General features: G+C 44.0%; 1 protein-coding gene across 3 annotated transcripts; it reads right to left on the minus strand.

Annotated features, from left to right (window-relative positions):
* Nucleotides 1-8,320: 8,320 nt before the first annotated feature.
* Nucleotides 8,321-57,234, minus strand: Tcf20 (transcription factor 20). 3 transcript variants are annotated; one of them, XM_090328840.1, is made up of 5 exons: nt 51,412-57,234; nt 31,091-31,184; nt 15,286-15,335; nt 14,284-14,378; nt 8,321-8,547 (listed from the first exon to the last, which is right to left on the minus strand). In XM_090328840.1, exons 1-4 carry the CDS (start codon nt 57,232-57,234, stop codon nt 14,328-14,330), a joined length of 6,018 nt encoding a protein of 2,005 aa, XP_090184966.1. In that variant the 3' UTR covers nt 8,321-8,547; nt 14,284-14,327. The 3 variants fall into 3 exon arrangements, with proteins under 3 accessions (XP_090184966.1, XP_090184967.1, XP_090184968.1); XM_090328841.1 differs by having other exon boundaries at nt 14,284-14,411; nt 51,412-57,171; XM_090328842.1 differs by lacking the exon at nt 14,284-14,378.
* Nucleotides 57,235-72,089: the final 14,855 nt, after the last annotated feature.

The raw sequence follows: 72,089 nt of genomic DNA on the forward strand, positions 1-72,089 counted from the left end.
ATAGTTTCAGTTTTACAAGATGGAAAAGTTCTGCACACTGGTTGCACAGCAACGTGGATATAACATGTAACCACAACAGTCCTCTCCAGCCTTCTCCAAACCTGAAGTAATAACATCAACATTACTCTCATTCCAGTGCCATACAAAGACTATCAGGAAAGACAACTGAAGACCACCATACCCTAGAAATACTGATGCAGTAACCATCTACAACTACTAGCAACTTGATTGAAACAGTATATCAAATATGGTTTTATTGTTTTGCCAGTCTCAGGGCTTGAGCACTGTCCTTGAGCCTTCTTAAGGCTAGAACTCTACCACTTGAGCCACCGCATAGCACTTCTGGCTTTTTCTGTGTATGTGGTAACAAGAATCAAACCCAGGACTTTGTGCATGCTAGGCATGCCCTCTACCACTAGGCCAAATTCCTTGCCTAGTGCTTTATCACTTTGAGCCACAGCTCTACTTTCAGTTTTCCGGTGGTTAATTGAGATAAGAGTCTCTGAACAGTGATCCTCAGATCTCAGCTCCTGAGTATCTAGGATTATAGTCATGAGTCACCATCACTGGGCTTTGAAATATTCTTGAGGAGACTGTGCTGAATGAATTAGCCAATTTGGACTCCATAAGGATTGTTAATGGCATTAATTCTATAATCAAAATATACACAGTATGAGCCAGGTGCTGGTAGTACACACCCATAATCCCAATTACTCAGGAAGCTAAGATCTAAGAGTCATGGTCTCAAGATAGCCCAGGAAGACAAGTCCGATATTTTTCATCTCCAATTAACCAGTAAAAGGCAAGATTTGGAGGCATGGCTCAAGTGTAGCACACTAGCTAAAACCCCAGAGCAACAGTGCTGGACTTCAAGCATCAATAAATGAGTTATCTAGGCAAAAAAGAGAGAAAGAAATGGCATTATAGACAAAATGGAATCATCATCTTCATATTTCATACAGCAGCTGCAAAATGTACATTTCTTTTTAAAAATTTTTTTCTGTCAGTAATGGGACTTGGAACTCTGGGTCTGGGTGTTGTCCCTGAGCTCTTCAGCTCAAGGCTATCTCCCCATCCCTTGAGCCACAGCTCCATTTCTGGTTTTATGGTGTTTAACTGGAGATGGCTTTGAACTGAGATCCTCAGATCTCAGCCTCCTGAGTAGCTAGAATTACAGGCGTGAGCTACTCCACCAGGCACAATATACAATTTCTTTCTTTCTTTCTTTCTTTCCTTCCTTCCTTTTTGTGAGTCATGGGGCTTGAACTCTAGGCCTGGGTGCTGTCCCTGAGCTCTTCAGCTTAAGGCTACCACCCAATCCTTGGAGCCAAGCCCCATTTCCTATTTTCTAGAGGTTAATTGGAGATAAGAGTCTCAGGTCCTTTTGTGACTGGGCTGGCTTTGAATCTTGATCCTCAGATCTCAGCTTCCTGAGTAGCTAGGATTCTAGGTGTGAGCCACTGTGCCTGCCTGGTTACCGCATACACTTCTTGAAGTACAGATTTTAGGGCACAAACCAAACCTTAGCAAATATAACTCAGCAGCAAAAGAAACTAGAAAAAATATAAGACATAACTGGATCACAAATTGTTCAATGATGAGTGGACATCATTGAAGAAAATAAAGAAAGGAAATCCCAAAATTCCTAGAATCTAATGAATATGGAAGTATAACTTACCTGAACCTTCAGGATTCTGCAAGAACAGTGGTAAGAGGAAAGCTCATAGCTATAAAGTACCTATATAAAACAAACAAACAAGCTCAGAGGCTTTAATCAATAGCCTGATGATATACCTTGAGCTCCTATTCAAACTCCAATTTAACAGATAGAAAAAAAAAATGATGAGAGCTGGGCGTAGTGGCCCATACCTGTAATCCTAGCTACTCAAGAGGCTGAGATCTGAGGGACACAGTTCAAAGCCAGCCAGGGCGGGAAAGTCTGTGAGACTCTTATCTCCAAATAACCACCAGAAAACTAGCAGTGGGGCTGTGGTTCAAGTGGTACGATGGTAGCCTTGAAAGAAAGAAATGATTAGAGTAGAAATTAATGAAAGAGTCCTTAAAAAAAAAACAACTAGAAATAATGAATCAAAAAGTTGGTTCTGGGGCAGGGAGTTTGGCCTAGTGGTGGAGTGCTTGCCTGGCATGCACAAAGACTTGGGTTCGATTCCTTGGTACAACATACATAGCAAAAAGCCAGAAGTGGTGCTGTGGCTCAAGTGGTAGAGCCCTAGCCTTGAGAAAATCCAGGGACAGTGCTCAGGCCCTGAGCCCAAGCCCAGGACTGGCAAAAAAAAAAAAAAAAAAAAAGTTGGTTCTTTGAAGATGAATAAGGCTGATAAACACTTAGCCAATATGACTGAACAGAGATCTGGACTCTGTTTATATAAAACTTCTCAAAAAGACCACTAGAAGCTGTCTTCCTCCTGAATTTTATCCCTGGAGTCTTTACTGCTCATCATGTTTCTCTATTCTTGTGCTCCATAGATATCACAGCCTTTCTATTCTGTGAGCTCTTCTTGAAATCCACTGTACTGGAGGGGAGAGGCTTGGGGACCCCCAACTCTATCTGCTATCCAGCCAGGGTGACTCCTAGCAAAAACTTGTGGAGGCCAGATATCAGCCCGGAGGTTGTTACTAACCAGTAAGCAGGATGAATGGGTCCTTGTTGGTGAGCTGGATGAGCTGTCATCTGTTGAGCACCAGCGCAGCTACTGGTTAAGTCAGGTACTCAAGGGATCCGGTGGGGGTGGGGGTGGTGAGAGATGGAATCCGGTGGGGGTGGGGGTGGGGGTGGTGAGGGATAGCTGCAGTCCATTTGTGGCTCAGGACCACCACAGACAAGCACAGTACATCAGCTTATTGTGCATTGTGGCTAAAACCTAGGGACAGATTCAGGACTTGATTAGCATAATACCACACAAGAGCCGGTAGGGGCAGGGGCAACATAGATGGGCACTGGCAGGTGGTCTACAGTGCCTCCCTCACTGCCTTCAAATCATTGAGGAAACCACCACTTGCTTCCAGGCCAACTGCAGGCTGAACATGTCCCTGGATCAACTTCAGAGCTGCACATAGAACATCAGGGCACTGGTTAGAGGAGGGCTTCTGCTAGACTGCTGGACCCAGCCAGGCTCGCTGCACAAGCCTTTGGGGGCTCAGACTGAAGAGTAAAAGCTTTTTTTTTTTTTTGTGAGTGGGACCAAAGAAGGCTTCCCATTTGCCAGGAAAGTGCTCTACTGAGTTACATCCTCAGCCAGAGACTAACATCTTTATTTTGGGGATTATATATCGTAGTCTCAAGTTAAAGAGAAATCACGTTAGATATAACCACTTTGCCTACAATCTTGCAAGCAGGGTTCTATAATATCTTGCTGTGCAGAGGAGGAAGCGCAGGCTCCTAGAGAAGCAAGAGGCCTAAGACTCACAGTGGCAGGAGATTTACGTGGCCACTACATCTCCCTCCACCTGACATGCTGCCCAGTGCCTTGGCCCCTCACCACTTGGATAGTCCGGAAGGACCTGGGATGTACTTAACTTGTGCTTTGTGCACCAGCATCTGAAACCCACTGCCTCATCTCACCCCCAGCCTCTGCCCTGCCACACTGAGGTCCTGGACAGCCCAGACTGCTATCACGCCCTGCAGTGCCTCTCCCAGGAAGCCACTCAACCTCCTGGAGCTCTGTTCTCTGGGTGGCTCTGCTCTGTGGCTTCCCAGCTCTGTCTCTGGGCTTCCACGTGTCCTCTGCTGCCCACCACCAGCTCCTCACTTTGTACAAATAATATGGCAGGTTCTGGAAATCCATGTGTGGCAGGTTGTCCAGCTCAGCATTGGCACTGAAGCAACAGGCCCAACAGGAGCAGGGAGATGGCCAGAGCCACGGGCCACAGTGCTCCCGCCGTCAGCAGCTCGATGGCTGCCTTGCTGCCCTCTGGCAGCTTTGTTGTTTCCTTATAAATGAAGGGCTGAGGATGCCCTTTCTCCTCTGACTCAGCCAAGTGTTTGCACAGTGTGAGCAAAGGGGCAGGAGGGCCAGCCAAGGCCCGCTCAAAGATCCTGTCCTTCCTGTCACACTGGAGAAGGGGACAAGACCTGGGAGCTGAGGTGCACATGAGCTAACAGGTTGTGCTGTACTGGGCACTGGAAGAAGGGGCCCAGATGACAGATGGATCCCTGCTCTAAGGTGCATGAGTCTGAAGAGGTATAGAGAAGACAGCTAAAAGACCGTGTGGCCTGTGCTTTGAGGAGGCCAGGGACCTTACCTCAGCCTGAAGGATTTAGTTCACTGGATGGCCTGTACAGGTGAGGGTGGAACTGAGGTGGCTGCATTGCAGGTATGGAGGCTAGCGTGACGGTCTCTCAAGGGTTCTGTAAGGAAGACAATTACATACTATGGTTTTCTAGGGTCTGGCCTATGGCCCTTCACCCACTTGGGTGACAGTGTTTGCTTTGTAGGCAGGTTTTGGTTTTTTTTGCAGGTCCTGTCTATAAAAAAGCAATGCTCTCTTCATGCCACAGGCCTGTGGTTTAGGATATGATAGTTTGAGAAAAACCTGCAAGAGCCAGAATGTGTCTTCCCAATATTGGTATCACATTAAGCACTGGTGGCTGATTATGTCGCTTGTGGCAACTGGTTAACTGTCCCCACAGCCAACAGGGCAAGTGGCATTGTGTTCCCCAGGGGATAGAAGCATAATTAGTGAGGTCAAAGTCACTGCACTGCAGCAGAGTCCATGTCTGAAACAGCTCTGCACAAGACAGTCTAGAAATGGCCACTGCATATGCTCCCAGGAGGACGGATTATCCGGAACCTGACTTCCCCTACATGGGACCTCCTGTGTCATGGGGTCGAGTGTCTTGCACAGGCGGGCTCTTTGGATGGTGCTCTATGAGGCGTAACGCCTCATAATCCTGCAGCAAGGAGGCAGACCAGGATCTCTAGGCCACTGTCCACTAAAGGCACCTATGAGCCCATATTTTTGTAAGAATTCTAGACAGCATTATAAAGCTACAGCTCTTAGCCAGCACAGGAATATTCTAGCATTTTATGGACCTTTGTCACTCTTGCCTGCCTGGCACAGTTGTGTTATTTGGAGGAAACTCCAAATTCTCAGCTCTTTCCCAAGTACAGATGAAGGTGGGTCGTGTGTGCCAAGTTCTGGCTTGTGTTGGCTGCCAGGGGGGGCCTTTGGGGCTGCACCAGGCTGGCACAGGTAGAAGGTTAACACCGGAAAACTAGAAGGCTTCAGAGAAGATCAGCACACTATTTTTTTTTTTTTTGACCAGTCCCAAGGCTTGAACTCAGGGCCTGGGTTCTGTCCCTGAGCCTCTTTGTGCTCGACTAGCACTCTAATACTTAAACCACAGTGCCATTTCTGGCTTTTTCTAGGTAGTTTATTGTAGATAAGTTTTATGGCCTTTTCTGCCTGGGTTGGCTTTGAGCTGCAATCCTCAGATTTCAGCCCGTTGAGTAGTTAAGATTATGGGCATGAGCTACTGGTGCCTGGCATATTTACCTTTTAAGATGGTGATTTATTTACATAATTATTTGTTAGTACCAGGGTTTAAACTCAGCCTGGGTACTGTCCCTTAAGATTGGTACTCTACTTCTTGAGCCACAGCTCTGCTTCTGGCCTTTTGATGGTTAACTGGATATGCGTCTCATGGATTTTCCTGCCCTGACTAGTTTTGAACCATGGTTCCTAGACCTCAGCCTCCTGAGAAGTTAGGGTTACAGGTGTGAGCCACTGGTGCCCGGCTAAAAGTGTGAGTTTAAAAAGTCTTAAAAAAAATCACTGTAACCCTAAATTTTGAGTGCATGTAATTAATGAGGTTGACTGTACACAGTCCTAACAATGATAGTGAGAACTTTATTTTTCCAAATGGAAATTCCCCCTTTAACTCATTTGTCCATTCCCATATTACATACACACACCACCAGGGTGAACCATGATAGAACTGCAGCCTTGATGGATGATGCCCATGAAGCTAGCTTATCAGTGCAGGAAACTGTGCCTGTGTGTGGGGAGTGGGCACGTGGGAATATCTTCTGCCCAGTATACTATTGTGGAAACTGCCAGTGGCTCTGGCCTGGAATCCTAGCTACTCGGGAGGGTTGAGATCTGATGATTGTGGTTCAAAGCTAATTCAGGCAGGAAAGTTGGTGAGACCCTTATATTCAAATAGCCACCAGAAAGCTGGAAGTGGGGGTGTGGCTTAAGTGGTACAGTGCCAGCCTTGAGCAAAAAAGCTAAAGGATAGCTCCCAGCCCTGAGCTTAAGTTCAGGACTAGCACACACACACACACACACACACACACACACACACACACAATTTTACGATGTACACTGGCTTCACAAGCTGAGGTATGAGAAGTTATAGCTGGACTCTAGGCAAGTGGTAAACAGGTCCATTCCTCAGCTCAAAGTCATTTAAGTTGAAGCCAACTTAAAGGTGTCAGAAATCACAAATGAGTGTTATACTGAGGTACCATAAGCAAATTCAAAGGAACAAAAGAATTAAAGGCAAAGTGCCAGACATCTGCCATCAGGCAATTTTTTTTCAAGATACTTATTTTTCAAGTTTTATGATTTAGTCCTTGACATCTGAAATCTATCAATTTCATTTTCTGTGTTTATCCGAGTCAAGACTAGAATGGAAGCCAACCTACTCAAAAACCATTTCTCTGTAGGCTTTGCCTTAGCTACTGGTACGCAGTCCCATAGCTGGTTCAGCACACCCACCCATGCCCCATCCTGGCAGGGAAATGAGAAATGGACAACACTGCTTGATGTAGCCATTAGGTTCAAATTAATCTGCCATTTCTGCAACCCAAGTTGAGAACTTATCCCAACCTCACATTTCTTTGATATTTGTTCTCCACAAAAGTCTATTAACACTGCCTTATACTTTTTTTGTTGTTTGTTTTGCTAGTTGTGAGGCATTAACTCAGGCCTGAGCACTGCCCTTGGGGTTTTCTCAAGGCTAGCACTCTGCCCCTTGAACCACTTTACCATTTCCAGTTTTTTCTATGTAAGTGGTACCAAGGAATCGAATCCGAGTCTTCGTGCATGCTAGGCAAGTACACTACCACTGCACCAAACTCCTGGCCCCTGCCTTATACTTTTATGATCTTTAAAATCACGTTGATTCAAAACTATGTGCTCCTATTGGCATGAGTGGCCTTCTCTGAGGCTGGAGTGGAAGGGCCTAGGGCTGCTGGAGCCTCCTCAGGAGCAGAACTGAAGAAACTGAAAGGCGGCTGATAGGGGAAGGAAGAGACGCAGCCACTGAAGAGTAAATAATAACGGAGACGAGGTTAAAATGAAGTTTATTATTTTTTTGATTTTTTTTGTTTTTTGTTTTTTTAAATAAAACTGTTTGTGAAACAGCTATTTTATCCCCATGGCGGAGTGACCCCTGAAAGATGCACTAACCCCTTCTTAAGGCCTTAACAAGATTTTTTTGTACTTTTTTTCATTTTTTTAAAACTTAGATATTTAAAAATGATACAATTTACAAAACAAAACAAAGCAACATAATCACATAGCATGGAGCTGATGCTTAATGGCCCCTCTTTCCCGTTATAAAAAATGAAAGCAAAAAGCAAACAACAGGTAAGTGGGTGTTTCTGGTCAGCCTAACCCACCCACCTGGTTCACACACACATTCGTTCCCAGTCCCTGCCTACTCTTGGGCAGGGCTGACTGGGCCTCCTTCCGTCCCCATGAGCCCGGGTGCAGCTGCCTGGAATGTGCCAAGGACAGAGAGCCCCAGAGGTGGGGCTCTCAGGGAATCTCACCAGCCACAGTAACTCAGGACTCAGCCATGACCTTGGGGCATCTGCCAATTTTACCCCCCAAAAGATAAAAATTTAAAAAATAATAAATAAATAGTGTTTCTGAAAAAAAAAACCAAAACTAACTTATTTTTGTTTTTAAACATCATTCCTCCATTCTTGAAATTTTCCTCCCCCTAGAACCTTCCCTCGTAACAAGATGAAGGCCCAGTATGGTCTGTCTGCTCATTTAGTCCTGGGTCTAGTGTTCTTTGACTTGGTGTGAGACAGGCTAGAGATCAAAGCCACATCTCATCCTTTATGAGATGAGAGCTTGTTCAGTTCAATTCACATTTAAATTTCACTGTCATGGGAACAAATTTGGAGCTCTTTAACTAGTAATTTTAAAATAGAATCAAAAGGGATAGCGCACCTTTCATTTAAACAAAGTCTTTCCAGACTAAAAATAGATTTATATATATATATTTTTTTATCCCTCCCTTTATCCCCCCCCTTTCCCCATCAACCCATCCCTCCCCCCTCCCCCCACATTGTCACTATGGAGATTGTGTCCATGGAAATAGCCATTCCAACATCTTGTGTCTTTCTTTCCTGTGGCGTCACCAGTTGAGTGTGATGTGAGAACACAGGAAGGAAGTGCTGGCATGGGCTGGCGCGGTGGGGCGGGGCAGGGTGGGGTGTGGCTGCACGGCAGGACAATTCCATTCCCTTACGAGTGTCCACCACCTTCTCATCTCCACAGTCTCACCTGGAAGACAAGCAGCAGACACTGAGTTGTAGGAACTTGTACATGGTCCCGCCAGCCACGGTCTCAGTGGCACTGGCATAGGGCTTTTGGCAGGGACTTCATGCTCAGACCCCTTTGTAGGAATGGGGCTGACTTATGGACTTGGAACAAGGTGGAAGGCAGAGGCACTCTAAGGAGGTAGGGGTGGGGTCAGGTTTGGAGGCCTCTCCTGAGAGGTCACCTTCTCTGCATAGAAGAAACAGGCAAGAGGAAATTCCTTGAACTTCAGGGATGGTGACTCAGCCAGTTTTCACAGAGGTGACCAAAGACACCCAGCTGTGACAATCTGTGGGAGAAATTTCTCACAACTAAGTCAAAACACTCTTCCCAGAGACTTGCCTGGCAGAAACTCGCCATGGCCTGTTTTCTGTACTGCACAGAACTGGAGATGGCAATCTTCCTTCTGCAGGAATCAAAGGGCCTTAGGATTTGGGCCCAGGCTCAGGAAAGTGGTTCCAATGACACACACAGAAGACGGGTGTGCCAAGGCTGCCCTGAATGCTTCATAACCTATCTTATGTGCAAACCTATCAGTAAACACCATAGCTTCCAAAAAATTAGTCCAACAAAATCACATTGCAAGTGGGTATTGATGGTGGTGGCCTTCCCATCCAAAGCCAATCAGAACTACCACTGTGTCCCTACGACACCTCTCCAATCAGAACTACCAATGCTGTGTTCCTATGACACCCCCTGCTTCTTCCTTAAATCCTTTTCTGGTGCCCTCTACCAACAAATAAGCCTCAGGCAGACTTTCTCCCATTCCTGCCCCAGTAAAGCTTACTAATGGGCAAAGAGTTAAGCAGGCTGCGTGTGTGGAGGAGCTAGGAACTCGCAAGTACGTATATATAATACATTCACCCCTGCCAAAAAGGAGACTTTTGCTCGACAGAAAACACTAATAAGTAGCAAGACATTTACTTCCCAGAGATGATAATCCAGAGCCAACACCCTTGAGTTGAAAATAAACCCCAGGACTCTAAATTGTAAGCCCTGGGAGTGTGGGCCAGCAACTGAGCCATCTTGTTAATCTCAGCATGCACCCAGAATAGCATGGCTTCCCTTGTAGTGTGCTCCAGACTCCTCCTCCCTGTATAGGACTGCTCCCATCAGCCCAATGAGATTTTCCTCTGTCTCAGCCGCAGGAAAGGGAGAAGGAGTTCATTCTCTGATGCCATTCCCAGGAGCCAAAGGCCCTTGGGAAATCATAAGGGCAGAGCTACTGGGTGTTTCTAGGAATAACTGATCTGAGGTCAGATGCCACAGTCCCTTGAGGGCAGGAGAGTGCTCAGCTCACTCTTGGGCCACTATCCTAGCCTTGCTCATTACTCAGAAGGGCATACCTTCACACCAGTTCCCAACCTCAAAGTAGCCTGTCTGCTTGGCCAGTTGGTTCTGGGTAACCTGGCTCCTTGGGTGGCACAGAGCTGTGTGGTAGTACAAGTATTGGCAATCCTTCAGTGTCTTCTGTCTTGGGCTTTATGGTCCAGTTTTCCCAACAGGGAGCATTCCAATGAGTACAGAATCCCAAATGGTGGTATCTTAATTGTCGTGAGACCCATTAACATCCTGAGTAGCTAGGATTACAAGCATGAGCCATGGCACCCAGCTGGAGTTATTTTTTTAAATGCTGTCCCTTTAAGTGGAATGTGGCTCAAGTGGTCAATAGAGTGTCAACTTTGAGTGAAAAAGCCAAGCAAGCATGTAAGGCCCTGAGTTCAAACTTCACTTTAAATAAATGCATGCCATGCATGTGTGTGTGTGTGCGCGCACACACACACACACACAGTCTCTAGGTTAGCTGAAATGCCTCACACTAGTTATACCTGGGAGGTCAGGGGTTGGGAGGATCACAATTTGAGGCCAGCTAAGCAAAATGGTAGTGCAATGTGTAAACAAATAAGTTGGTGGGCAAAGTATTACAAACTCATAATCCCAAATGGATGGGAAACCACAGGTAGGAGATCTTGGTCCAAGGCTGCCACCGAGTAAAAACTTAATACCAGGGCCAGGAGTTTGGCTTAGTGGTAGAGTGCTTACCTAGCTTGCACAAAGATCTGGGTTTTAATTCTTCAGTACCACATGCATAGAAAAAAAGCCAGAAATGGTGCTATGGCTCAAGTAGTAGAGCTTTAGCCTTTAGAAAAAAGCCTGAGGACAGTGCTCAGGACCTGAGTTCAAAGCCCAATAGTTGGGGGTGGGAGGAAGCAGCTGTCCCTTCAGAAGAGACAATAGGACAGAAAGCTAGTTCTAGCATTTGGAGCTTTATGGACTATTTCTTTTCTTTCTTTTTTCTTTTGCCAGTCCTGGGCTTGAACTCAGGGTCTGAGCACTATCCCTGGACTTTACTCAAGGCTAGAGCTCTACCCCTTGAGCCATAGCACCACTTTTGGCTTTTTCTATGTATGTGGTACCTAGGAATCGAACCTGGGTTTTCGTGCATGCTGGGCAAACATTCTACCTCTAGGCTAAACTCCCAGCCCTTTATGGACTATTTCTTCAGGTCCGCTGCTCTGGACTGGACCATGAGCCTACAAGAGGACCTTGGCTTCTTGGGAATCCAGCAAAGCTGCAGAAGGAAAAAGAGGATAATTCATTTAGATAGGGACTAGAAAATGGAGAGCTTCTCTGAATAAGCGACCTTGAAGTTGAGACTCAGAAGAGGAGATGGCACCTATTGTGTGAGACAAGCAGGCAAAGTGCTTCTTGCACAGGGATGTGAACATGGAAAAGCCCAGAGAGAGGAGGTACCAGAGCAGTGAGGATGTTCCGTGGCTGTGCTTTGCTGCTGAGTCCCACTGGCTTTTAAAGGCGAGGCAAAGAGTCTGAACTTTATTCCAAGTGTGACAAGAACCTCTGAAGATAAGGGATGGTGTTTGGGGGGAGATGGTACTTGCTGATGCAACAGAGGGCTTCAAACAGAGCTGGTAGCCACTGCAGATAAGACATAAACTTGGGTTGGCACCAGTGAGGAGACATGGACAGACATGGACAGACAGAGGCTCTCCTCTGGGAAGGCAACTTCAGGACTCCGGAGGGTGCGCCATGCCACTTGGGCAGGGAAGATGCTGTCCCTTTCCTCCCATGCAGGGTGTGTTAGGTGGTGTCTGATTGATCCAGGATGGAGAATCAACCCAAGTTCTCCTTTATTACATGACAAGAACCCCCCAGGCCAAGTCCCTAGTCTACTAGCCACAATGTGGCCAGAGAGTTTCAGATCTCAGCAAGGACAGAACATACAATCACAGGCCCATCACACAGCTTCCTCATCCTCAGAAATGGGGAGCCGTTTATCTTCTGCTCTACAGAGAATAGCTTCAAGGTCCCATTTGAGGCCTTGATCTCATCTTGATCTCCCCAGCTCTGGCTGTAGGAAACTCACTGCTAGGAGTATATGGCAGCTAGCATGCCAGCACGTGTGAGGCCTAGTTGCACTCTCACAGGTTGACACAACTAGTTCTCTTTATTAAAACAAACTGAAGCCAGGTACTGGTGTCTCATGCATGTAATCCTAGCTATGCAGGAGGCTGACATCTGAGGATCATGGTTCAAAGCCAGTGGACAAGAAAGTCCATGAGACTTTTTTTTTTTTTTTTTGCCAGTCCTGGGCTTGAGCTCAGGGCCTGAGCACTGTCCTTAGACTTTCTCAAGGCTAGAGCTCTACCACTTGAGCCTCAGCACCACTTCTGGCTTTTTTCTATGTATGTGGTACCAAGGAATCGAACCCGGATCTTCATGCATGTTAGGCAAGCACTTTAACCACTGGCCAAACTCCCGGCCCCTCCATGAGACTTTTATATTCAATTAACCACCAGGTAACTGGAAGTGTACTGTGGTTCCAAGTGGCAGAGTGTTAGCCTTGAGCAAAAAAGAGCTCAGGGACAGCACCTAGTCAGGTGCTGAATTCAAACCCTATGACTGATAATAAATACTGAAAAGGAGGCAGCAAGTGGCATACTAGAGGCAGGTCATATGTGCATGTCCACTGTTCCTTCCCTGCCTGTCCTCTCTCAATAATGGTGACTCTATACTCCAGCTAGGACTTCAAGGTGAGTTTTCCTTGAGGGTCAGCCACGGTTGTATCTGACCCTGGGGCTTCCACACAATCCTGTGACACATGTTGGGTCTGCCCTTGGTGTAACTGGACTGAAAAGTTAGGCAAAGGAATCTGCTTCATGGGAACAGCATCTGAAGGGAGCACTTCAGATGGGCTGGCTACACAACCCTTCTGTGTGATGGGAGCTAGGAGAGAGGTGATGCTTACCATTTTTGACAGGCCCAAGAATGATGGCCTAAATCCCCAAGAGACCTGCCCATCGGAGCTTAACTCTTAACCAGGGTACATGCCAGAGGCAGCAAGGCACAGAAATACCCTAGCCTAGGAACATGTAGGGCCAAAGCAAACAGTGCTCCAACAATCACTCACACTGCCATCTTGCCCCAAGGGACATAGTACCAGTGCAGGAAGCCAGTGCTTCTGGAAATATACAGGGCATCTGATGCCTTACAAAATCTATAGGTTTTCTCATTAGGTTCCTCTGACCCACAGACATATAAAATATCTCCCCTTACCTCTACTATTCTGTTTCCTCCAGGAGGTAAAGACAAAAACACTAGCAAAGCACTCAACGTCCCTCCCAGGAAGTACCAGGAAGGTCTTGCTGGGGCCCAGACTCATCCCACAGTGCAACCAAGGGCTTTCTCTGAAGTCAGTATGTAAACAGTCTATGGAACACACTCTTCTCACCATACTCTGAGATGAACTCAGCTACTGTCTCAAATTACTGTTGAATATTCTAGAGAAAGGCAGAAACCTCCCAGTTCTAACCAGCAAGGAGGGCACATCCCACAATACTTAGGGAATGTGGTACATAACTGTGAGGACTCAAGACTCCTGGGATACTCACAGAAGGTCCTTGTTTAGAGACAAACACACTTCAGAGAACATCCCCAACCTGCAATAGCTAACGCCACATGACACATCCATTTCCCTTTTCTTCTTTACATCCTAATTTTCTCGTTTGACAGTACAGTAACTGGGCAGGAACGAAGCAGCAACAAGCTCAGGGCAAGGAAGACCCTGCTTCCAGAACCCTAAATCTTGTAATTCTGTTCTCACAGAGGTGCATGCAGGGACAAGCTAGCTGTACTCCCATCAACACTCAACAACAGCACAGCTCAATCTCTTGAGATTTAAACCTCTCAGAAGTTTTTTCCCTCCCTCTCCTTTCTACTACTTTGAAAAGAAGGGGGTTTATTTCAAATAACAAAACTTGAATTTTCTTTTATCTGTTTTTCCAAATAACAAAACAACCCCTTGTCTTAAGTTCTACCGAAATGTAGTCAATTAAAAAGAAGAGACCTCTGGCTTGGTCTCTCTCCAAGACAGGAAAGAGCAGGCTGTTGCCATTGGATCCCACCTAAGGATGGTCCTAGAAGCTGTCACACTCGGCCTTCAGAAGCCCATCTGCTACTTCTGCTCTGAAGAGCTGACGGAAGGAAAAGTCAGCTTGACCCAATGAGTTTTGTGGTTCTACAGATGTACCGGGGAGCTGAATAACAGAAAACTATTTTATCCACCTGATGCAGGCATCTCACAAAACTCAAACACCAGTGCAGCCTGGGCAAGCAGAGGCCGTAACACCTGCTGAGAGCCGGGTGGGAGCGGTGGTAAGAGCCAGGCCAGCCGCAACTCACCTGTGCTTGCTGTCCTCTCCATTCCCATGTGCACACTGCCCCCCTCACCCCCGCTCCGACTGCTCTGTGCTGAGGCTGCCTTTTGCGTTCTTGTTCTGCAAGGGAGGGAGAGGGCACGGAAGGGGAGGCTGATGCCAGAAAAACCAAGGGACAGGCAGACAGACAGAAGACAAGACAGCGAGGGGAAGGTGGGGGAAGAAGTGAGGGTGGGAGTGGTACATGAAAAAGGAAAGAAAAAGCAGAGTCAGTACTGAATGACAAACAGGAGACACCCAGACTGGGCTTTCTGAGGCAAAATGTGACCATACATAAAAATAAAGAAAATTTTGTCAGATCCTGATATAGCTCTGGAAATGTTCTTGAAAAAAAAAAAAAAAAAAGCATAGGCATCTTTTAGGAGCTTTTAGCTCTTTCTAGTATTTTCTGGCTCTAAGCAGAGAATGAGACTGTGAATTACAGTGACCACAAGATGTCAGTGTGACCTCAGCCAGGCAGAGAGCCACAGCTTGCAGCTCTATCTGAATCCTTGTGGCTCTTTAACCAATTACCCCTCCCCCCACCATCCTATGTCAGCTCAGAAACAGGCCATTGGTCTCCTCCCTCCTCTTGGACAGACTGCCTGTCCTGTCAGGGTGCTTCTGCTGCACATACCCTTGGAGAGATAGGAGTTGGCTCTATCCTCTGTTCTAGGAAATTCTGCATAGCTTACCACATACCAACCTGTCGACTGGGTGTCTACTAAACTAAAGTAGAAATCAATAGTTCCACTGAGCTTGATCTTCTAATTTCTTTTAATGGACTGATAATTCTCTCCAAATATCATGACCCTCCTAGCTCCTTTACACCCCAAAGGAACTCGGCTCCATTCCTTGAGGCTTCCTTCAGCACATGCCTCTCCAAGCACCCAGAGTGCAGGTGGGGACCAGGCCCAGGTAAGGGGCCTTTAGTTTTCTCAGAAGGCAACCCCATTGGAAGCAAAGAGTACTGGGGTCTGTGACTCACCTTGTGCTTGGGGCACCTCACGGAGAAGTTCTCTTCATGCAGCAAACAATCTGCAAAACAAAGGAGACAGTTAGATGGGGACCTGTGCATACTGGCACAGCTGGACCAAATGGCCATGCTGTGATATCAAACAGGAACATGTAAGCAACGCTCCAAATAAACCATGATACTTTTACCTGACAGAATACAGTACTTAAAAACTCACCAGGTGCCATCTCAAAAAAAAAATCAGCAAAATATCAGGGCTAGCTGGGCACTGGTGGCTCATGCCTGTGATCCTAGCTACTCAAGAGGCTGAGATCTGAGGATCTGGGTTGAAAGCCAACCCAGAAACGAAAGTCTATGAGATTTTTATGCCCAATAAACCATCAGAAAACTGGAAGTGGTGCTGTGGTTTGACATGGTAGAGCACTAGCCTTCAGCCAAAGAGCTCAAGTCCTCAGTACCACATACAGAGAAAAAGCTGGAAGTGGTGCTGTGGCTCAAGTGGTAGAGCTACAGCCTAGTAAGCCAAACAAATGTGAAGTCCTGAGTTCAAGCCCCTGCACCAAACATTTTAAAAAAATTTAACAAGGGGCCAGGAGTTTGACCTTGTGGTAGGGTACTTACCTGGCATGCACGAAGACCCTGGGTTCAATTCCTGGGTACCACATACATAGAAAAAGCTGGAAGTGGTGCCGTGGCCCAAGTGGTAGAGCTCTAGCCTTGAGAAAGCCCAAGGACAGTGCTCAGGCCCTGAGTTCAAGCTCCAGGACTGGCAAAGTAATAACAACAAGTGTAACTGAGCTGGGAGTTGGTGGCTCATGTCTGCAATCCTAGCTACTGAAAGGGCTGCAATCCAATGATTGTGGTTCAAAGCCAGTCTGAGTAAGACTGGCTTTGGAGACTCTCATCTCCAATTAATCACCAAAGGGATGAAATTGTGGCTCAATTGGTAGAGCAGTAGTCTCGAGCACAAAAGCTCAGGGACATCACCCAGGCCTTGAGTTCAAACCTGAGGATGCACACATATGCAAAAAGTTATTGAGATTCTATCAAAAGCAAAATAAAGCCAGGTGCTGATGGTGCTGAAATCCTAGCTACTCAGGAGGCTAAAAGTTCATTGCCATCCTGGGCAGAAAAGTCTATGAGACCCTGATCTCCAACCAACCACCTAAAAAGCTTGAAGTGGACCCGTGGCCCACTCAAGTGGTAGAGAACTAGCCTTAAGCAAAACAAACAAACAAACAAACAAACACCTCAGGGACAGTGCCCAGGCCTGACATAAAGGATGCTTGGTGGATGTATAACTCAAGTTGTAGGGCAGTTCCCTAGCAAGCATGAGAATTTGGGTTTAATCTCCACTACAATACACACAGACAGACAGACACACACACACACACACACACAGATACATACATACATACACACACACACACACATCTAAACATCTTAGTTAATCATGTGTATATACTTATGATACAAAACTGCTATAAAGACTAGATGTTCAAAACTACAGCTATATATCCTAATTTCATTATAATGTTTTACATGTGTTAAAAAAAAAGTAGGATAGCTACCAAAATGTAATAGGGAGAGTTATTTTTGGATAAGAAGATAACCCAATCTTTTTAAATTTTCCTTATTTTTTTCTACATTTCCATGGTGACATTATTAATAATCAAAGACAATCTCCAAAAATGTTACGTTGTAACCATCCTAAAATCTCAGCTAACTCTACCCACAAGCTCAAGGCAAAGCTTCTATAAATATCTGAAATCTGGAAGCACCTTTTCTCTGTATAGAAAACCAGGTGTTCCAGACAGAAAGGTAGTCAGGCCTGAGTACTCTGCTATAATCTGCATCCCACAAGGACCACAGACACATCTAACACAAATCACAGTCCGCACTAGATGCTTCAGAGGAGAGCCAAATCCCACAGGCTGCTTTTAATCCTCGAAGGAAAAACAATTCATTCCAATTTTTAACTTGGTGACAGCACATCGGTGACAGCAAGGACATATCTGCCTCCAGGTGAGTCGAGTGCTGTGGCACAGGGGTGGTGCATGGAGCAGAGCAAGAAAATCCAATTAACGCGTTCACTCTGCACACTACAGCTCCACAGAACCACAGCCAGGTCGCTGGTGCAGGACATGGTGGCAGAATGTTAATAAATATTGATCATATATTCTCAGAGAATGCCCAGGCATCATGGCAGGAAGCAACCATGATACTTACCCTTATTAAATTTATGATTTAAGCAGCCCATATACCCACAGATTTCAAGTTGAACAGTGATAAGAGTAAAGGAAGACACAGTAAAACTTTCCCTCAGTATCTGGAAAATCAAAAAGATGCTCTCACTATTTTGTAGAGCTTTTTTGGTGATGCTAAGGTTTAAACTCAGGGCCTCATGCTTGCTGGAGCCACACCTAGAGTGCCTTTTTTCACTGGTTAATTTTGAGATGGGGCTTCATTTTTTGCCTAGGTTCACCTGGGCTGTTATAGTCCTACCTGTTTTCCCACGTCCCTGGACGATGACAGGTACCCACAGGCACCCACCCAGCCACTGTGCTTTCTTAGCAGCTCCAATAATAAGCATCTACCATCATACTCATCACTGATAAAGATGGAATCTTGCAAATTTCCTTTTGCCTGGTCTGGCCTCGAATCCCCCAATCTCTACTTCCCAGGCAGTTAGGATTATAGCTTGAGCCAATGCAGCTGACTGTAGTCTTCCCCTTCTTTTATCGATTTTTTTTTTTTGTGGAGGTGGGGGGGGTGGGTCATGGGGCTTACATTCGGCCTGGGCGGTGTCCCTGAGCTCTTCAGCTCAAAAGCTACCTCCCTACCCTTGAACCAAGCCCCACTTCCCATTTTCTAGAAGTTAATTGGAGATAAGAGTCTCAGGTCCTTTTATGCCTGGGCTGGCTTTGAACCTTGATCCTCAGATCTCAGCCTTCTGAGTAGCTAGGATTACAGGCATGAGCAATGGTGCCTGGCTCTTTCACCGATTTTTTTTTTTGTCAGTCCTGGGCCTTGAGCTCAGGGCTTGAGCACTGTCCTTGGACTTTCTCAAGGCTAGAACTCTACCACTTGAGCCACAGAACCACTTCTGGCTTTTTTCTATGCATGTGGTACCGAGGAATTGAACCCGGATCTTCCTGCGTGCTAGGCAAGCACTCTACCACTAGGCCAAACTCCCGGCCTTACCGATTACTTTTGAGACAGGCTTCTCACTTCTGGTCTAGGTTTACACCTCTATTGATTTGTCCATCATATGTGGATGACAGGTGCATGGCACCATGGTAGCTATTGGTGGAGAAAGGGACTTGTGTATGTCTGGGCAGCCCTTGAACTGCAATTCTTCTGCTTTTAGCCTTCTAAGTAGCCAGTTGCTATGTAAGCCACCGCGGTCTAGCTATCATACTTTGATAATTTGGCCTACCCATCTGCCTTCAGAGTTCAAACTATCTTGGCAGAGGGATTGGGCAGTTGTCTTCTCTGTGAGCAGGTCCCAAGATGTCAGCCATTGGTCACTAATCACTAGAACCCTCCTTTAGCAGGCAACAAACAAGTGTACCAGTAAATGCAGTGTGTTAAATTTCAAACCCACAAGTACAGAGTGTGACTAAGACTTCTGCTGTGCCAATCTGCCAGAGAGTTTAAGAACAGCAGGAATTAGACAACTAGAGCTTAGGGAAACATTCTCTTCTTACCTGGGCGTGGGCAATTCCATGCCCCTTGTCTTTAGCCTGAGCCATGCTATCTGTTCAGCTTGGCCAATCTGAAGTCACAGTTTATAGAAGAGAGGATGAGGGCCATGTTCAGAGCAAAGAATACCCTCAAATACACAGGTGGTTTACTTGCTCTCACAGCCATGAAACAGTGACCAGCTTATTAGTAAAATAATGCCTATAGTCAGAAAACACTTTCCTTCTGAGTAAAAAGCAGTGTAGGTACATATTAAGAACAATACAGAACTAGTGAGTATTTCTGGAAACTACACATATGTGACATATATATATGTATATATATAATGTATCATATATATCTCTATTATATATACGAATCTAGGTCATGCCTATAGTCCTAACTACTCAGGAGGCTAGGATGTCCAAAGACAGTCCAGGCATGAAAGTCTGTAAAATGCTTAACCATCAAAAAAATCTCAGGGGGGCCGGGAGTTTGGCCTAGTGGTACAGTGCTTGCCTTGCATGCACGAAGACCTGGGTTCGATTCCTTGGTACCACATACATAGAAAAAAGCCAGAAATGGTGCTGAGGCTCAAGTGGTAGAGCTCTAGCCTTGAGAAAATCGAAGGACAGTGCTCAGGCCCTGAGCTCAAGCCCACGACTGGCCAAAAAAAAAAAAAAAAGGGACTGCACCCAGGCCCAGGACTGGAACCTACACCCACATACTCATGTAAGTCTATTAGAGACAGTGCCCTTGCAGGAACATTGTATAGAGAAATCATCTCTTCTGTTCTCACATGGATGATGGGCCATCAGAAACTTCAATTCTTATTCCCGGCAGGAGTAAGAACCACAGCTGGAGCTCTGTACGTGGCAAGGTACAGAGAAGCCTCTCCTTTGGTACCTCAAACCAGGCACCAAGTGTAGTGAAATCTTTTTGGAGGACTCTGACAGGTGCCTGGCTGTTGCTGTGGTCAACCAGCAACTGTGCTCTAAGGCCTTGGCGCTACCTTATGCTGTACAGAGAGGCCAGTCAGCATTTCCTCAGGAGTCAAAGCACACAGCGTGTCAGATCACTGAACTCACAATGTGGCCTACACCACTTTCATTTGTAAGCTTAAAGGTGGAGGGGTAGACTCAGGACTGCTGAGCACTTTCCTAAGATGCACATAAAGCTGCGGATATTCACACCATCCACAGGACACCTCAGGTGGGGGACAGTGACCTCAAAAGTGAGAGGAGAAAAACAAGGGGAGAGGGGTCTAGTGTCCTTTCGATGTGCATGCACCAGATACTGTGTTCAGCTCTGTTGTAATCCACCTCAATGCACTGACATCCTCTCATTGGGGGTGGGGGAGAATGTGAGGACAGCCTTGCTGGAGGCGGGCTCAAGCTCCTGGAGCATGTGGAGGGCCTAACAGGCACTAGGATTGGTCTCTGTGAAACAGACAGCAGTCCCCTCAGGGAGAGGTCAGACCCTTGTTCCATAATAACCCACTCAGGGCTCTGACCCCACTACTTCAAGATCAAAGTCTGCAGCAGAAAGAGCAGCTTAGTATGGTGCTATAAAGGTGGCTGCAGAGTGAAATTCCAAGCTGTTTCTTCATGAGAGTTAAAAAAAAAATCCCCTCCAGGCAAGATTATGCACAGTGGAATTATTCATGAACTACTACAGCCCCTTCCCCCTTCTGTCTTAATTATTGTAGCTCACTGCATTAAATATACTAAAACATTTAAAAAAAAAAAAAAACCAGAAGCTCAGTGTGGTGGCTTAAGCCTATAATCCTAGCTACTTGGAAGGGGAAATCAGGGATCAGAGTTCAAGGCCAACCTGGACAGAAAAGTTTTGCACAATTGTTGGAGATAGTGGCATACACCTTTTATCACAAGCTATAAAATAACTGGGTTATCCAAAAAACCACAAACACAACAATTGAAGCCTGGTTCAGTCATAAAATGAGACCCTATCTTGAAAATTACCAATACAAAAAAGGACTGGTAGTGGATCTGGTACAGAGGTAGAGCACCTGTTTATCAAGTGCAAGGCCCTGAGTTCAAACCCTAGTACTGTCAAACCACCACCAACAGAACTTACGTTCTTTTTTTTTTTTTTTTTTTTTGCCAGTCCTGGGCTTGAGCTCAGGGCCTGAGCACTGTCCTTGGACTTTCTCAAGGCTAGAGCTCTACCACTTGAGCTTTAGCACCACTTCTGGCTTTTTTCTATGTATGTGGTACCAAGGAATCGAACCCGGGTCTTCGTGCATGCTAGGCAAGCACTCTACCACTAGGCCAAACTCCCAGCCCCAGAACTTACGTTCTTATTACTGCATTTTCTACTTGGAGCCAGTTCCTTGTGTCTATGATGTAACAAGCCACATGCAACAGCTAACAGTGATGCTAGATTTGTCCTGCATTCTGTGTATTTTGGCATCAGAGTCCTCAAAAGACAAAGGTTATTTCTGTGGAAATATCCAGCAATGAAAGTTTTCCCTGACACATCAACACATTGGGTTTGGGTGACTGATAACAAGGTAGAAATATAAATGCTATACTGTTCCTTACTCTACTGAGCTGAAGATTGCTTAAACCCAAGGACTATTATGATTATTAGAAAGTTAGTCAATAATTATTTTTCCTAGATGTAAGCTATACCACACAGGAAAGACTTATTGAGAAGCAACCCTCTGAATGCTGGCAACTTAGGACATTAATAAGATTGAAATGAGTCAGCTGGGGGTAGCCACACCTGTAATTCTAGCTATTCAGAAGGCTGAGAACTGAGGATCACAGTTGGAAGACAGTTCCAGAAGGAAGGTCAGTGAGAAGGAAGGTCAGTGAGACTCCTACCTCCAACTAACCAGCAAAAAGCTGAAGTGGAGCTGAGGTTCAAGTGATAGAATGCCAGCCTTGGGCAAAAAACCTCAAAGCCAACACCCAGTCTCTGAGTATTCAAGCTCTAGGACTGGAACCTGCACAGGTGCATATGTACAGAAGACTGTGCCCTTCACCTCTAAGGAGAGTATACAGCTTTGCAAAGGACATACATGGGGCAGTGAGGGACAAAGAGGAACTGTATACTTAGTTCTATCAACTTAACCAACCCCATCATTGGTGGCACCTGTCAGAGCCCAGATTGTCCTCACATCCAAAGCTGCTTCTAGCAGGATACTCAGAAGGGCAGTGTATGGCTGGGTCTAAGAGCCTAGTCAAACCTACCCCTCACCACCATCTTCCAAAAGGGATATTGCCAGGTTGGCTGGCTAGGCAAACATGACTGACTCCTGGCTGGAATAAAGAGATGGTCTGGCAAGCCTTCATTAGAGCAGAGATGCTCCTATCACCTTTGGTCATTTCCTAAGAATTGCAACCATACTACCTGAGTTTGATCAGGGTAGACATTACACAAATCTACACAACCACACTTTAAGTTAAAAAAAAAAAATCATTGGGCCGTGAGTTTGGCCTAGTGGTGGAGTGCTTGCCTAGCATGCACAAAGACCCGGGTTCAATTCCTCAGTACCACAAACACAGAAAAGCTGGAAGTAGTGCTGTGGCTCAAATGGTAGAGCTCTAGTCTTGAGAAAGCTTAAGGACAGAGCTCAGGCCCTGTGTTTGAGTCCCAGGACTGCCCCCCCCCCAAAAAAAATCCAGGCCAGGAGTGGTGGGCTTATACTTCTAACCTCAGAGACTGGAGGACTGTGATGTGAGGCTATCTCAAGGGGGAGAGGAGTTAGCAAGATTCTAGTTCAAAGAATAGGACGTTGTGATCATGCCTAATTTCCCAACTAGGGAGGCAGGAGGATTGTAGTCTGAGGCTGGCCCAGGCAAAAACCACAAGGTTCTATGAGAAATGACTAAAAAAGGGCTAGAGGTGTAGCTCAAGTCTGAGTATACTTGCCCAGTAAGTGCAATGCTCTAAGTTCAAACACCAATACTGTCAAAAAACACCTTCTTTTCTTTAATCCACTACTCCTATGAGTATTTCAGTGCTCATCTCTGGCTGTGGCTGCTGTTACAGCGCACAAATGAAGAGCATTCCCATCTCCATGGAATGTTCTCATCCCTTGAGAATCTATCCCAGGAGGTAGTTGGGCATAGTAGGCAGACGATCACATTCACAGGGGTCCCTTGCTGCTGACATAGATAGGCTCAAGTAGGACGAGGTTAGATCCGAGTGTGCATTCTAATGCTTCTCAATAGAGCCTCAGTGTGGAAATCCTTGCTTACCCAGCCATTGACTTGGAGAGCTAATTATTACAACATTGCCCATTCAAAAATAATCATCCCAAACTTAACATTTAAGACTCCTCACTTAAAAACAAGAAGTGAAGGAAACCAAACATCTGGGGTAAGTGGGGGCTTTACAACAAAAAAAGCAAGCATTGGCTTCTAGAGGATTTCATTTCCATAGTACAGAGCTTGCTAGGCCATGACCCAGGGTGAATGACAACTCAGATAAGGAAACCCTTGGGGCAAGAGAAGATAGCTGGAAGCCACAGTCTAAAACCCAAAGACTTCACTGCATCCAGGCTGTGTACCTCTTCCCTATCTACATCACTCTGGCCACATAATGCCTGGCCATCATACTGTCCTTTAGCACATTGTCACACAACTCTGGCAAAAGCATTATCCTACACACCTACACACACAGACACAGACACACACAGACACACACAGACACAGACACACAGACACACAGACACACAGACACACAGACACACAGACACACAGACACACACACACACACACACACACACACACACACACACACACACACACACACACACACACACACACTCGCTCCCTCCTCCTCTCTCCTCCTTTGTCCTGGAGTTTGAACTCAGGGCCTGGGAACTATCCTTTTTTTTTTTTCTTCAGGCTAATACTCATTTGAGCCTCAACTCTACTCCTGGCTTTTCTGGTGTTTACTGGAGATAAGAATCTTATGAGCCAGGCACAGTGACTCCCACCTGTAATCCTAGCTGCTCAGGAGGCTGAGATTTGAAGATATTGGTTCAAAGCTAGCCCAGTCCATGAGACTCCTATCTCCAATTCACCACTAGAAAACCGGAAGTGGTGCTGAGATTCAAGGGCTAGAGCATTAGCCTTGAGCTGAAGAGCTCAGAGACAGCGCCCAGGCCTAGAGTTCAAGTCCCAAGACTGACACCTCCCCCCCCCCAAAAAAAAGAGTCTTATAAACTGGGCTGAATTTGAACCTTGATTCTCATATCTCAGTCTCCTGAGTAACTAGGACTACAGGCATGAGCCACTGGCTTTCCCAAGATCCTGATGCTCTGAGTCGGACCTGATCTGAGTCACTCCATGAATGGTTGTTTCCTTCACAGGCTTTTTTTTTTTTTTTTTTTTAAGGACCTCAAATACTGCAAACCATAGTCTCTATCTCAACAGAGGAGATGCAATGTTCCTTCTGATACTACAATAAGAATTACCTATCTTGGGCTTTATGTCCAAGTTCCTGGCACAGAGCACCTAAAACTCTTGTAATTTCCTGAAATACAGATGGGTGCTAGGAAAACAAATATTTGGCCTTTCCCTAGGTTCCTGACACAGAGTTCCTAAGCCCTCATAACCTGCAGATGACAGGAGCAACTTATGTCACCTGGTGAGAGTCACCTAATAAGGTGACTCAGTGGCTGGTCACCAAAAGAACCGAGCCATGATTAGGACCTTTCAGGCCTGTCCATTTCTTGCAAAAGGGAGAGGGGCTAGAGACTGAGTTATTCATCCACTGTGCATGTGTGATAATTTCCCCACAAAAGGTCCTGGCTGTTTGGAGGGCTTCTAGGCTGGTGGACATGTGGAGGTTCCTGGATGGTGGTGTTTCTGGGGAGTATTTAGAAGCTCCGGCTCCCTTTCACATACCTGCGATACCTCTCTTGTTCAAGTGTTTATGTTTATCATAATACATGTAAGTAAAATGTTTCTTGGAGTTCTGTAAATAACTCTGATACATTAATGAAATCTGAGGAAGGGTCCTGAAAACCTCGATTTATATGTGGTTATTCAGAAGCACAAGTTACCAACTGGGGATTGAGATTGGTGTATGAAGTGGGGGTAGAGAGTCCATGGTACAAACCTGAACTGAGTTAAATTGTAAGATACCCAGTTAGCACTCACTGGAAAAATGCTTGGTGTGTAGAGAAAAGCAGCATGGAGTATGTGGTGAGGAGTACTAGAGACTGACTTTTCCTATTGTACACACAAACTTTCATGACAAACACTTCATAACACTCCACAAACTGGGTCTAGACTGAAACTACCTCTACTGTTTCAAGAATATCTATGATAACTGGGTACTTCAGGAGGCTGAGATTTGAGGACTCGGTTCAAAGCTAGCCTGGGCAGAAAAGTCCCTGTGAGACTCTTATCTCCAATTAACAACTCAAAAACCAGAAGCGGAGCTGTGACTCAAAGAGATAGGGTAAGCCTTGAGCAAAAAAGGGTCAGGGTCAGCGCCCAGGCCTCAAGTTCAAGCATTGTGACTGACCAAAAAAAAAAAAAAAAAGAATGTATATGAAAAGGCAAAATTCTTATACATAGGGTTAAGAAATAAGAAATAGGCCGGGAGTTTGGCCTAGTGGTAGAGTGTTTGCCTAGCATGCATGAAGACCTGGGTTCAATTCCTTGGTAGCACATACATAGAAAAAAAGCTGAAAGTGGTGCTGAGGCTCAAGTGGTAGAGCTCTATCCTTGAGAAAGTCCACAGACAGTGCTCAGGCCCTGAGCTTAAGCCCAGGACTGGCAAAACAAAACAAGAAACAGATAAGAATACCAGCTCTTGCCAGGTGTTAGTGGCTCATATCTACAATCTTAGCTATTCAGGAGGTTAAAAATCTGAGGATAGAGGTTCAAAGCCAGCCTAGGAAGAAAAGTCTGTGAGACTCCAATCTCCAACCAACCACCAGAAAATTGGATGTGGCACTGGCTTAAACTGGTAGTCTTGAGCAAAAATAGCTCAGGGAACAATGCTCAGGCCCTTAGTTCAAGCCCATGACCGACAGAAAAAAATATATATATCAGCTCTTACTTGACAAGGGAGATTACATCAAACTAAATGTTTGCAAAGGACATAGTTACTAAACTAGAATGACAGTCAACACACAAGGAGAAGATCTTTACCAGTAATCATCCAACTAAGGCCTAATATCAAAATATACAAGGCACTCAGGAAACTAATCCCTCTCAAAGCTAATAAACCAATCAGTAAATGGGCAAAAGCACCAAGGAAAAAATTCTCAGAAGAAGAAATAAGATTGGCAAAGAAACACATGAGGAAATGTTCATCATCCCTAGCCATAAAGGAAATGCAAATCAAAATATCTATGAGACTGTATCTAACCCAAGTTAGATTGGCCAATATCATAAATTCAAATAACAACAAATGTTGGTGGGAATGTGGGGAAAAGGAACTCTGTTATACTGTTATTACGAAGATAAACTAGTACAACCACTCTGGACAGCAGTCTAGAGGTCCCTCAAAAAACTAAACATAGATCTTACCTATGACTTAGCCATCCCACTGAACATCACAAGCCAGGCACTTGCACATCCATGTTCACTGCTGCACTATTCACAATAACCAAGTTGTGGAAACAGCCCAGATGCCCCACAATACATGACTAGATTAAAAAATGTAGTATCTATACACAATGGAATTTTACACAGCCATCAAAACAATGTATGTCATTTGCAGGGAAATGAATGGGTCTAGAACTAATATTTTTGTTCTGTTTTCTTTTTTATCTGTTTATATTTTGGGGGAGGACAAGGGGAGGCACAGAAATAGAGGGACAAAGGATAAATAAGTACAGTAGTGGTACTCACTAAATACTATGTTAAAATGAGCTATAAAACTTCTGGGTAGGAATGAGAGGGAAAAATTGTGAGAGAGCAAGGGAAAGGATGACACTGTCCAAAAAGAAATGTTCTCGTTACCTGATTTACGTAACTGCAACTCTTCCCTCTGCTGTACATCACCTTCGTAATAACAATTGAAAATACCAGCTCTTGACACTTCAAGTCAGTATTTTACCAGAGCAATAACTACAGGGAAATTGGGGGGGGGGATCCAAATGTAGTGCTGTACATTCTAAGCCATCTTGGGCTACATAGTAAGACCCTGTCTTAAAAAACAAACAAACAAACAAACAAACAAACAAACAAACGGGCCAGGAACTGGTGGCTCATACCTGTAATCCTAGCTACTCAGGAGGCTGAAATTTGAGAACAACAGTTCAAAGCCAGCCTGGGCAGGACAGTCTATGAGACTTTTGTCTCTAATTAACCATTAGAAAACTACAAGTAGTACTATGGCTCAAAGTGCCTTGAGCAAAATTGCTCAAGGACAACTCTCAGGCCTCAAGTTCAATTTAACAAACAAAAAAAGGGGGGGCAGTTGGGAATAATGGTACATGCCTATAATCCCCAGCAATTGAGAAGAAGGGCAGGGCAGAGTTCAGGGAATAGCTGATTATCAAGCCAGACTGGGCTCTATAGCTACACTCTGCCGAGAAAAGGAGGGTAGGGGTAGAGGTGGGGAAGAAAGGCTTCAATCAATGGGGAAGCAGCAAAACTACCTCTATGCACAGGTGTCACAATGTTTTAGATATAGAAATTCCCTACAAACTATTAGAACTAATCAGTAAGTTGAGCAAAATTATAGGATACAAGATGAATATAAATAAATCCAGACACTGGTCATGGTGGTATGTTCTTACAATTACAGCTATGAGGAGACAGAACAAGAAGGATCACAGTTCAAGGCCAGCCCAGGCAAGAACATGAGACCCTCTATGAAAAACAAACTAGAAGCATAAGAACTGGTAGTATGACTAAAGTGGTAAAGTGCTTGCCTGGTAAGTACAAGGCTCTGCGTTCAATCCTTAGTACAGGCACTATGGTTAGCTGGAGGGAGTCAACTTACATTTTTGTATGCTTACAAACTGTAAAAATTCATGATTCTACTTATAATAGCACTAAGAATACCTAACTCAAGTCATCCCATGGCCAATGGATGGGAAAGCATAATATTGTTAGGAACACAATATATGCTTACTTATCCTTGAATTCAATGAAATCTCCCCCCCCTCTCTTTGCAAGTCTTGGGGCTGGAACTCAGGGCCTGGACACTTTTTACTCAAGGCTAGCACTTTGCCTCTTGAGCCAGTGCCACTTCAGGCTTTTTCTGTGTATGTGGTACCAAAGAATTGAACGCAGGGCTTCATGCATGCTATGTGAGCGCTCTGCCACCACATAACACTCCTGGACCCTGTACTCAAATTTTAATAGCCTTCTTTTTCTTTCTTTCATTCTTTCTTTCCTTTTTTTTCTTAAACACACACACACACACACACACACACACACACACACACACACACACACACACACACACACACACACACACACAGGTTAAGTTGATTCTAAAATTCAAATGGAATGCCAAGGGATTAAGAACAGTCAATACAATCATGAGAAAAGGGAACAGAATTGGAAAATTCACATGTCCCAGTTTTCTTTCCTTTTTTTTTGGTCCAAGAATAGGACTTGAACTTGGTACCTGATGCTTTTGCTCAATGGCTAGTGCTCTATCAACTGAGCCAACACCCATAGCTTCAATTTTAGAACTTACTACGAAGCTACAGGTACCAAGACATTGGATTACCTAAGAGGGTCAGAAACATCTCCATGCCAAGTATTTTCAACTAAGGTGCCAAGACCATTCAATGAGGAGAGAGCAGGACAATGAATCCACATTCAAGAAAAATGGACGTGGACTCCTACTTCATAAAACAAACCAACCATAACTTAAAATGGGTCAAGGATCTTAATTTGGAGTTGCAACTATAGGGGACAACATAGGTATATCTTGGTGTGTGCGCATGCTGGCACTAGTCCCAGGGCCTGAACTCAGGGCCTGGGCGCTGAGTTTCTTTTGTTTGAGGCTAGCATTATCTCACTGGAGCCACAACTCCACTTCTGGCCTTTTGGGGGGCAATTTATTGTAGGTAAGAGTCTCATGGACTTTCCTGCCTGGGCTGGCTTTGAACCTATATCCTTAGATCTCAAGTTGTAAATCTTTAAAACTGGATTAAGAAACTGCTGTGTCATAAAAGCACTGAGAACTAATGTAAGAAAATAATAAATTGGATTTTTATCAAAAGTAAACTTTTTTATACTTTGGAAAACACCAACAAAAAAGTGAAAGGAGATGGGTATGATTGCACTCCTGTAATCTGAGCCAAGGAGGCAGAGATTAGGAAGAATATAGTTTAAGACCAGCCTGGGCAAAACAACAACAACAACAAAAAAGACCCCCACAACAACCAATGTGCCAGGTATGGCATTTGCTTGTGGTCACATTTTGAAATGAGCCCTAGGCAAATTATGAAACCTTATCCAAAAAATAACTAAAGGAAAAAGGGCTGGTTCAAAATCCCAATACCACTACACACAGGCATACATTCCAAAGAAAATTCACACAGTGGGAGAAGAATTTCTAAACCATGTATCTGTCACAGACTTGAACACAGAAATGAAGATTTTTTTTGGGGGGGGGGGGGGTTTGGGCATTGAACTTTGAACCTGGGTGCTCTTCAGCTCAAGGCTAGTGCTCTACCACTTTGAGCCACAGCGCCACTTCCAGTTTTCTGGTGGTTCATTGGAGATGAGAGTCTCATGGACTTTCCTGCCTGGGCTGGCTTTGAGCCAGATCCTCAGATCTCAGCCTCCTGAGTGGCTAGGACTACAGCTGTGAGCCACCAGTGCCCGGCCAGAAATGTAAATAATTAAAAAAAAAAAACAACAAAATGAAATAACCCAATGGGCAAAGAATTGGAAGAAGATATCGAACAGGCAGTAAGCACATGAAAAGAGGCTCAACATCACCAGCCATCAGAGAGAAAAAATTCAAAACTGTAAGTTACCATTTCACATGAACTGGAATGATGGTAACAACACACAGTGAAGACAACAGATTGCATTAGTAAAGATGTTGAGGAATGGGAACCATAATACATTGCAGGTGGCATTATAAAGTAGCATTTCTACTCTAGAAAATGGGCTGGCAGAGCCTCAAAAACATTATATGAAGTTACCATACAACTCAGCAGTTTCTCTCCTGGTTTATACATACAAGAAACATGAAAATGTATGTCCCACAAAAAGACTTGTATGTAAATGTACTATAGCAGCATTTTCATAATAATGAAAAAGCAGAAACAATCCAAATGCCCATCAACTGAAAAATGGATAAAACATAGTATATCCTTTATAATAAAATATTGTTTGGCAATGAATTTGAATGACACATTAAAATACACTACAATATGAACAAACCTTAAGAACAGTACACTAAGAAAAAGAATCCAGTCTCAAAAGGTGACATTTTATATGACTCCATTTACATAACATATTCAGCATATTCAAATCCAGAGATAGAATGTGGATTGGTGCTTGCCAGGAACAGAAGAAAGGGAACAAAGGTGAGTGATAGCAATTGGGAATTTCTCTCTCTCTTTTCCCCCTTTCTCTCTCTTCCCCCCCTCTTTCCCTCTCTCCCTCTCTCTCTCTCTTTCCCGCTGCCCCCCCCCTCTCTCTCCCTCTTGCCAGTTTTGGGGCTTGAATTCAGGGCACTGTCCCTGGCTCTTCAGCTCAAAGCTAGTGCTCTATCACTTTGAGCTACAGTGCCACTTCCAGTTTTCTGGTGGTTAATTGGAGATAAAAGTTTCATGGACTTTCACGCCCAGGCTGGCTTTGAACCACAATCCTCAGATCTCAGCCTCCTGAGTAACTGGATTACAGGTGTGAGCCACTGGTGCCCAGTTTGGCAATTTTCTTTAATGAGGTGATGAAAAGTATTCTATAATCTGTTGAGGTGCTCAACCCTTTGAATATATTAAGAACCACTGCACTGTGGGTAAATCACGTATGAATTAGATGAACAAAGCTGTCATTTAAAAAATTACCCCATTTACTCCTTTGTATTATCCTCTGTGAATTCTTTTAAAATGATAACAGAAGAGGTTCAGGAAAGACAATGGATATATATGGAAGGGAATGACCAATTCGAATGCCCCTTTGATGTTCTGGATGGGTATGCAGTCCCAGCTTACCTGCATCAATGGCACACGGGTAATGGTATCGGAAGGAGCAGCCTTTGTTGTAGCAGCCCAGGGTGGCACCGGCCTCCTGGCAGTGGGAGCATTTCTGTAAGGAAGAAGCCAGGCATGTCGGTCAGTATCCTAGATTAACTGTTCCATCAGGCCTTCCCCTCTTCCTCAGTGGTTAAAGGAGTCTGTGGTGGCAGGATAGGCTGGTCCATCTCTCACTGCCATTCACTGACCACACCAGGGGTGGAGCCAGAGACATGTTTAAGGCCAGACCTCATGAATGATCATAAATACAATGGAAGAACATGCTGGGCCAAGGTAAGTGGCCTTCTAGCACATAGTGGAAACACCAGGAAGTGACGCCTCACCCTTCCTCTGTCTCCTCTCTGGTATCCACCCACTCTGCCACTCATTTCTTCCCTGCTACTATCCGCTTCCTGCAGAGTTGTCCTATCTTATTTCTGTTGTGGAAACCTGAAGTAGGAAGAGAAGGTTAAGGGAGTAGATACATACAAACCTTTTAGAACTGAAAGTGGAATTTGGCTTCTAGCTTTTATATTTATAAGATTTTATTTTTGATTTACTTACTCAAATGCCCAATACAAGTATATTTTTTCCTTTCTCAGAAAGTATGGGCGTCTGTATGCAAATGGTATTTTTATACATGAATTCTATTTTAAATGTACTAGGAAACCTGCCACAAACTTCTGGCTAAATGAGACATTATTCTGTAATGGCGGCACTCCTCCTTATATGGTCAGGTTTTCTCAAAGTGGGGCATATCTCTGCTGTCCCTGTGATGTGGCTGTTGCAAGTGCTCAGCCTGTCAGCCCAGGAAACACGTGCTCCACCAGCAACAATCGTGTGCACAAAACTCAACCGCATGTGGGCCTACTAAGGAGAGATACATCCTACACCCTTCTCCATTCTTCTGGGAATGAGTGGTATGCTAACCACTTGTTCCTCACTGTACAAAAAAAATCAATGCGTTCCCCAAACAGTTACACCAGAGGTGGCTTAAGTTTCTAGCATGCCAGCAATCATGCTCTCCCTGTCAAGAAAGCCACAGTGGTGGGCTTGGCTTACTCACACACTGGAAGGCGTTTGTAACATCCCTACTGTACAAGTGACAAGGCTCAGGTGATACGGATGAGAGACCAAGGGAGAATACCTAGTTCCAGGACAGAGCTGTACTACTTCACATGTTGTAAAGTCCTGAACTCCAGAGACAAATGGCATAGAACATGGCAGTAAGCCAAGTCCATTAAGAGCTTTGCCCTCTTCTCAGAAGATCAAGATTCTTCAGGGTGTCAATCAGGTCATGTTTATCATAAACACTGCTGATATCCTTTCCAGGAAAGCAAAAATCACTAGGCCTGGAGTAAACCAAGGACAGTCAAAAGCACTTCCAACAGCTCTAAACCTGTCCACTTCTGTCTGTGCCACAGAGTACCTTATAATCAACACAAGACCATGGAGTGTGGCCAGTTCATCAGGGGCATCCATTCTTGAAGCCCTGCTCTCACTAAGGAGACCTCATCAACCAGCTTTAGGCTGTCCCTAACCTGGGGGTGACTCTAAGTTCATGGAACCCATATAGGGATGGATATGTCAAAGATTCTTGGCAGGAAGGTCTGCAGGGAAAGGAGTCTTATGTAAAGTTTTGACCCCTTAAAAAGGGATGAGAGAAAACCCTCATCCTTGTGAGTACAAGATCTATGGCAGCCATATTATTACCCTGAGGAGACAATCATAAAAAGAAATCAAGCTGCTGGCAATAGCAGAATGCCGAAATGGAGATACCAAAATCCTTTGTAATACTGCTAAACACTAAATTAACCACTTCCACATTTGCACCAGGACAAGACACGAACAAACAGCAAGGAAGTTTCAAGATGGTAAGGGCTGAGTGCTTCTTAAAGCCTAGGAGCCAGCAGGTAGACCTCCCTCCCCCCTCCCCCAACACATCAACCACATCTACTTCATCCACCAAGAGGAAAATTAATCCTATAGATAAAGCCTCAAAGGAAGCCGGGAAAGGGGAATTAAAGAACAAAAACTAGTGCATGATGGTCTAAACTGCAGTCTTGAAGATGTAAGATCCCAAAATCTACCTAAGATATAGAAATACTGGATGAAAGCAAGTTAAATCCACTGCAATGGCTGCAGTTAAGTGAGAAAGTACTGAAAGGCAAGCACAAAAAGTTATGTGAAACCTTTAAATGTATTCTACAACTTTATGAAAAAAGAATCCAGATATTTAAGATATTTACAAAGAACTGAGAAAGTGTGACTCTGAACATCAGAGGTTCTGACTCAGGCAGTGTGTTGGTGCTGTCAGACATGCTGCAGGCTCTCTCTACCATCTTGACTTAGGAAAAGTCCATTTTCTCATGCCCAGCCACACTCCATCCCTAAGAAAACCTCAGCCTATGGGCCTCCAACTCAAGCACTTCCTAGTCTTCCTCTTCCTAAGCATGTTCTACATTTGCCGTGTGGCAGAAAACCTCCTGAGTCTATGTGGTACACCTCCTTGCCAAGTCTTTAAAGTGGATTCTACTCTACATGGTCTTCCCATTGTAGGAGGGAAGACATGAAGAGGAAGACATGTTGTAAAGTCTTAAACTTCCTCAGGTCATGAAGATGATGCTTTCAGTAGAGGAAAGGATGGCTATGCTGGGGACATGGGTCAAGATAATCACGAGGACTACAGTATTAATGACACCGACACTGATGGATCAGAGAGAGAAAGTGAGATGGAGGAATGGATGCACAGAGATGACAGTGAGTAAGACAACACCGAACAGAAAAAAAATACATCTGAATGTACGATTTGCGATATGCCTGGAAAATCAAGGAAGAAATAGAATGTGATGAAGAAGCTGACTCTTCTTTAAGCCATGAGGCTTAGAATGGTAGGTCAAGAAATCCCTGAGGAGGAATGGGAAGCTGAAGAATTTCTGATGACAATGAAGCAGTTATAAGAATAGGAGATGGTGGGCTTGCAGAGTAGAGTGCTCGCCTAGCAAAGCCATGGGTTCAATTCCTCAGAACCACATATACTGAAAAGGCCGGAAGTGGTGCTGTGGCTCAAGTGGCGGAGCACTAGCCTTAAGCAAAAAGTGTCCAAGGACAGTGCCCAGGCCCTGAGTCAAGCCCAAGGACTGGCAAAGACAAAACAACAACAACAAAAAAAAACGGGGGGGGGGGGAGGGTTCTTGTTCTGATGGCATGGTGGGAGGCTCCCTCAGTCTGACCTTCTCAGATACTAGCACCTCCTTCCCATTCCAAGACCACGCCCTCTTAGTGTCTTACCCAACTTCATTCATTGAACAAGCCAGGAAATACAGCTACAACCACCACTGAGAAGAAAGGGACAGTACTCTCCAGTGCCACACCACACATCACTAATTCCAAGGCAGAGCTGACTCATTTGTCCCTTTTTAGGGCAACTTCCCTCTTTTGCCTCTTTAGGGCAACCACTACCCGTAAAGAAAGTCAGAGGATGAATCTGCTGTGCTTCTTGCCAAAGCAGCCCCAAAATATGTTCCTTGTACTGCTAAGTAAGTACACACCAAGGATGATACTTGTAAAGCTTTCATGAAAGAGAAAGAAGGACTGCTGTGGGAGCCTGTGATGCCAGACAGGCTTCTGTTCACAAAAGTGGTTCCTGGGGTAGAGGCTCTTGAAGTTGAGAGAGCTACTTCCACTGTCTGGGCATGGAACTCAGGCTTTGTGCATGCTAGGCAAGCACTCTACCACTAGGCCATGCTTCTGGCCTCACTGATCGCATTTAGTTTGGTTTCCTAATCTTTCAAATTTGTAGGAAAAAAACCTCAGAGAGCTGGGTTGCCAATGGCTCATGCTTGTAATCTTAGCTACAGGCTAGGTAGAGGCTGGGCTCTGAGATTGTGGTTCAAAGTCAGCCTAGGCAAGAAAATCCAGGAGACCCTTATTTCCAGTTAGTAGCTGGAAATGGAGCTTTGGCTCAAATGGTGGAGTGCTAGCCTTAAGTACAAGAACTCAGGGCCAGCATTCAGGCCCTGAGTTTAAGCTCCAGAACTAGGGAGAAAACACACACACACACACACACACACACACGACAAAACCAAAACCAACCCACAGAGACACAATGATTAACCAGATTCCAGGTTTTATGAAGACTATTTAGTGCTTTCTATGGAGTAATCTACAGCTATGAGCAGGTGAAGCAGATTTATAATCCTCCAAAATGTCCATCTGAATATCCAGGACCTTACATGACAAGGGCACTTTGCATATGAAATTAAGGCCAGACCTCTAAATGAGAAGATGGACCCATTCTAAACAAGCTGGTAAACACAAAGTTCCTCTCCAAAGGCAGGGAGTTGCCGGCTTTAGGAAGATGTAGAAATGGTAGCAGAGCCACAGAGATGCAAGGCCCCTGGCTCTCAAGATGGAAGAAAGAGCTGTAAGCCAAGGAACGTGGGCAGCTAGAAAAGGCAAGCAAACAAATCTTTCCCTAAAGTCTCCAAAAAGGGCAGCTGACACCTGAGTCCCAGCTCAGTGGGATCCACAGTAGGCTTTAACCTGAAGAATTGAGGGTAACAAGTGTATATAACAGTGTGACAGTGTGCGACAGAACATGTATACATGGGATTTCCTAAGGAGATTATGACAGAAGTGATGATTTAGCTTCCTTTCACACTCTCCAATCTAACAGCTGTCTCCCTCATGGAACAACTTTAGTTTCACTCACTTTTCATGAGGCCAATTTTGGCACCACGAGATCCCCAAAGAAGGGACTCTGGGACTGTCTCCAATGATCTTTTTTTCTAGCTAAAGAAACAGAGGTTAAAGCAAAGGGACCTGCTGGAAATCATACAGCTACTCTGGCAAAGGGACCTGCTGGAAATCATACACTACTCTGGCTCATAGTTCAAGGTTCTTTATACCATAGCATACTGTACCAAACCATACCATATTGCTTTCTAGTCCCCTACACAACTACTCACATTTAAAACAATCTCTTATGTGCCGGAGCCAAAGAGAATAAAAAATCTCACCTCTATAAAATCTTCCCTATTCTCCCCTCCTATCCCACATTGAATTTTCAATTAGATTTTTATTCTCTCTCTCTCTCTCTTTTTTACCCAGAGAAACAATTTGTACTCTCATTTTCCCATACTGCAAATAATATAATAATAAAGTCAGTGCATAGCAAACGACCTTGGCTTCTCACTGCACTGTTACTACGAGTCTAATCATATTCATTCCCGGGGGAGGTGAATCCACACAGCGTGCGACTCCCTGCACAACAAGATCCATAATGAGGCTTCAGGTGCCGTTTCTAAGTCAAGATCATTTTTCAAATAAGCAATAGCTCAAACTTCTGACAAAAGAATGAACGTTCTTCTAATAAGGGATATTTCATTTATTACGGAAGGGAATAAAAGCTACTTTCAATCAAAGCTGACAAGAACCCTGTATTTCTTTACACTGTAAGCCTGCAGAACAAATTACGAGATGTATTACTTGTTACTGGACAGTGTTAAAGGACATCCAAAATGACCCTCAATCTCTTCTGCCCATCTCCAAAGCACGTGTGGTGACTTCAGGAGAGGCACACTGCAAGAGCTGAGTCAACTCACAGCCTAATCCATCTCCAGGTTAGAGAGAATGTGGCCTCTGCACTCCCAGAACAGCTCTTTCCTGAGAGGTAACAACCTGAATAATCACACTGCTTAACGAGCATCGTGGAGCAGCCTCCAGTGCCACAGCAATTGGGTCAGAGCGTTATTAGCGCATCCATGACAATCAGTTCTCTGTGAGCCTTGCGGATCACGCACCCTGTCATACTGTGCCTGTGGCTCCCAGCCAGCACTGTACACTTTTGCTCATGAGTACTGTGTTTACTTACCTGTGTTTGTCTATCCCCTAAACTGTGAGGTCCACGCTTACATCTTCCTAAGGCCTGGCATACCGTGGGCACTGAAAATGTGGGCTGACAAAAAGAACACAAGCTCTGACACATTTGAGAGCTGGAGGAAAGTAATGAGGTGACTTTTCAATATGAGTTTAAAAGCTGATGCTGGCAGAGACCAAGAATGTGGAACAAGGTGCTCATTTTGAGGCATCACCAGCAAGCTTCCCCCACCCCCTTTTAATTATACCTCTTATATCTAGGACAGAAACCTCTGGTGCCCTAGCTATGCACTCTGCTCATGGCAGCAACATGGTCTACTTCTAAGGATCCTCTCTTTAAGGCCCCAGGAGCACCCTTCTTTGATGCAACTCCATATGCTATCAATTTTCTTTCAAGAGCACTTCAAAGTGTTGGCCAGAGCAGTACATATTTTGGTCCTTGCTTTCTTGGAGCAAGACAACTCTCCTTAGGCTCCCTTATAAAAGCTTGTGCAGCTGCTGAAGCACTGAGCTGACGGCCTTGGGAGGAAGGCACTACCACAGCCTACAGCCCCTCAGGCTTCACAGCTGGCCAGATCTATTTATTCTACTTATTTATTTAGTCTATTTATTCTGCCACTACAGGTTCAGGGCATGGATATACAAGTTGTGTTTATGCTCCTCAGAAGCGGAACTCACGTTTGTATGTTTTTGCCAGTCCTGGGGCTTGAACTCAGGGAGGGCCTGGGCACTGTTCTTGGGCTTTCTCAAGGCTAGCCTCTACCACTTGAGATACAGCACCATTTCTGGCTTCTTCTGTGTATGTGGTAGTGACGAATTGAAAACAGGACTTCATGCATGCTAGGCAAACACTCTAGCACTATGACACATTCCTGGCCAGGGAACTCACTAATTAAAGCACATTGCACTAAGTTACGATACAAGTAAAAGCTGCTCCTATGTACACTTCAACAGTATTTTTTTGTGAGATTGAGGATGGTCAGCTCCTGGCCAAATCTCTCAATCCTACACTCTCTAGCTTCTATGCACTGTACTTTCACTGTAACTCTCTTGACAAATACAGATAAATAGAACTGGTTTTCTTTTCTTTTTTTTTTTCTTTTTTATATTGGACCTAGACCTTGAATTCAGGGCCTAGGCACTGTCTCTGAGCTTTTTGGCTCAAGAATCTAGGAATCTAGTGCTCTACCACTTGAGCCACAGCTCTACTTCAGGCTCTTTGGTGGTTAAGTGGAGATAAGAGTCTCATGGACTTTCCTGCTAGCTTTGAACTGTAATCCTTTAAATAGCTAGGATTATAAAGGCAAGCCAATGGCGCCTGGCAATAGAACTGTTTCTTTGGTGTGTGTGCGTGTGCGTGTGTACATGCGTGCACGCACGGATGTGTTTAAAGTTTTCTGAAGCATATTGTATTTGAAGAAAAGGTATTAAAATGGGGACTAAAACTACACTGACTAAATACAACCGCACCCAAACACAGAAAACTACACAAGTGCATGCTGAGCACATCTGAAAGGAGAAGGGCCTCTGTAAGGTGCCACAATGCAGAAACCTGAAGAGACCAAAGAGTGTTAAGTGCTAAGCAGACATGCTGCCTACACCCATCCCTTGTCAATGCTCTTGGCCAATCCCACCCTTACTATACAAACCCCTCAATTCTTGTGAGACTAACCTAGAATAATCTGCTACTCCAAGACTCCCTGTTGCCAGAGGCTGGACTCATAACAAATACACCACTCATACAGCACCCTTTCTGACTCACTCACAGGAGCCATTCCTTTCTCCAAAGAATAATAAGAGGAAAGCACAGCAACATCTTTTTTTTTTTGGGGGGGGGGGCAATAAAGGGACCTGGTGCTATGCCTTTAGCTTTTCCACTCAAGGTTGGTGTTCTACCACTTGAACCACAGCTCCACCTCTGGCTTCTCAGTGATTAATTGGAAATAAAGCGTGTCAGACTTTCCTACCTGGACTAGCTTTGAACTATGATCCTCAGATCTCAGCATTCTGAGTAAGCTCGGAATATTAGATATGAGCCACCCGTGCCCAACCCTTGCACAAACTTTAATTTGATTATCATCTTTTAAATATAGTCTCCAACAAAACTTTCATCTAGACTCCTATTTTTTGTCCATAAAACTTCTAATCAAGGACCGGGAGTTTGGCCTAGTGGTTAAAGTGCTTGCCTAGCATGCATGAAGACCCGGGTTCAATTCCTCGGTACCACATACATAGAAAAAAGCCGGAAGTGGTGCTGAGGCTCAAGTGGTAGAGCTCTAGCCTTGAGAAAGTCCAAGGACAGTGCTCAGGCCCTGAGCTCAAGCCCAGGACTGGCAAAAAAAACCCCAAACAAACAAACAAAAAAAACCTTCTAATCAAGAAGTGGTTCTTGCTGGGTACGAGTGGTTCAACCCTGTACTCCTCGTCAGTTGGAGGGCAAAGACTGGGAGGACTGTAGTTCAAGGCCAGAAAAGTTGCTGAGACCCCATCTAGCTTTGAACCCTGAGGCACATGCTGGTTTTCCCAGCTATGACAGATCACGGATCATGGCCAAGCATAAAGGTGGGAAGCAAGACCGTATCTCAAAGAGTGCAAAACAGTGCTAGCAAACATGAGGTAGAGAGGGGGGAGGAGAGAGAGGGTGAGAGGGGGAGGAGAGAGAGGGAGCGAGCACACACTCTAACTGGTTATGGAGGCACAAGAGGCTGCGTAATAGGCTCAAGACTCAACACTAGCCTGGGCTAACATGGTAAGATATTGTTCCAAAGACTAACTAACTAGCAAACAAACCCCAAAGTGGTTTCTACTAATAATGTTGCTGAAAAACAGCTCCTCAGGGAAGTCTTTGAAGCCCATTATAAACCTGTCCACAGGTATTCCTGTGGCTGGCCCCAAAATGGTACAAAAAGCAAAGAAAGCAGGATCAAGGTCAAAATAGGTGTGTGGCTGTCCCAGCAGCAATTCACAACTACTGTTTCAATCCAAGAGGAGAGCCTACACTTCTACTCCTCTCAGAGTATCTCTGTGCACACAGGCAGGACCACCCTGTCTGTAGTTTATAGTGAATCAGGTAAGGAGATTTGAAATTAGATGTTTTTCTGAACATCTGCCAAACCAACAATGCTAGAATTTAGCTACAATCTTGAGCAGATGAAGAATATACTTAGAATATAAATAGCTTTATAGATTTTTTTCATTTTATCATTCAGCAAATAAAGAATGAAATATCTGTAATCCTAAACAGAGAGGTTCTAGGCCAGCCAGGGCAAAAAGATAGTGGTGGGATGCCTGCATGTTGTCTCAGCTATACAGAAAACATAAATAGAATCAGAGTGTAGGCTATCTCAAAGACTACCTCAAAAATAACCACAGCAGATCCAGGGGCAAGAAAGCAGAGTAGTGACAGGGAATAATCCCCACTCCCTCTGATCAAACAGAAGTACAGGGCCTTAGTATAGAACCTTGAGAGAGAGGACACCAAGCAAACGATACACAATCAGAGCTTGGCACCAACCAAGAAGATTCACATTTTAAGTGCCTAAGAAAAACAACGCAGACAAGAGATGCCAAAGCAAAGTGACTCCTGCAGCAGGAGAGCACTACAGCCCCTGCAGGCTCTGGTTTTTCTTGTTTCCACCCTTGACTCTCTCTTCTACTCTCTGGGCCCAAGGTAACAGTAACATACCAGCAACCCTGAAACTGAAGGCTTAGAATAAACAGGAAAATGCAGGCACAGAAGCACATATGGGGACTGATGTATGCAGAAGTGAAGCATCAGCATAAGTTTGCTGCCCCACTCAGTGGAGAACTTATAACACTGGTGAGCTGTGAATACCCATCTGGGAGTCTAACACCAGGGAGTGGTGAGTGCCAGGTCCTAGAGTCTAACACCAGGGAGCGGTGAGCAGGGTCCTAGAGTCTGACACCAGGGAGTGGCAAGTGCTGGGTCCTAGAGTCTAACACCAGGGAGTGGTGAGCAGGGTCCTAGAGTCTGACACCAGGGAGTGGTGAGTGCCGGGTCCTAGACCCCACACCAACAGCATGAAAGGCTGTGGCAGACCCAGTCCCATTCCAAGTCCCTGCCAGCCACATAAGCTGGTGGGAGACCTTGAGAGCGGCTCTCTCCCTTCCTCCCTCTCTCCTTGTCCTGTGGGGTCATGAGCTCTCAACACCCCCAATCCTGCCACAGAAGAAGCCACCAGGGACAGCACACAACCAAGTCCTATGGGACTTCTGGTGTCACTTCATGCCATGCACTCCCACCAGCTCTGAGGCACACCTGGGGATGCAGTAACTGCCAGTGCATTGTCAGGAACAGTGATAATGGCAGAGGAAATGTGCTCCAGGGCTACAACCCTGCTCAAGTCACAGCTGATGAGAGGAAGCTACCCTAGACCAGCCAGGAAAAGGGCGGAGGATCTGACCCCCAGCCTGCTCTCAGCCACAAACAAATAGAATTGCCAGCTCGAGAGACTGACTCTACACCCTGCTCCTTGCTACCAGGAGGAAGGCTGCGAACACCGAGGGAGTAAAGACTGCAACCAGCCCATAACGGCTCTTTGAACAGACAGTCCCAAACAGATTCAACAGAGAACGGTTTTTAATGTGTTTATCTTTTTATTTGCTGTTTATTTTCTTGTCAGTCCTGGGGTTTGAACTCAAGGTCTGGGCACTGTCCTTGGGCTTTCTCAAGGCTAGCACTCTACCACTGGAGCCACAGTGCCACTTCTGGCTTTTTCTATATATGTGGCATCGAGGAATCGAACCCGGGGCTTCATACATGCCAGGCAAACACTCTACCTATGTGTTTATTTTTTGTAGTTTTATTTTACTTTTATTATTTTTTTCCTATTGCCTCTCTTTTTAAAAGCGTAAGGGTATTTAAGTGCGTGACTATCAGCACCCAGGTTAGGCTGTTCCAAACTGGCTTCCACTAGTGGTTAGGGATTGTCTTTCAATTTTGTGTTCTTTTCAAATAGATCACAATTTCTCGCTATTACTTTTCTTTTACATTCATTCCTTTTCCTTTTTTCTTCTTCTCTTTCCACTATAAACTTGGATTTCCTTTCCCTACTATCTCTCTGGCAAACTACTCACTTGCCCTAGAACCCTAAACTTTCTCAATGTATAGTTAAGCTCTCACATGACTGTGCCTCACCATGACTAACTCCATCCTCTTTTTTTGGCCAGTCCTGGGTCTTGAACTCAGGGCTTGGGCACTGTCCCTGAGCTTTCTCAAGGCTAGAGCTCTACCACTTGGGCCACAGCAACACTTTCTGCTTTTTTCTGAGTAGGGGGTACCAAGGAATCGAATTCAGAGCTTTGTGCATGCTAGGTGAGCACTCTAACACTACGTCATGCTACTGGCCCCATGACTAACTCGATATCTACACTAAAGGGCTTTTATAAACCCTGAATGTATACATCACAGCAAAAGATCATAAAATCAAGACAACATGACACTCTCAAAAACTTTAACAATAACTCAGGGGAAGACTTCAGTGAAAATGAAGAGAAGGAAAAACAAAGAATCAGTAAAGCAATGATGAGAAAATAAAGGAATAAAAAGAGTAGATCTACAAACAACTAGAAGGACAGAAGGAGAAAACAAACAAAAGGTAAAATGAAATGAAGAAAATATAGGAAGTGAAAGACAATACCAATAAGCAGATGGACACATTATGAGAGCTTTGCCAGCCGCTAATGGCTCATGTCTGTAATCCTAGTTTTTCAGGAGGCTGAGAACTGAGGATGGCAGTTTAAAGCCAACCCAGGTAGGAAAGTCTATGAGACTCTTAACTCCACTAAACTATCAAAAGGGCCAGAAGTGGAAGTGGTAAAGTGCTAGTAGCCTTGAACAAAAGAAGCTTAAAAACAGTGCCCAGGCCCTCAGTTCAAGCTCCAGGACTGACATAAGAAAGGGGACATGCCATTAAAGATTAAAACCTTGAGGGACAAAGGGTTAACAAATGCAGCAATGGTACTTATTACACACTATGTTGAAAATGAATGATACAACTTGTTGAGTGGGGATGGGAGGGGAAAATGAGGAGAGAAGGGGTGACACTATCCAAAAATATTCACCATCACATTTGGCCCTTCCTTTTAGAAAAAAAAAATCATATATATCCATTGTACCAGACGGTTTCATTGTGGTATGTATGACCTGAACTCTCATTTTTCTATTTTCAAAATTCTTTATGTATTTGTATAATCACTTCCATTAATAAATTGATACCTGCCCTCCCGCCAAAAAAAGAGAAGGCTGGGAATGTTCCTCAGTACCACATAAACAAAAAAGGCCAGAAGTGGCACTGTGGCTCAAATGGTAGAGTGCTAACCTTGAGCAAAAGAAGCTCAAGTTCAAGCCCCAGGACTGGTAAGAGAAAGGAAGGAAGAAAGGAAAGAAAAAACATTAATGAACTTAATCCAATGAAGAAGCCATCAACAAAGACCCTGGAGGCACAAAGAGCTCTATCTCCCTATTACAAAATACAATTGAAAGCATAGGGAACAGAACAAAAGAAACTTAAAACAGCGTATCAGGAGCTGAAGATAAAAGAAGAGGAATTAGAACAAAGAGCCAAAGGTATGGAAAAACACTCAGAATGCAGGAAAAGAACATTCAAAAACTAGCAGATTCAACAAAAAGATCAAAGCCAATTTACGCACAATTGGGATGAATGAGGGAGAAGAATTCAAAATGAAAGGTATTAAGAACCTATTCAATAAAATAGTAGAAAACATCCCCGACCTCAAGAAAGAGAATCTAACCCATAAGACAGAGGCATGAACTAGCAGACAGGACCAGAGAAAAAGCACTCCTTGACATACTGTTGTGAAAACTGTGGACTTAAAAAAAACAAGAAATTATTATTAAAGGTAGCAAAATTATAAAGAAGGAATCTTATTACAATGGAAAGATTAGAATGACTGCAGATTTCTTCATATAAATTCTGAATGCAAGGAGAGCCTGAAGATGTATAATGAAGCTCCAAACAATAACTGCCACCATAAACTAGTGTACCCATCAAAGTAATCATAGAGAAGGTAAAATCTCCACAATAAACAAAACTAAAGAAATTAATGAACACCAAACTAATACTACAAAAGATACTAAAGAGAACCATACTATTTGAAGAAGATAACCAAAGTCAAACAGCAACAAATAAAAATCACTACAGAATTGGTTTAATAAAACAGGAAGCTGAAGGAAGCAAGCAACAGGAAAACAACAAAATGACAGGAAACACAGCATATCTCTCTACAACAATAAGCTCAAGTTCCCAATCAAAAGACATATAGCAGCGGGTTGAATTAAAAAAAAAATGAAATCCAAGTATTTGTTGTTTCCAAGAAACACATCTCACTGTCCATCATAAACACAAATTCCAGGTGAAGGGATGAAAAAAAAAAATCTTTCAAACAAATGAATCCTGCAAGAAGGTAGAAGTAGCCATACAGATATCTGATTTTAAAAAAAGACCACATTAAAATATGAGATAATGAAGGCTACTACACATTAATAAAGGGAATGATCCATGAAAAAGAAATTACAGTGGTTAGTATATATGCACCAAATACATATCATCAATAAACAGATACTCTTAAAGGCTTATAAAAACTCATACTGGGATTTTAATCACCCCACTCCCACCCAAGGGCAGGTCAACCAAACAAAAGATCAACATAGAAGCCTTTGAATTGAAGTGATATCTCATAATCCAAATGAACGCAAGAGATGTCTACCAACTATTTCACCCAACACCCACATAATTCACAGTTCTCCTCAGCAGCCCATGGAACATTCTCTAAAAATGATCACATCCTAGGACACACAACAAGCCCAAGAATATACAAAAGAACTGAGATAATTGCCTGTAATTAAACTACAACTCAACAACAAATGTACTACAGAAAACACTCAAGGCCGGGAGTTTGGCCTAGTGGTTAAAGTGCTTGCCTAGCATGCACGAAGACCCGGGTTCGATTTCTCGGTACCACATATATAGAAAAAAAAAAGCCAGAAGTGGTGCTGAGGCTCAAGTGGTAGAGCTCTAATCTTGAGAAAGTCCAAGGACAGTGCTCAGGCCCTGAGCTCAAGCCCAGGACTGGCAAAAAAAAAAGAAAACACTGAAAACAGTGGAGACTAAACAACACACTATTGAATTACAGGTGGGACACTGAAAACATAAAGGAAGAAATCAGAAAGTTCCTACAGCCCAATGAAAAATGAAAGCATACCATACCAGAATCTCTGGAATACAGCAAAAGCAGTGCTGAGAGCAAAGTTTATAGCTCCATATGTCTACATAAAGAAAATAGAAACTGCTCAAGTAAATAACTGTATAATGCTTCTAGAAAAACAGAGACAAATCAAATCCCTAACTACAAGGCAGAGATAAAGATTAGGACAGAAATCAATGAATTAGAGACTAACCCTATCCACCAAACAAACTATACGTAGAGTCAATGAAACAAAAAGCTGATTCCTCAAAAGAAAAAAAAAAGACTAAGACTGACAGACCCTTATTTATAATTTGATAAGAAGAAGAAGATGGAGGAGGAGGAGGAGGAGGAGAAGGAGGAGGAGGAGGAGGAGAAGAAAGAGGGTAAACTCCACAAAATTAGAGATGACAGACTGTTGGGAGCCAGAGTGGAATCAAACTGTACCTTGACTTGCATCAGACAATGGCTTTATTGTCTTATTGTTTTCTGGCCTTATTCTATGTAAATGACCTGAGATTTACCATATGAATGTAACACCTGGAGGTTGCCTGGGTCTGGAGGAGGGAAGAAGCGGGAGTGAAAAATAAATGCGGCAGTCTTTACCTGGACTGCGGACATCCGGACCCCGTGTGTCTGTCTCTCTTCTATTTCTTCCTAGTCCTTGCCCCCTATTTCAGGAACCCCAATCTGCGAACCCTGGTTTGCTGCCGGTTGGCCCCGGCAACAGACATTCAAGAAATCCAAGTGATTGTAAGAGACTACTTTCAAATAAGATTAAAAATCTAGTAGCAATGGATGAATACCTAAAGACATATAAGCTGTCTAAACTGAACCAAGATGATATAAGCCACTTAAACAGACTGATAACAAACAATGAGATTGAGGAAGTAAGAGTCTCCCAGGAAGGAAAGGTCCAAGTCTTAATGGATTCAGAAACCAATTCTGTAAGACCGTTAAAGATGAACTAACACCAGTACTCTTCAAACTTTTCCAAGAAACAGAAATGAAAGGATAACTATGAAGCCAGCATTACACTCATCCCCAAACCACCAGGTAGGTAGGGACCCAACAACAACAACAAAACTACACATCCATCTCTTTGGTTATCACAGATGCAAAGCTCCTTAGTAAAATACTTGCCAACAGAATTCAACAACTAATCAAAATAAATTACACACTATGATCAAGTGGGGTTTTATCCCAGAGATGCAAAGCTGGTTTAATATATGTAAATCAATAAACATACCACACATTAACAGAGCCAAGGAAAAAAATCATATGACCATTTCAATAGATGTAGAAACAGCTTTTGACAAAAATCCAACATCTGTTCATGTCAAAAGATCTGAAAAAGCTAGTAATAGAAGGAACATATCTCAACATATTAAAGGTTGTAATGGTAAACTAAAAGCCAGTAACATACTAACTGGTAAAACAAGACAAGGGATGTCCACTCTCTACTCCTTTTCAATATAATCCTGGAATTCCTGGTCCAAGCAAAAAGGCAAGAGAAAGACATAGGGAAAGAAATCAAACCAGCTCCTATTTGCAGATGTTATGATCTTGTACCTAGAGGACTCAAAGAGACTCCATCCTCAAGCTTCTAGGGCTGATCAATAACTTGGCAAAGTAGCAAAATACAAAATCAACCCATAAAAAGCAGGAGCTTTTCTGTATACCAAAAACGTACAGACAAAGGGAAAGCAGGAAAATAACCTCATTTGTGACAGCCTATCTATGATGGGCTATATACTCTATATACATAATGTTTTATTACATACATTAATATGTACCTATCACAGACCCTCAACTTAATTTTAATTATGTTCTAATATCTAAGTGCCAGTGATTGTATATAGAGATTCTCTCCTTGAATACTTCTTCGTTAAACATGACATTTGAAATATGATGTAAAAATCAATGTTAATAAATTCTTTAATTAAAAAAAGTAAAATTTAGGAATAAACTTAATCAAGGAAAAGACCTTTACAGTGAAACCTGAAAATCTGAAGAAAGAAAGCAAAGACAACATCAGGAAACGGAAAGATCTCCCACAATCACGATAGGTAGAATGTTGTGGAAATGGCCATACTGCCGAGTAATCTACAAATTTAATGCAATACCCATTAAAAGCCTAATTTTGCTCTTCAACACAGATAAAACCAAAAATTCATATGAAACAACCAAAGATAGGAAATAGCCAAAACAATTATCAGCAAAAAGCAAAACAAACACGCAACAACAACAACAACAACAAACAGTGCTGGTAGTATTGTAATTCCAGATCTCAAATTCTACTACAGAGCTGTAATAACAAGAACAGCTTGGTACTGGCACAAAAACAAGACCAATGGAACAGTATTGGAAAAACTGGGCATCCATATGTAAAAAACATTGTCCTGTTTGTCACCGTGCCCCAATATCAACTCAAAATGGATCCAAGATCTCAACATCGGATTTGAAACTTCATAACTACTGCAAGATGAAGTAGGAGAAACATTAGAACTGTACATGCACAGGCAGAAACTTTTTGAAGAGAGTCCCGGGGGCACATCCAATAGGAAAGAGACTTGACAGATGGGACTACATCCAGTGAAAGTTTCTGCACAGTGAAGGGCACAGTAACTAAACTAGAAAGACAGCCAACAGACTGAGAGAAGCTCTTTACCTTAAACATTGACAAAGGCCTAGTATCCAAATCATACAAAGTGATCAAGAAAATAACCCTTCCCAAAATTAATAAACTAATCAATAAATGTGCAAAGGAGCTAAATACTTTTCAGAAGTAAAAATAGCCAATAAACACATGATGAAATGTTCAACATCCATGGCTATAAAAGAAATGCAAGTCAAAAGAACACAGATTCCATCCCACCCCAGTTAGATCAGCTAAAATCAAGAATTAGAACAATAACAAATGCTGGCAGGGATGAGGAAACAAAGGAACTCTACTTCACTTTGGTGGGAATGTAAACTAGTACCACGCTGGATGGCCATTTGGATTTGGTGTTCTTCAAAAAACTAAACATAAGGAGGGGAAAGGGGCCAAATGGAGTGACAAAGGGTGAACCCGATACAGCAGTGGTATTTACTAGACACTTAAAAAACAACAACCACAACAAAAAACCTAAACAAGAACTATCCTTTGATCCACCCACACCACTCTCAGGCACCCACAAGTCAGGATACTGTAAAGACACTTGCACATCCATGTGCACTGCTGCATTATTCACAATGTGCCAACTTGTGGAAACAGTCTAGATGCCTAAAGTAGACGAGTGGATCGAGAGAATGTGGTACATATACACAAGATAAGTTTACTCATCCATTAGAAAAAATATGGCATTTGTAGGGAAAAGCATGGACCTAGAACAAATCATGTTACGTAAGGCAAACCAAGCCTAGAGACAAATGGCACAAAGGGCCACAGTACAACTTTTGGCTTTTTCTGTGTATGTGGTAACCAAGGAATCGAACCCAGGGCTTCGAGCATGCTAGGCAAGCACTCTACCAATAAGTCAAACTCCTAGCCTCTAGAAGAGGTACTTTTGTAAAGTAGAGATTCAGTAGTTTATTTTGGCTCAGGATTCTGGAGTTGCAAAGTCTAGGGGTTCCATCTAGTGACGATCTCCTTGCTGCCAGAGTGCCAAGACTTCACAGACTATAGGAGCTGTATGTCTTCAGGTCTCCTCTTCCTTTTCTTCTGAAGCTACCAGGATTCTATCAGAGACCAACCTAATGCCCGACCTAATCCTCATCACTTCTTAAAAATTCTGCCCCTAAACAGGTTTATAGTAAGATGTTAATACCTGAAATAGAAATTATTTTTTATCAGATGAAATCTTGTATTCAAATGGCAGTTTAATTAAGCTCCTTCCAATTAACTACCCATTAGATTGTTGGTAATCTACATTGCAAGGCCAGGCCCCTTCCCACCCTCCTCTCCTGCCTTTCAGCCAGGCAGAGGCCTTAGTGGAAATAAGTTAATGAAATAGCAATGGAAGACACTCTCAGTGCTTTCATTCCCACATGTCATGCTTACGCTGGAGCATTTTAACTATGAATGAAACACACACACACACACACACACACACACACACACACACACAATACACACACACACCAAGTGTGGTAAACTTCAAAGATAAATAAAAGTCTTATATGATTGAAGTATACTGAAAATAAAATGTTTATATATCTGTACTGTACGCATAAAAAGGGAGGGCTGGTAAACTTGCAATACTTATGAAGACATAATAAATGGGAAATGATAAAATAAGTATCCTAGTTTGAAAGTAGGTAGATGAGTAAGTGATTGGATGGGCTGTAGAACAGTAGATAAGATACAAGAAGAAACCACTAGAAAGACAGCCACTATGTGACAGAGCCTAGGAAGGCCTACCCTTAGAAAGGGGGTATGTGAGGTGGACTAAAAAATGGAACATGAGCTCAAGGATTGTAGGAGGAGTTAGATCCCTAACTTAACCAACTCACTCCAATGTGGTCAGGTAAGTGTCTCTACTAGAAAAATGCAGAGCATATAGAAAACAGGAGGGAGAATGTTAAAGTCTACATACTGGGGAAAAAAAAAAAAAGCAAGTCAGGTGCTGGTGGCTACTACTCAGGAGGCTGAGATCTGAGCATCACAGCTCAAAGCCAGCTGGAAAATCCAATTAACTACCAGATAACTGGAAGTGGTACTGTGGCTCAAAGCGGTAGAATGCTAGCCTTGAGCAAAAAAGCTCAGGGACAGTGCCCAGACCCTAAGTTCAAGTCCCACAATTGAAAAACAAGAAACAACAACAACAAACAAGACAAGGAAGTAAAGCAGGCATAGATGAGATGAGCACCAGTGGGTGGGGGGAAACAAAGAATATGAAGGGGAATGTATGTATATGGCCATCTTAGTTTATTTTCATGTGTGAAAATAGAACAATGAAGGCTATTGAGATTACTTTAAGAAGGAAGAAGGGAAAGGGAAGAACAATGGAGGGAAGAGGAGATTATAAGGATACACTGATTATATGTCACAACAAACCCATCCCCTATATAGTTATTGTATGCTAAAAAAAAATAAATCAGAACTGCTCCAATACTCTCAACTGGAACAGTGCAAGCCAGAGCACAAGGAACAATGAATCTAAAATTGAGAAAACAACTTCAAGTCAGGAATTCAATAATCATTCAACTCCCAATTAAGCATGAAGGTAGAATACAGACACATCCAGAGAGGAAAAGACCCTAATATACTTCCCATGCACCTTTTTCAGGAAACTACTAAAGGATGATGTTTTTTAAATGAAAGAAAGAGAATGACAGCAGTGCCCAACAGCATAGTACGCGTGATAAGCCTTTCTAGAGTGTTGTGAAACAGACCTAGAAAATAAATACCGCAGTTGCAAAGCATGGCTTAGATAAATGAACAAATAAAAAAGTTAATAAGCTTAAGAGCGATGCCTGTACTCAAGAGGCCAAGGCAAGAGAGACTGGGAGTTTCAGTCCAAAATGGACTGTAGAACAAAATGATATCTCAAAACAAAACAAGACCAAAACCAACCTCACAGAATCCAAGCCATGAAATGTTTTAGGAGAAAGGAGATATAATTATTGTATGATGAATGATTTTTTTTTTTTTTTTTTTTTTGCCAGTCCTGGGCTTGAGCTCAGGGCCTGAGCACTGTCCTTGGACTTTCTCAAGGCTAGAGCTCTACCACTTGAGCCTCAGCACCACTTCCGGCTTTTTTCTCTGTATGTGGTGCCGAGGAATCGAACCCGGGTCTTCATGCATGCTAGGCAAGCACTTTAACCACTAGGCCAAACTCCCGGCCCCTGATGAATGATTTTTAAAATAAATAACAAATGGCAGATTATTATACAGAAGCCAAAGAAACTAGCAGAGGCACTAACTTCTAAAAGCTGCACTCATTAATGAAAATGGATGTTCTAGAAGCAAGAATCCAGGCTAAGGAAAGGTGGAAACTGGTTTTCTGAAACATCACTGGTATGACAACTTTGCAACCTTATGGACACGTGACTGCCAAATACAAAAGTTAAGGCTTCCAAACAACTTGCTTCATTATTTTGGCCTAGAAGTGGGTGATATTTAAGAATAAAAACTAAGGGAAAAGAAATAGAACCAAACAAAGGTAACAAAAAAAATCTCAAGCTACTAAGGGATTTCTCTTACTCACCATCTCTCTGGCTATTTCCAGCGCTTCCTGCAGACCGTAGAGTCTGCCGCAGACCAGGTAGATTCCATTGGCCCAGAGAATACAACCCTCGTGGACCCAAAATTCATTGCTGTCAAGAGGTAGTTCAGGGATTTGTAACTCCAGCTCAGGGACACCTTCTGAAGTGGTGGGCACAGAGGGTTTTCCGTCCAAAACAGTCTTTTCACTGTTGCCCTCGGTGGCTGCTTTTTTACAAGGGAGCCCCCTGGACAGGGACCGAGGGCCTCCTCCACAGTCCTCTGAGCGGTGGCGCCGCTTGAACCTGGGATGTGCTGCCAGGCTCCTCTGCTCCTTCTGCTGTTGCTGCTCCTCCTCCTCCTCAGTGTCCGTCTTGGAGCCATTGGAAGCACTTTTGTGCCGAACTTTGACCTTGCTCTGCATCTCCATGGCCCTCTTAGGAGGAGGATTCTTCGGGAGCGTGGCTGCATAATCTTGGGGATAAAAGGGTCCAAAGAGGTCACCCATGTTCCGGTAACTGGCCCATTTGCCACACAGACAGCAAACCAGGTGTCCCATAACAGAGGATTCTGTCACCACAGGCCCCTGTAGCATAAAGGATGAAGCTGGGAGTGCCTTGCTTTCCGTGCTGCTGGGGGGAGGGGTCAGGGACCTCTGACCCTTCCGGCCCCTCACCAATTTGGTCTGTTCCTCTTCTTCAGCATTGATGATTGTACAAACGGATCCAAGTTCACATTTATTCACCACATGAATATAAGGGAAAAAAGACTTGTTCTTGGCATCAGTTTTATCCAGTGGCTGGGTGGCGTATTTTAGCTTGATCTCGGGCTCTTGGGGCTCTACTATGGGAACTGCTTGCTTGGTTTTTCGTTTCCTTGGCTGGGTCCCAGGCTTCCTTCTCTCCCGCCTCTGCCTCTGTTTTTTCGGCTTTGGCTCTCCATCAGTAGAACCTTCTGGTATTTGAGGGGGCTGAGGAGGTGGAGGGGGTGGCTGCTGTTGTTTCTTTTGCTTATTCACACTACCGATGGGTCTCCCCTTCTTCTTTCCTGATGGGAAATACCCCTTTGGAGGGAAGCTCTCTTGCTTGGGTGAAATCATGACTGTATCTATTTCCTTCTCTTCAGTCTTGGGGTTTGATTCAGGGGCCAATGTGCCTGCTGGAGTTAAATTCTTTGAGTCAGGAAAAACTAAAGGTGCTGTTCCACCCAGGGAACCATCTGGTCTCCCTTGGTTACTGCCAGGCTTCTGTGAGGTCGTGGGTGCCATGGCACCAGGGGGTTCCTTCCCGGTAGGCACAGTTTCTGGGTGCGTCTCAACCTTTACTTTGTCATCCCCACTGCCACGCCACTCTTCAGAAGACCTAGGAAGAGGCTTTTCGATGTTGGACTCCTGGCTGGTTGCACTGACCAGATCAGATACCACTTCACCTTTTCTCTTCTCCACCTCAGCTTCTGGAGCAGCTGCAGCCACAGCCCCACCCTCTGGAGGACCACTCTTCAAAGACAGGATGTCATCTAGAGTGACTGCGTCTGCCCCGGCCTCTGCACTGTTTGAGGATGCACTCCTCCTAATATTTGGGGATGTGATCTTCTGAACTATAGCTTCCAATTTCAGTCCCCGTCCTTTCCGTGGGGGCAGTATTTTGGTCTTAGCAGGGCTTGTAAGGGTAACAGCAGGGCAGTTTCTATTATCTGGGTTTGGGAGGTCCCTGGAGGAATCCCTCCTAGGGAGAGACTTGATATCCTGACTGTGAGCAAGATGAGCATAGGAACTAAATGCCTTATCGACACCTTCTTTTGCTGGGTGAAGGAGTCGACCTTTATCTTCAGTATTACTGTTCTTTATATCATGTGACTGTCTCTTACTGGGGATGGGAGAGATAAAAGAACGGACACGCCTCCGCATGATTAAGGGGTTCTGAGAAGAATGATCTTCTTGGCCTGGAAGTCTTAGCATTACATTACTAGGCTTGGATGACTGTGTCGACTCAGCTAGCCCATGTCCATCTGTCTCATGTGGTGGCCCGTACCTCTTCTGATTGGACATTCCTGAAGGACCACTACTTTTGGCAGAAGTCTGCCGAGAAAGATCCCAACAAGATTCCTGCTGCAACTTCTGGGAGCCTTTGGAAGGCAGACCATCACTAGACATAAGGCAGCGTGCAGATTCTTGAACGCTGGAGTCATGGTAAGTCCCGACCGGTGGGCCGTACATCATACCGTCTTTGTCATTTTTCAGAGGGCTACGGACTCGGTCAAGAAACTGCTGCTGCCGTGGGCTCTTCCTTGGCCCATCCTGCCGGTGCTGTGCAGCAGCAATCACCCCCTGAGCAGAACTGCTGCTCCAGTCTTTATACTCCTCTTGTTGCTGTTGGTACATCTGTCTCTTATAGTGAAGCTGGGAATTCAATCCGGCATTAGGGTCTCCATAAGCATGAGCTCGAGTGTTTGTGTGGTAAGCAGAGGCCAGGCTTTCTGTGTTGGCAGAAAAGGGAACATGTAAAGAGCTCCTATTGGCCCTCTCTGCAAAGGTCATGTGTGGATTCATATGATGAGGGTCTCCTCCTGGGCCTCTGCTCCTACCAGGAGACATCTTTAATTTTTCTGCAAAGTCATGATACTGAGAAGGGGACCGTCCCCTCATTGCCTCCCGACTACCAACTCTGCCAGGGACTCGCCGCATTGGCGCAGGTCTGCTGTCTTGTGGGCCATAGTCTGAGAGGGAATCGTGGGTTGCTGCCCCAGGGCTGGCATTGCCACGGTAAGACTCATGCTTTATGCTAGCAGGATGGCAGTGGTCCCCAGATTTCTTGTTGTAACTAGCTTGGGATTTGGACTGCTCAAAGTCTTCTTCTTTTATCTGCCCACTCTGGGATTTCAGCTTTGTTTCCATGGATACCAATCCACCTGGAAGAATGACCGACTGACTTAAACTTGGGTTGAGACGTTCATTCCTCCCAATTCTGGAATCAGCACCCATGTGTCCCAGGGAGTGAGCTCCTGGGTCCCTGACAATTTGTCTTAGTGGTGAAATATCACAGATCACTGATCTCCTTTCAGAGAGGGAACCACCAGGCTCATGGGCGGATGAGGAAGGTTCTATCTCAAACTTTCTGGGAATTGGGTAGTCAGCCAAATTGATCTGTTTCATTTCAGGAGCTGTGCTGCTTGATTTCCTTTCCCAGGGACCCCAGTGGGGATTTTCTAACAGGGATCCAATGCTTTTATTCAGAAGGCCCCTGCTGGCTAATTCATTGGTCTGACTGACTAAGATGTTAGGTCTTGTGCTTCCTTCCAGGCCACCAGCCATACCCTGATGCTCCTGAGCACCCCTAGAATACCTCCTGTCCGGATGGTGGTGGTAACCCTGAAGCACTTCCTGGAGGAGGCTAGGGAATTTCTCATTTCTGCCCTTGCGCTCCCCATGGCCAGTGAAATCCCCCTTTTCCTGTCCTGTAGGATACTGAGGAAAGCCACTAACATTTCGTGGCATACCTGACCCAAAACTCTCTTTGTAACTGTAGCGCAGGCTTCCAGGAGACTTGTTAGGCTCAGTCCTGCCTGTGAACCCAGGACCTGCTCCAGAGTGACTACTCTGACCATTTCCCTCTCCGTTGTGGCTGGAGCTATTATCACCATTCTTGTTTCCTTTGTTCCCTCCTCCTGAAGGCTCTGGCTGAGGAAGTGATGTGTGTGTAGCTTCCTTTGCCCCACTGTTGCTGGGTGGCCTCTGAGCAACAGGAGGATCATCCTCTTGGGAGCCTTTATCTTGTCCACCAGGCTTTTCCACACGGCCTGTCATGGCTTCCCGGGAGACTATTACCCCAACTGTCTTCTCGTTGACTTTTGAGCTTCCATCAGGAGACAGTGGGGTGTCTTTAGCGCCTGGTGAGGTAGCCTCTTCTCTGGCTGCAGGACTGGCATTGAGTCTGGGGGGTTCATTCTGAGCACCTTGTGCTGGAGAGGAGCCCGCTTTCTCTGAGGCCCCACCCTTGTAGGTGGTGTCAGAGCTGGTGCTCTGACCACTTAGTTGCCTCACTCTCTCCCCTGGATCCTCTGAACTGCTAGAGCAGCCTCCATCTAATGATTCTGCCATAGGGGACTTTAGTTGTTCTTCAGGCTGTGAGGAGCCTTCTGAGTTTGTACAGCTGTCTGCCTTCTTAGAGGAGGACGAAGGCCTCTTGGAGGTCTTCTTCTGAGGGGTCAGGGCATCAGAAAGTAACATGTGCTGGACAGTGTTAGGAAGATTGGCCACTTGAGTACTCAGAGCACTCAAACTACTCAACCCAGGATCTGTCAGCCTCTTTTCTGGTGCCCCTTCTAGTCCAAACCCTTTGAAGCTTGCAGGATGTGAATTAGGACTGGGCATCATTGATGGTGTAGGACTGAGTTGAGGCATTAACTGTAAAATCCGGTTCCTGGAGCCCATGGGCACACTGCCTTGCCCACACTGGAGATTATCCCCACTCTGCATAAGAGGAGAAGGGGTAGAGCTACAGCTGGGAGACTGAACCACAGAGGCAGCTGGAGAAGGGTTTGATATGGGGCTAAAGTTCTGATGAAACTGCATGGGGGACCTCACAGGAACCTCAGGCTGGTTGTACTGCCCCACCGGGCTCTGCAGGGGCAACTTAGTGGCAGTGTTAGTGTACTGCATCACGTGCTGAGGGGGATGTGGTGGCTGCTGCTGCGGGGGCTGCTGCTGCTGCTGCTGTTGCTGCTGCTGTTGCTGCTGCTGTTGCTGCTGCTGCTGCTGCGGCTGCTGTGGCTGCTGAGGCTGTGGTTGTGTCTGCTGCCCCTGCTGGGTCCCTTGTGGAATCTTGGCCTGCTCAAAATTTTTCATAGATTGAGGCTGATAGCTATAATTTGATTGCGTCCCATAAGCCTGGGCATTAGAACCCACATTATGCCCTTCGTACTGGGATCCAGCATTCACGCTGTAACTGCCATCATAGCTCTGCCCGGACTGGCTGAAACGCTGTGGTGAAGGAAAGGAGGAGGAGGAGGAGGAAGCAGAAGACTGGTAATGTTGGCCAAACTGACCCACTCTTAACTGGTAACCAGCAGCAGAGGACGGCAGAGTTGAGGGCCGCTGCATTGGCTGCAGATGGGATGAGCCAGAGGCTGGTTGGCCAGTAGCCTGTGGCAGAGGCTGATGGGACTGGTAAAGCTGCTGTCGTAATTGCTGTACTTGCTGCTGCTGCTGCTGTTGCTGTTGCTGCTGCTGCTGCTGCTGCTGCTGGCTAGATGCCTGCTGTTGGTACTGAGCACTGCCCGGGGAGAAAGGCCCTGTATAATCTTGTTGATAATGAGACACACCACCAAGGGCAGAATGCTGTGCTTGAAACTGGCCCACATGACCCTCACTCCCATACTGATTGCCAAAGCTGCTCCCCTGGGGGGGTCCGTAGCTCTGCACAGGCCCAGAAGGCCTTCGCTGAGGCGGCTGTGGTGTTCCTGCTGCCACAGGGTCTTTGTTGCCTGCCATGTAGTAAAAATCTCCAGCCTCTTTTCTGAAACCCTGATAGCCTTGATGGCCAGAAGTCTCACTAGCCATTGCTGCTGCTGCTGCTGCAGCCACTGTCCGTCGTCCACCACCACTGCCACTGCCACCGCCACCACTACCACCACCTGCACTCCCAAAATTCTGGAACATCTGGGCCTGCCGAGGGCTAAACTCTTCTACACGGGATGAGCCATGTACCTCCTGTGGGTAGCTCTGCTGGTTTCCGTGGTAACTGCTTTGCTCCCGGAAGGACTGCATGCTGCTCAGCAGCACAGCGGCAGGCCAACAACCCTCCTGGAGAAGGAAGAGGAGAAAATGCATGAGCCACACACCACCTTGGCACAAACAAAATCAAACCTAAGACAATTCAGCCCACATGAAGCTGACGGATTTGAATTTCATGTTCTTTCTTATTCTATCCATTTCTGATAATGCAAATGAGCATTTTAGAATGGAGGAATCTGACAGAATTTTAAAAATGCCCCCAAAATGTACAAATTCACTATACTTCTTAAGTAATGTAGTATTAGATATAACTGTCAAAGAAAAAATAAAACAAAACTTTTTTTTGGAGGGGGATGTTTGCCCAGGCTGATCTTGAACTCTTCATTCTCCTGCCTGAATGTTGGGATGACAGGCATTTACCACCACACCCCACTAAAAACAAATTTAAAGTGAGCTTCCCAGTTATGGCAGGGGAAGGGTGGAAAGGACTCCCCTCTTTGCATTCGTAAGTATTTAGACTGACCATCAAACTGAGAGCCCCAGTAGGGCAAGGTGTCACCCAGGACTGCTACCCATCTCCTCCCAACTTATCCCAGACTGAAACAGAAACTGAAGCCAATGACTTAAGGTCTAAACACACACTGCTGCTGGGTAACTGTATTTGCCAATTACCTGTGGTGCCAAGTGATATCAGATGTTCAACCTCTACCACTGTATGGATTCTTTATGCTGCAGCCATCTACATTAACTCTGGGCCCGCCTCTTCTTGAAGTGTACAAGGCACTCCAGGTACGGAAGTAACAGTGAATACTCTTTCACTTTTTTTAGAAATCTTCAAGAAGTTTCAGCCCCTCTAACCTTGTGGCATTTCTTTTGTTAACCTAGTTATTATTGCTATCCCTATGAATGAAGGAGCTTCGGGGACAGTGAACAAACAGGTGACACAAATATCAAATCCAAGACCCAACTCTTTTCAGTTATCGTACTAGGCCATCATTTTGTACTGCCTTTGCTAATATATCATCATCTTCAGTTAACTGAGATGTGGTTTTATTTTTTTCTTTTGCCTTGACTTATCTCCTCTTTTCAGTCAGACATAAATAAGACAAGATCAAACAACTCCAAATGGCTTTAAAAACCAATTGTTTAAGAAGTTATGGAACACACAATCTAGACAGGTTCTAAGACAATTAGGATAACTTAGGATGACTAAGAAAACCCTCTAAAAAGAGGTTAAAATGGAGCTGCCCATAGAAATCAGCAACCCCTACTTGCTCCTATTTGCTCCTTGGCTAGGCCCACCCACACTTGCGCACAGGAACTCTGTTCTCCCTGTCACGCTCTGCCCTTGCCATGCATAGGGCCACCTTGCCAGTCCCTGGGCAAACATCACCTAATATAAGGTCTTCCTTAGACTTTCTAGGCTATTTGTTTACTATTTCTCTCTAGAGACTAAACTACAAACTTCATAAAAGGTAAGGACCTTCCAATCCTAGCTATAATCTTAACACTCAAACAGCAGTCTGCTGAATGATTAGATGATACAAAAACTAAGTCTCAGAATGAGGCTAGAAGTCATATATTCAGAGATAATACTGTGGGGTGCGAGAAGCAAGTTTAGACTGAGAAAATAGAATATGTTTCATCTTAAAACAGAGCTAGAGGATGCTGATAAGGTACCTGTAAAATCCTAGGGGTCCTGACCTAAGGGAAAACCCAACTTAATTTGGAACTACATAAAACCTGTGAGGAAAACTTCAGAAGTAAATACAGATCACAACTTCTGAAAGCCTGACCCACTTCTGAAATATCTAAAATAGCCAGACAGGGCTTTGTTCTTTAAAATTCTGATTGTACAAAAGCAGAGTCATGACTCAAAGCCATCTTGTAAACACTGACACATAAAAAATATTCACATCTAGCTCGGAATGGGTGGCTCACTCCTATAATCTTAGCTATTTAGAAGGCTGAGCTCCAAGGATCACAATTCAAAGCAAAAGCTGTGAGACTCTTATCTCCAATTAACCAGCAAAAAACTGGAAATGAAGCTGTGGCTCAAGTTATAGAATACCAACTATGAGCTGAAAAAGTCAGAGAGAGCACAAGGTGCTGAGCTTAAACCTCCAGTACTGGCATTAAAACAAAACATCTAAAAAAAATTGCTTATCATCTGATTCTAACACTGACAGACTGCTTTCTCTGTTCCAATGAATCTGCCAACAGATAATGGCCATTTAAGTGTTTATTATAATGCTTAACACTTCCAGCATTTACATGCACTAACTTGTTTAATCCTAGCAAGACAAGCATACTCATTTTACAGATGAGGAAACTGAGGCATGAAGTTTACTGAGCTCCCTGAGAGTCAGGGCCAAGGGCTGGTATCTGGCAGGTACCAGCCAGTTGCCAGATCGCTTTCTTCATGCTACACTTCCCCGATACTATTCCACAAGGCTGTTAACAGATGCTGCTTGTCCTGCCAGAAGTTGGCCTTGAAAGTAGGTGGTTGCTGACACAGTAAGTGCTGTGCTGGCCTCCTGCAGGATCTCCAGTGCTGTTCCAGCTGTCTCTACCTCTTCTATCATTTCAGAACCGTCAACTGTTCATGTGTGCGTTTCTGGTTACAGCATGCTTCCATTCTAGTTCTTAAGTGCCACTGGGCTTCGTCAGATGATAAAAGAAGGCTGATAGGGGCTAACCTGAAACAAAAAACTTAGCAGCCTGAAAGGCGGAAAAGCTGTCTTGAGAGTTGATTTCTATAAATATTTTACATGTAGTTTAATTAACTTCTATAAATAAAACCAGGTTTCTGAAGATGCCCTGCTCTGTTTTTCCTAAATAGGAGACTCTGAGCTAAGACCACTTTAGACATCAGCAATAGGCCTGACTCCCTGGCTGAGAAATCTAATATCTCTACACAGAGAAATCAGTTCCTCAGCAGGGCTCTCCCAGCCACTCTCTACATTCTGTCCTACAGCATGCCTTTCTTCCTATAATTAAGTTGCATGCTTGAAGAATACAAATCTATAGCCAGCAATTCCTGTGGAAGCATAAGCACCAGAAAGTGGTTGCAAGTTTATCTTTTTTAGAGTTCCAAGTAAAGCAACTAGGAAATCAAACATGCCAGCTGTAAGAAACATAAACACGAAGTCCTGGGCCAGGAGATTGGCCTTGTGGTAGAGTGCTTGTGAAGCCCTTGGTTAGATTCCTCCGTACCACATACATAGAAAAAAGCCTAAGTGGTGCTGGGGCTCAAGAGGTAGAGCTCTAGTCTTGAGAAAGCCCAAGAACAGTGCTCAGGCCCTGAGCTCAAGCCTCAGGACTGGCACAAAGAAAACAAAACAAAACATTGAAGTACTCGAAATTTTACTACAGCATATAAAGTCAGATAATAATAGAGATCCTCCCAACAGTGTTCTTTTTTTTTTTTTTTTTGCCAGTCCTGGGCTTGAGCTCAGGGCCTGAGCACTGTCCTTGGACTTTCTCAAGGCTAGAGCTCTACCACTCGAGCCTCAGCACCACTTCTGGCTTTTTATTTTTTGTATGTATGTGGTACCAAGGAATCGAACCCGGGTCTTCGTGCATGCCAGGCAAGCACTTTAACCACTTGGCCAAACTCCCAGCCCGTCCCAACAGTGTTCTATCATTATTTACTTACATGACCTACAGGGGCTTGAACTAGGTAGAAGCTCTATAATGAGCCATGTCCCCAGACCTCCATTGATTTTATTTTTAGACCAGGCCTTTATATTTTTTGACTGAACTAGCCTTGAACTGTGATATTCCTACTTATACCTCCTGTGAAGCTGGGACTGCAGACATGCTATGGCTAGTTGCTAAGACTTCAGATTTACTTTTATTATTTTTGCCTAAGCTCGCCTAGCACCATTACCATTCTACTCTATCTCACAAGTAGCCATGATTCCTTAAAAGTGTTAATGCAAGGGGCCGGGAGTTTGGCCTAGTGGTAGAGTGCTTGCCTAGCATGCACGAAGACCCGGGTTCGATTCCTCGGTACCACATACATAGAAAAAAGCCGGAAGTGGTGCTGAGGCTCAAGTGGTAGAGCTCTAGCCTTGAGAAAGTCCAAGGACAGTGCTCAGGCCCTGAGCTCAAGCCCAGGACTGGCAAAAAAAAAAGTGTTAATGCAATCAGCTTAGAACATTGTGATTAATGACAAATGCCCAAACTTCCTGTTTGAATTACTACATGTACTAAACAAAACTGGACATGGAGTAAGCCTAGAATTCCAGCTACTCAAGAGGCAGAAGGCATGGGGACTGGGAATTTGAAGTTAGCCTGGACAAAATACAAGCAAATGACCTAGAGTGTGGCTCAAGAGGTGGGCCTAGTATGCCTAAGGCCCTGGATTTAATCCTAAGGACAGAAAATCAAAGTATAGTAAGGAAAATTTTGATATCCCAAAGAAGTCAGTCACCTATAAAGGAATTTTCATAGATACTGAAGAAAGATATTTACCAATTCACTTCCCTCCTCCTTTTTTTTTTTCTCATTTTCTCACATGGCTATGAAGACCAGAACTTTGTACCTACACATTCTAGCTGCTGTCTTCATTCCTTAACTTCTTGGTTGAGGACTTTGCCACCTTACAGAAAACCAACATTAACCTTTTCAGTCCTTGGCAGTCACATGTTCTCCTCTAAGTTATTCAAATTATCTTCAAGAAAGCTTTTCTGAAGGGGCTGAGGTGTGACTCCAGTGGTGGCTAGCCTGTTTACAGCATGAGGATCTGAGTTCAGATCTAGAACCTGGGAGGTGGGAGAACAAACAAAACATCCACAAAGGAAATTCCTCATCTTCCTAAATGCTTGTATCTTTTCTTTGCAGCAGACCTTCCATACTTTAGGCAGGATGTGCTAGTACACATTTGTAATCCCAGAAGGTAAATTATGGGGTGTATCTCATTCCTAGAGCAAGTGTGAGGCCCTCAGTTCAAACCACAGCATTATCCAAATAAACGATCAAGCCAGGCACAGGTGTCTCCCACCTGTAATCCTAGCTACTCAGGAGGCTGAAATGTGAGGATCAAGGTTCAAAGCTAGCCCAGGCACAAAAGGACCTGACACTTTTTTTTTTTTGCCAGTCATGGGGCTTGAACTCAGGGACTGAGCAACATCCTTGGACTTTTTCTCAAGACTGGTGCTCTACCACTTGAGCCACAGCACCACTTCCAACTTTTTTCTATGTATGTGGTACAGAGGAATCGAACCCAGGTCTTTGTGCATGCTAGGCAAGCACTCTACCACGAGGCCAAACTCCCGGTCCCAGGACCTGACACTCTTATCTCCAATTAACCTCTAGAAAATGGGAAGTGGGCCCTGGCTCAAGGGTAGGGTGGGAGCCTTGAGCTGAAGAGCTCAGGGACAGCACCCAGGCCTAGTTCAAGCCCCATGACCCATCAAACAAACAAAAAAACCAATAAGAACAACAACAAAAAGGTCAAACCCCAAGGTACTAGCCATCTATAGGCTTTTGGTTATATTCCTGTGTGGGACAGTCTCTGACCCCCAGGCCCACTCCTCACCTAACTCTAAACTCCAGTATGCCCTGGGAGGTGTAATGCTAGACTATTAACTGTTCCCACCACCTCTGGCTTCTGGACCAGTTTGAAGATAAAGATTTACTCTTCTGGATCCTACCCTTACAGAGGCTGGCAGTGCTTTCTACCAATGGCAGCAGCTCTGTGGCAAACTCAATTATTCAGTCACTTCTGTGTTCCAGGAACTCCTAGTACCTCCTGCCCTTCAGGCCATAAAGGTAGTAACTCCCTGTGATTGCCATGCCAGACAACTACTTTTCCAGTCATTCTCCAGTCCTTGCTCATGTTTGGCATACAACCCTTTTATTAATCTTCTGCTTTATCCAATCAGCATTAGACCTACAAGATAGAATTGGAAGACAAAAGAGACCAATTCTCCTGAGAAGCAGCTGCAGCAAATATGACTCATAGTGGCTCTCTACCATTTCTGCCACTAGTCTAGTGCAGCTTGCCTAACTCCTTAACTCCATTTTCTTCTAGGGATGGCCTGACTATTCCTATATCAATCAAAGCCCTTCATAGCTACTCAGGAGGCTGAGATCTGAGGATCGCAATTCAAAGCCAGCCCAGGCAATCAAGTCCATGAGACTCTTATCTCCAGTTAACCACTAGAACACAGGAAGTGGTGCTGTGGCTCAAGATGTAAGGCAGCAGCAGCCTTGAGCTGAAGAGCTCAAGGAGCTCTGGGCTGGACAATGCGCAGTCCCACAACTGACCAAAATAAAATAAATAAATAAATAATTAAAAAACAAAACAAAACAAAAAACACCTTCATAGCCCAGCACTGGTGGCTTGTGTCTGTAATCCTATCTACTCAGGAGGCTGAGATTACAAGACTGAGGTTCAAAGTCAACCCTGACAGGAAAGTCCCAGAGACTTTTATCTCCAATTAACTACCACTACCAACCCCCACCTCCTCCCACCCCAGCTTAAAAAAAAAGCCACAAGTGGAACTGTGGCTCAAGTGGTAGAGCACTAACCTTGAGTAAAAAAATCTCAGGGAGAGCATCCAGGCCCTGAGTTCAAACCCCAGAACCCACTTTCCCCAAAAGCCCTTCATACTTGGAAAGGGGAGTTTTTCTTTTCCTGAATGAACTCTAAACACTACAGTTAAATGATCCTCAAGCTACATGTCTGGATGTGCCATCTGTTTTCTACTGATCCCTGACTGATCAAGTTCTTCTCTCATTCCTAGCATTTCCTATTATCACTTGGGGAATAAGGGACTTTCTATTTCATGCAATATGGCATAGAGCAGGGACTAAAAATTTTCCCACAACAAAACACCTAGAAATGTCAAGACAAAATAAATGTACAGTAAGACTAGGGGAAATGCCCAAGGTTCAAAACTGGAAGAGTACTAAAGACAGAGTAGAAATGGCAGGAGGTTACTTCTGAACCATGGATGGGGTGGGGTCTGCAGCACTCATTAACCAGACAGCAGGGGTTTCAATGAGTGTGGAGACAGAAGGGAGGGCCTCTGGCCCTCTTTAGTTGGAAGTAGGAAGACAGATCACTCACTTTGTACTTTATGACTCTAGACAGTGCCACTTGTGGTGGGAATATTTCTATAAAGATAACAAAGTGTACTTATTCTTAGGCAGTCCCCAATTCATCTGGGGGGGAGGGGTGGGAAGGAGTATTGGAATTTGAGCTCACCAACACATTTTCTTTTTTTTTGCCAGTCCTGGGCTTGGGCTCGGGGCTTGAGCACTGTCCTTGAACTTTCTCAAGGCTAGCACTCTACCACTTGAGCCTCAGCACCACTTCCGGCTTTTTGCTATGTATGTGGTACTGAGGAATCGAACCCGGGTCTTCATGCATGCTAGGCAAGCATTCTACCACTAGGCCAAACTCCCGGCCCCCATCACCAACTCATTTTCAACAACAAAGAAAAAGCTGTTTTTTTCCTTGACTGTTCCAATTTCCTATCCTTAAGGGAAACCATGATCATTGTGAACCAGAAGTTTTAAAATAATCGTACACTTTTCACTCTATTTGGTTTTTTTTGTTTGTTTTTAACATGTTGCCTAATCAGGATACTGGCTTCTTTCCTGTATTTGCCCTTTCTTCTCCAACCCCATCCAGAGGTTGAGAAATTAGAAAGAGTCCATCTTTCTAATTTGCCTCCTGAACTTCTTTGTCCTTCCACCAGCCCATCAATAAAAGAAAAGCTTTGTTTCACCTGCTCATTTGACAAGCAGCAGCTGCTGCACAAGCCTGAACATCTTTCGACATCTTCCCAACAGCTCCTGTTCCTCTCAAACTCTCCAACAAGCTGCTCAGAGCCCTTTCTGACCTCATAATCTTCTCTAAAGCATCCCTAGGTCCACACATGCCTTCCCAATATATCTCAAAGTCCCCAGAGCTGCTGACGGTGACCCTCACTACAAGTCTTCCTGAAATCACTAAGTCTGTTGGCTTTGCCTCTCTTGGTGAAGACAGACTTAGTAAAATGCATTTAACTTTAGCCAGCACCTAAGGTATGTTTTATTGGAATAATAATTATTATACAATTTCTGTATGTCAGACTTTAATTTTATATATATCACAATTAATGAACAAGTAGGGGAAATAATAAATTACATAAATCTTCCAAGTCTCTTTCCTAGTACAAGTTGGAACTGATATTCTTAAACTTAATTTTCTACATCACAAACTGAGCAGGGAAAACTGAAAGTGCTGACCAACACTTGAATCAGATCTGAAATAACAGTGGCAACTGCTTATTTACTGTATGCCTTACATATGCCACACACCCTACCAGATGATTTATATAAATGTTAATGTATTCAACTGACAGCACTGTGATCTAAGATGGGTTAGTACTCCTTTTGTAAACTGAAACTGAGAAGTTAAATAAGCAAAATATTTGTAGTAAACAGGTAGGATAGAAAATGATAACCAGATCCAGTCCATATTCCTGGTAGGGCCTTCCTCAAACCAGCAGCAAGACAATGCTGTACTCTCACAGACAAAGCTGGGTTTTAGTGGTGGTTATGGTACTGGTTAAAATTTAGGGCCTCGCATGTGCAAGGTAGTCATTCTAGCACTTGAATTCTTTCCCAAGTTTTATTTGCTTTATTTTTCATAGAGGGTCTCATACTTTTGCCTGGTGGATCATGACCAAATACAAATGCATATTCAGGCAAAAAGTGAAGGCACAAATTTGTAGCTATTAAAATTTTCAATATTTAATAAATGAAATCCCACCTGGAGGTTAAGCTTAGAGACAAAAATAACAAAAGCAGCATAAATTATTACAACTCACTGGGAATATAAATTGATAACAACCAAACAACAAAAACTCAACCCAACAGATTGTTCCAATGATATCTGTAAGAAGAAAACGTCTTAAAGGAGTACTTGGAAATAATTAACTGTGGGATATTTACTGTAAGAAATAGCACAAATCACTGAAAGTAATTGTGAAGACTCTAGCATCACAGAAATGTTTAATTATAAGATAAAGAGCAGCATATAAACTCATATCTGGACTATAGTTCAATCTATCTAGAAACTTGGTTTTCTTGCCAAAGGAAAAACTCTGGAAAACTGAAAACTTGTGGATTACCTACAGTGACAGGATATGTTGATGGAGAAATTATCCTTTCTCCCTTTTCCTTTCTATTCACATTAGTGTTTATGTAGAAAATAATCACTTAAATTTTTACTAACCTTACTTAAAAATTATATCCCTTATAAATGACATCCTTTATAAAGTCTGCCCCTAAGGAAAGCCAAAGACTTTTCTCTGACAAGTCGAAGAAAAGGAGGCATAGGAGCCCTCACAAACCTAGATGGGGGGTGACTCTGTGTGTGTGCGCGCGCGCGCAAAAGAGAGAGAGAGAGAGAGAGAGAGAGAGAGAGAGAGAGAGAGAGACAGAGACAGAGACAGAGACAGAGAGACAGAGACAGAGAGACAGAGACAGAGAGGATAGGATAGAAATCTGGAACCAAAACCACATGTACCTAGACAACATGGCTAGCCAAGAAAGTGTACACACATCACTAGATCTAAATTATTTTTCAGAATTGTGCCAATGAACAGCTGAATTCCACTCTATAGAGGGCAGGTCTATTTTCAGACATAATCCTAAACAGCTCAGAGCTTGGAGCATTCCATCAGTGCCTGCTTCTCCAACTTTGCTCTGAAGTGTCACAGACTGTTGGACTGACCACAGAACCCATCTGGACTCACAGCCATCCAGCAATATAAGGCTTATGCTTAGGAGCATTCCAAGTCACTGCAGATGACATATTATTAAGCAGGATGACTCAATAGTTGTCTAGAAAGAAAGGAGGTAGGAAAATCCTCATGGCTTAACAGTTGAGCCTCAGAAATTTTTTAGTTATCACTGAATTTTCTCATTTAATAGTTAATGAGTACAATATTTCTAAATTTCAGACAAAAAGAGCATAGACAATGATTAGTGCTCGTGTAAGCAAACATGTTTCATTTTATAAATTATTCAAATATAATCTTAAAATAAGTGTCAAGATACCAGCCAGGTACTGGTGGCTCATGCCTGTATCCTGGCTACTCAGGAGGCGGAGATCTGAGGAGCAAGGTTCAAAGCCAGGTCAGGCAGGAAAGTCTGTGAGACATTAACCTCCAATTAACCACCAGAATGACAGTAGTAGAGCTTTGGCTCAACTCGTAAAGTGCTAACTTTAAGAAAAAGAGCTCAGGGACAACACCCAGACACTGATTTCAGAACCGGCAAGAAAACAAAAGTGGATCAAGATTCCAAGGACTAAATGCAGGGGTTAAAGTTGTGGATCAGGAGCCCCAGCACCTGCCAATGAGTGGAAGCATGAGATGCTGAATTTGAGTCCTGGTCTCAGACAAGAAAGAAACAGAAAGGGAAAGGGAAAGGGGAAAAGGATAAGAAAAAGGAAAGAGAAAGGAAAAGGAAGCGAAGGGAAGAGGGGGAAAGTGGGAGATAAGGGAAGAGAGTTGGAAAAAACCAAGGACTAAATGTACAACAAAAGTGGGAAAAAGCAATGTAATAAAAAGACTTTACTGAAGGGTCCAAAAGAACTCAAAACTAAACAAATCTCACAAACTAGAATACATAGGGTAGCTAGATGAAGAGAACTAGTTTCATAAAGAAATCTTCATAGATTAGTTAAAACAATAGTCTTAAAAACAAATGCATTTTGAAATAATTTCAAATGTACAAGAGTGCAAGAACAACTCAAAGTGTTCACATAATCCCTTCAACAATATTGCCCAATTCAATGTTTAACATCACTTGCTAATTTATCTGGTCTTTTGAGAGTAGGCTAAAGATGGGAAGTTCTTACTGTTCCTAATAGTACCAAAAAGAAGAGTATTCTCCTCCTGAACCAGTTTACCAGTTTCCACACTATGAAATCAGCAAGATAACCCTCATACTTCATCTGATTTCTATCAAACAGCACAAACAGTGCCTTCTTTCCCTTTCTTCTTTCTTTCCTACCTTCCTTCCCTCCCCCCCCTCCCCGCCCTTCTCTTTTTCTGGTCCAGGAGTCTATGTACAGCTCTAACCAGTACCTGTCAATCTACAGTAGGAGGGCCTCAGTCTTTTCAGTACAATGGCTTCATTTTTAGTATGACCTTCAACCTGTTATGGGTCTGTGTTTCCTTATCAAACACGGCATATCAGGTTTCCTGGCAACACAGATATGTGACATGCTCTTTCTAGCACACAGCATCAAGAGGGGACCCATGTTGATATTTATCATACTAGTCAAGCCCATGTCATAACTGATTTCTCTACTGTAATACTATTATTTCAGTTTTTCTAACAAGTATTTTGCTGGACAAATTCTAACATTTTGCCCATACAATGGTTCTTTGTCAAATCTCTACCCCAGTCAACATCCACTGATGCCCTCATATATCCACCAAACAGTGACATGTGTATTTTTTTTTCTTTTTACTTCACACTTGTCAAATGGAGCTCTGCCACTTAAGCCACACCCTGTTTTGCAAGTTTTCACATTGGGATGTTTTAAGGTAGTTTTTGCTGAGGCAGGTCTCAACTGCAATCCTTCTACTTGCAGCTTACAGCAAATCTGAGATGACGTGCACACCTAGGCAATAATTCAGGTGGCAGATGGCAGAACTATATTGTAAATCAATCTTTCTACATTCACATAAGCAGAACTTTGCCTCCTCATTCATTTAATTCCACATTCAAATTGTTTCAAATCTGACCAGTTGGAAACCTCTTCAGACTGGCTTTTGATATGTTCCATTCTTTGTATAACTTCCCTATTTCCTTGGAAGCAAAGATGCTTCAAACTCTTTTGGTACTACCCCCAGACTCTGGAACTGGCCACTTCCTTTAAGAGAAGTATTATTTAGAAACAATGACCCAGTTGCTACAATTTTTCACTCCTAGTGCTTCTAACTGAAAATTATGCCTACATATCCTGTAGCTGTGTTTTAATATACAGAGTATATGTTAAAGAACCATGAGTTCATACTAATACCTCCAATTCCAATGCAATACATGACTCAGAGCTGTCTGCACACTCCCATTTTTCTATGTAATCCCCTCCTCAGTAAGAAACCTATCTCCCATTATCCTCAGTAAATACTTATATGCTTGTTCAACTCATTTACTTATTTTATGCAACAAAGTCAATCTCCCAAGCTCTTGAGCCTCATTTCCTTACATACTCCTCACAACCCACCTCTCCAAATACTAGAAACCCCACCATCTTTGGGTGGCATTAGGGCTTGGGAAATGAATCACAAATTCACCTAAGGAAAATCTAAAGAAGATATATAAAAGCAAAAAACTCTTTTTTTGTAATGAAATTATAATTAAGAGGAAGAGTACTGTGGTACCATTTTCCTGGGGAGAAAACTAATGGGTTAGATCCTACTTTAGGATACCCATAAAAATGAACTCTGTATTAATGAAAAAGCCAAGTATTACCCTCAAAAATAAAAATGCACGTGAGGTTGACAAGAACACACAAACATTTAATCCTAAGTACTGTTTTGGTGCTCTAACTACAACAACTCACTAAACAAACCTGCATTGCTGGGGAAAGTGGCCGACTTTCCAAAAGGCAGGCAAAAGTACAAGGTTCAAGCTTGCTAATATCATTCTGCCAGAAAGGTAGGCCATGCTTTCGGTCTAACCAAGATGGAGCCAATCAGCCTCAGGAGGCCACTAACTTTGGAGGACTGAATTTTTGTGATTACAATGGTGGATTAACAGTGGGATTTTTCCACACAAACTCTCCAGTTGTGTGTATAAACAAAGATAACAATGCAAGGAAAAAGCCAAGGAAGGTGCCCAGGAGGCTCCAACTGGGATATGTGTTGAATTTGTATTAGAGATTTAAAGGTAACATTCGTCGTTATGCTTTTCTGTGTGTTTGATATATTTTGGGAAATGAAGTTGTCCTCCAACTTAATCAGTTTGCGAATATACCAGTTATTCACAAGGTACTACTTAATCATTACTGGTGAAAGGCCTTACTAGAAGTCTTTGGAAGGTTTGGAGCTGCAGTGTGACATGTCCTGGTTTCAGTTCTCAGATCTAAAACACCTGGCTGGAAAATGGACTAAGGGGGGCACAAGAGCAAAAGCAGAGTCAGTGAAGAAGCTCTTTTAATAGTTTGGGTAAGGAATGTTGGCTGCATGGATGAATGTGGTGTTGATGGGTAGTCAAATAAAGGACACATTTTGATGTCAGAGCCAACAGAATTTGCTAATGGGTCAGATGTGAGGGACACTAACAAATGACAAGCGACAGCAGGAACACTAGCAGAGCACCAGTATTGAAGTCATTTAATCCTCACACTATTCCCACAGGCAGGCATAGCTGACAGCTCCATGCTATTCAAATAAAGACAATGAGGCAGACAGAAGTATAGTAACTGTTCAAGGATATGAGCCCTGGTAAGTGGGCTTGGGTGCATGTATTCCAGCACCAACTGGCATGACTGGATCTCAGGGGGGAAATGGGGGCGGGGAGAAAAATGGGAAGACATGGGCATGTGCAACATTTAAAGCCAAAGAGGTAGATGAAGTCATGAGCAGATTTTCAAACTACAAGGTGTGAAATCAATGTAGTGGGTCACGAATAGCCCTTAGAAGAGGAGGAGAGTGGGGTCGCCCAAGGAAGAAGCAAGCCAAGTAAGTGTGAAGCTCTGAGTCACACCTTAGTAAATAAATAAATACTTAAATAGGGCTGGAGTGTGGCCTAGTGGTAGAGTGCATGCCTAGCATGTATGAAGCCCTGGGTTTGATTCCTCAGTACCATATACACAGAAAAAGCTGGAAGTGGTGCTGTGGCTCAAGTGGTAGAGTGCTAGCCTTGAGAAAAGCCCAAGGATAGTGCCCAGGCCTTGAGTACAAGCCTGGCAGAAAATAAATAATAAAATTCACCAAAATGGAAAATAACAGCTCATAGCTCATATTAAGGCAAAACATAAGAACTATCATGCGAAAATTGGCTTTCAGTTTTACATGACTGTGGGAATAGGTTAGTGTAGTGTGCTAGCTCCACACCAGCATCCGATGTGGTCAACAAAGGGTTAAAGCCACATGAGTAAGCACTAAGCATAGGACTGATCCTCCCATCACTCCAAAATTCAAGAGAAAGAAAATGAAAAACAAAACACAACATGAGTGAGGAGTTAGGAAGGAGTAAAGGAAGTGTGGGTCCCAGATTCGGGTGAGCATGGTCCTGCTGCTTGACTTGTAAATGAGTAGTTATGGGATGGCAAAGGCCTCAGTGCTCTGGGAGCAGAGAGTAAGATAAACATAGGATGAAATGGTGAGGAGGGAGAGGTATTAGATTTTATTTTAGACCCATGCTTTGAGGAGACAGCATGATAGTCTGTAACTGCCATAAACAGCAAGTGTCCAGCTATTTATTTTTAGCATCTACCATGTGTTGGGAAATTTCTAACACACTCTTACTGTAGTGAAATACAAATACTAAGGCATTATTCTGTACTGAAAAGGCTCACTCTCCAAGAAAGGAAACAACATGTAGCACAGTGAGTTCAGAGTCACACAATATGCAGCAGGTTCGGCCAGGACACGGCAATTTTCCATTCCAAGCACAGTCTACTACTGCCATCCAAATCCATCTCTTTGCACAAACCATGCACTCAACACCTGCACTCCTCCTTCACAGTTTATGCTCCCCCCCCCAAACAAAAATACTAAGCCATTCTTCAAGGTCATCTGGCCTCTGCCCTGAAATTTCCAGTAAATAGCTCAGCTTAGTGATCTTGCCTTACTTAAACATGACACTTTATTTTTTTTTAAACAACAGCATTCATTAGTAGAATGGGGGATGGGTTGCACTGTGACATCTCTACACATGAACATGACAGTTTTCTTAGTCTATACCGCACTATCTGGTGTCTA

The sequence above is a fragment of the Megascapheus bottae genome, chromosome 2 (assembly GCF_031878675.1).
Source record: "Megascapheus bottae isolate mThoBot1 chromosome 2, mThoBot2.hap1, whole genome shotgun sequence".
NCBI classification, from domain to species: domain Eukaryota; kingdom Metazoa; phylum Chordata; class Mammalia; order Rodentia; family Geomyidae; genus Megascapheus; species Megascapheus bottae.

Bases quoted from the DNA above. Each gene is read 5' to 3' on its own strand.
- Tcf20 (XM_090328840.1), bottom strand. From the start codon at position 57,234: ATGCATTTTCTCCTCTTCCTTCTCCAGGAGGGTTGTTGGCCTGCCGCT. The intron at 15,336-31,090 runs GTAAGCTGGGAC...TTTGTTTTGCAG, and splicing joins CCCGTGTGCCATTGATGCAG to ATTGTTTGCTGCATGAAGAG. The intron at 14,379-15,285 runs GTGAGTCACAGA...CCTCCCTTGCAG, and splicing joins TGAGGTGCCCCAAGCACAAG to AACAAGAACGCAAAAGGCAG.